The sequence below is a fragment of the Lolium perenne genome, chromosome 6 (genome assembly GCF_019359855.2).
Source record: "Lolium perenne isolate Kyuss_39 chromosome 6, Kyuss_2.0, whole genome shotgun sequence".
NCBI classification, from domain to species: Eukaryota; Viridiplantae; Streptophyta; class Magnoliopsida; order Poales; family Poaceae; genus Lolium; species Lolium perenne.
This window is the reverse complement of record NC_067249.2, coordinates 236,476,490-236,548,578: the sequence shown is the minus strand read 5'-3', so window position 1 is coordinate 236,548,578 and position 72,089 is coordinate 236,476,490. Positions and strand designations below refer to the sequence as shown.

The 72,089-nt window shown below is 45.1% G+C and overlaps 1 protein-coding gene and 1 long non-coding RNA gene across 3 annotated transcripts; both read left to right on the top strand.

The window, feature by feature from the left end:
* Nucleotides 1-2,811: 2,811 nt before the first annotated feature.
* On the top strand, nucleotides 2,812-3,470 carry LOC139832164 (uncharacterized). Its single transcript, XR_011746840.1, has 3 exons — nucleotides 2,812-2,980; nucleotides 3,074-3,184; nucleotides 3,302-3,470. It is a non-coding gene; the product is annotated as an uncharacterized lncRNA (long non-coding RNA).
* Nucleotides 3,471-24,116: 20,646 nt separating this feature from the next.
* LOC127305769 (nuclear transcription factor Y subunit A-4) lies at nucleotides 24,117-26,840 on the top strand. Of its 2 annotated transcripts, none has more exons than XM_051336296.2 (5): nucleotides 24,117-24,427; nucleotides 25,041-25,147; nucleotides 25,265-25,333; nucleotides 25,806-25,979; nucleotides 26,136-26,840. In XM_051336296.2, exons 1-5 carry the CDS (start codon nucleotides 24,304-24,306, stop codon nucleotides 26,496-26,498), a joined length of 837 nt encoding a protein of 278 aa, XP_051192256.1. In that variant the 5' UTR covers nucleotides 24,117-24,303; the 3' UTR covers nucleotides 26,499-26,840. The 2 variants fall into 2 exon arrangements, with proteins under 2 accessions (XP_051192256.1, XP_051192257.1); XM_051336297.2 differs by having other exon boundaries at nucleotides 24,121-24,343.
* Nucleotides 26,841-72,089: the final 45,249 nt, after the last annotated feature.

Genomic DNA, 72,089 nt, shown 5'->3' with positions numbered 1-72,089 from the left:
CGATAAACGACGATCTTCAATTGGAAGTAGCAACCACCTCCGGCGCCGAGGTATATATATATACATATTGAGCGTCTGGTGATACAACTAACTGATTTGAATAAATGTGTGTGTACTAACGCGCGACTCTCTTTCTTATTTTAGCCCTCGGCCGGATCGTCGAAAAATCGAGTACGTCGTCAAAGCGTGGCGCAACCAAGACGATGAAAGCAGGAGAAACATGCACCATCGATGTTGTCGACGAAGCAACCGGCAGGCCGGAGCCCAGCAAGAACGCCACCAAGTTTGTCAGCCAATGCGGAGCCGTTGTTAGAGACAACGTCTCGATCACCCGCCAGGAGTGGAATGAGCCAAAGAAGGCACGTGTTGGTTTCACTTTTGTCGATAAGAGAGAAAAAAAAGATTGCTTCAACAAGCTTATGGAACATTTCGTTCTACCTCCGGAATACCGCAAATACGATGAGGAGGGTAACAAGATTGCGGAAAACAAGGAGAGGCGCAAGCTAGTCAAACAGTTCGCTCTTTCTAGGATGGCCAACGCATTCCGGAAATACAAGCAAAACTAGCCCATGACTTTGTCAACCAGGGCAAGACTCCGGATTTCAAAGGACAATATGAGAAACTGCAACATGATTGGCCAGAATTTGTGAAGCAAAAGAAATCGGAGCAGTTCCTTGAACTATCGAAAAAAAATAAGGAAAATGCGGCCAAGAAGGAGTACAATCATAAAATGGGGCCAGGAGGGTATCGCTTTTGGCAGCCTAAGTGGGAGAAGATGGAGAACGAGGCGAGGGCGCGAGGAATCCGTCCAGTACGGAGGGATGGGACCCAAGGGCCAAAAGCTGGTGGTACGGGCATGGGGGATCGGCGAACCCGGAGACAGGGGAGTGTGTTTATCGGGGCAAAATAATTACACCCACCCAAAAGCTTATTGAGGCAATGAGGGAGGCTCAAGAGGGGAGGATCAGGTTCAACAGAGAGAACGACGCCCGACAAAAGCCCTCGGGAATCCCGAACACGGAGGACGTATACGAGGCATGGGGCCCATTCCGTGGAAAATAGGGTTCCCAGTAACGATGACCCGTACGGTTACTGAAGCCGTAAGAGAAAGATGGATCGGGATGCGAGATGTTGTGGCGAAGTTGGTAACGGAAATGGATGTGATGAAGAAAACCGTGAGTGTACTAGTCGCCGAAAGAGATGCAGCTCGGGCGCGACATGCTGAAGATCATCCAATGGATCTCGGAAGCCAGGCGGAGAAGAAGCAGCGTGGCTTCCACGGAGGCCTCACCGGCTGGTGCACCGACGATAGAAATTACTGCACCGGAGCCTGCGGTGGTCGAAATTACTGCACCGGAGCCTCCTCGCTACCCCGTGGACGATATAAAGGAGATGAAAGCATGTCATCTGTATTATCCTATCGGGAACATGTCCATGAAGGTAGCCATCGGCAGTGCTTTACCACTGGAGCACTCCACCACAACAACCCCATTCAAGATGGCTATGCTCGTGTCACGGTGGAGGAGATAGTCCAAGGGTTTGAGGACCTGGACATTGACATTGCTACACACGAAGGGGTGAAAAGACTTGGAGATGTCAAGCGCCGAGTTCATTCTATGGCGAGAAGAAATTTATCAAGTTTCCAGGCGAGGCGCCAACAAGTCCATCCCCGTACGGTGGTGGTGGTGGCGGTGGCGGTGACGGTGGCGGTGGCGGTGGCGGTGTCGGTGGCGGTGGCGGTGACGGTGGCGGTGGTGCTTCACCTAATACACCTCATTCTCGTCAGCCCGACGCCGCCCCCGATCCTCGTCCGGCGGGTGATCGACACCGGTACCGCCCCCAATCCACCTCCGGCGAAGAAGCGAAGCGATCCTGGGTTATTAACCCGGACCCTTACGTACCTAAGAAAACAAAGGTACCGGAGGTATCACTGAAGCCTCTCCCCAGGAGGTCTTGGGAAAGTAGTGCCGAGGAAGTCGAGGCGGGCGCGGCTGCTGATTTAGAGAAATGGAAGGCGAGCGTCAAGAAGAAAATAGAGGGCGAGCCCAAGCCAGTATATTCTGACAAGGAAAAGCAGTGGGCTAAGTCATTTTTGAACACACCGTCCCAAGCCGCGAAGAATGCTCGACGACTATTTACGTGAACTTCGTAGGCAAGCACTCGCGTTCAAGAACAGGAAAGAGTTGGCGGAGAAGAAAGCCTTGAAGGACGAGGCCGAGTCAAAATTAGAAAGGGGGAAAGAAGTTGCCCAGCTCGGGGAACAAAGTAAACAATCGATCGCCCCGCTCATAGTGCAAGCCGCCGATCCGGATGCCCCTGATATCATAGCAGCTGCGGCAGACATGGATTGACTGTAACGAGTGCCGAGAGAACAAGCGGCCGAGTTAGGTATCACTCTTCGTGCCTTTGCTAGGCCTTGATGAGGCGCCAATGAAGGACGTAGTATTTACATATGTGAAGAATGGCCCTCTCGTCGAGCCTGCGCAGGAAGAGGATCTACCTCGACAAATGCTAGGTCTGCTAAATTGGTACAAGGGTTACATAAAACATAAAAACGCCAAAGAGTATATCTATGCGGAAGTTAGATATGAGCATCACTTCAAACATTACTGGGTACAAATTCCTCTGTGTGAATTGATCCACCTGTTCAATCTGCGCGACCTCGACAAATCTATCATCAGTTGCTACGTTCTGTAAGTGATTTATTAATTTCTACCCCATCTCGTTCATTGCCGGCCTGCACTATATATATATATATATATATATTGTCCTAACTATCTTGTTGTGTACGCTATATATTATGCAGAATGAAGAAGCGGGAAATGCGAATAAGGAACATCCATGATGTTGGGTTCATTGACCCACACATCGTTAATTCATATGTGTTAGAACACCACCCCGCCGACGTGGAGGATGACCTGTGGCGGTTTATTAGAAAACAGCAACAGAAAAGTGATATTCTATTTCCTTACCATTTTGGGTGAGTGTTTCTGTCTTGAGCACATTCTCTTTTGTTTATGGTATGTGGCTAATCGATGAGTTATGCATGACTGTGCATGTATCGTGTCCGCAGGTTCCACTGGATTCTTATGGTAATTAAAGTTCAGACCTCCTCAGTTCTCGTCCACGACTCTCTGAATATGGATCCGGCGATTTGGGGCGACATGAGAAAAATGATGCAAAAGTAATTATTTTCATTCATTTGTGCTCTATATCGATCGGCCTATTTCGTTCATCATTTCCTAATATCAAATAACTAATTAATAACTCTCTTGTTTATTTAATTTTCTTTGCCTCGTAGGGTTTGGAGACGGTTCGTAGATACCAAGGTCGGTGAATTCAAAAAGGAGCTACATTTTAAAATGGCAGTGCGGACGACTGGGGATATTCAGCCACCGGGGACCAATCTATGTGGATACTATGTTTGTGAGAGGATCCGGAGATACTGCAATGAGCGGGACCAGACGTGTGAGAACAACATCCCGAGGAATAACCTCCGGAAGACGCTTAGTCCAGAAGCTCGCTTCCGACCACTTCAAGAGGAACTAGCTGGATGGTTGGCGAGGGAAGTCATCGATCCTAGAGGAGAACACTATTACGATGACGTAGAACTTTATATGCACCAGAATTTGTAACTAACTTGTTCAAAATTGTATATGGTCATCCGATATTGAATATATATTGTATATGGTCATCCGATATTGAATATATATTGTATATTCCTCTTGAATTCTTTTTGGTTCTAATTTCAAATTTGTTTGAAATTGTACATTCATATGCATGTATGTATACAGTACCGTAGAATATGTGAAACTCCTTCAAAATTAAAACCCAAAAGAAATAAAACAATACAAATTAAAAAGAAACCAGATTTAGGGGGAGGGGGGCTAAAACCCTAAACCCTGCGGAGGCCTTTAGTCGCGGTTGGCCAGAAGAACTGCGACTAAAGGTCCTCCGCCCTGGCGCTCGCCTGCGGCCCACGTGGACGGGCCTTTAGTCGCGGTTCGTAAGGAACCGCGACTAAAGGGGGGGGCCTTTAGTCGCGCTGCTTTGGTCGCGGTTGGGCCACCGCGACTAATGGCAGTTGCCAACCGCGACCAAAGCCCTTTTTTCCACCAGTGCTTATAAGGTGGGTTGTTCCACCACTAGTAAGTGAGTGAGAATAGGAGTGCTACATGCGCGCGCTCCTCCTCCTCCTCGCTCGTCTCGACTCGACACGCGCGCCGCGCTCGTGGTGAGTGGATTGAGCCTCGAGCCGAGACTTTCCTTACTTTTTGCAGCTCAGGAAAACGAACAGAGTCCTAGACGGACGCGTCGCAGTTAGTCGGTTCGGGTCGCTCCCGGATCGTGGGCTATCTGTAACCGACTCAAACGTTCGTGCGACGTGGGTGTGGCCCACGTTGCCTAGGGTTTCCCGAGCCTATATAATCTCTTGCCCGGCTACCGCAGAAACATACTGAATACACGAGTTAGGGTTTTCGCCTCTCTCTGCTTGCGCCGCCATCGTAGCCTACTCCATCCCGCGCGCCGACGTGCATCGGCGAACGGGGGAGCAGGTCTCCGGAACCGCTCGTCCTTGCGATCCTGTACGGGAGAGGGCGAATTAGGTTTTTGGGAAGCGCTCTACGCGACTGCTCAAGTTCTTCATCACGGGTCGCCTTCCGTCCAAGTCGGGCGGTGCTGCCTACCGTCGTCTTCAACGCCGTCTACTTCGACCCGTCGTCCCCGTCATCAACAACGTTGTCATCAACAACGTTACTGCTGCGATATCGTCTGCTACACCTTAACCGCCACCTCCACCAGATCGGTACGTGCGACATATCTCGATCTGTTTAGCGATGGATGTTGTACTGTTTGCTCTGCTACTGTTCATGTTGATAACTGCATCTAGTATGTTCGAGTTTCACATGTTAGTAGTTACTGTCGTCATGCTTAATATTCTGGAATTAATCATGGAAATTGTGCCTAATTCTCCAACAATCCAAAAACCTAATTGTAGGCAATTTCCTGAGTTAACAATGGCTGGTTTTTCCGATGCACGGAGGCCGGATAAGTTTACCGGTGTGCACTTTAAGAGGTGGCAGTATAAGGCCATGCTCTGGCTTACTCATCTGAAAGTGTTCGATGTTACTGATGGTTTACCTGAAGGAACTATATCTGACCAAGATCAGAACAAGTTCAAGGAAAACAATACTCTCTTCGTCGGATGCGTTCTGAGTATTCTTGCTGATCGTCTGTGTGATGTGTACATGCACATAACAGATGGTAAAGAGCTCTGGGAGGCACTGAATGCTAAGTTCGGTGCAACCGATGCGAGCGATGAACTGTACATCATGGAGAACTTCCATGACATCAGGATGGTTAACAACCGTTCTGTAGTCGAACAAGCTCATGAGATACAGTGCATTGCGAAAGAGCTTGAACTCCTTAAGTGTGCCTTACCTGACAAGTTTGTGGCTGGATGCATCATCGCTAAGTTGCCCCCTTCATGGAGGAACTTTGCCACAACTCTCAAACACAAGAGACAGGAGATATCAGTTGAAAATCTGATAGCATCTCTTGATGTTGAGGAGAAAGCTCGGGCTAAGGATAATACTGAGAAAGGAGAGGGTCAGTCTAGCGCCAACATGGTGCAGAAGAAACCCTACAGCAAGAACAAAGGGAATAACAAGCCCTCCTTCAATAAGCCTATGAAGACTACAACCTTCAAGAAGAAGAAGATGATAAACAAAGCAGATCTGAGCTGCTTTACATGTGGAGAGACTGGCCACTTTTCTAAGGACTGTCCAGAGAGGGCAGACCGCAAGAAAAAGGCGAGGCAAGTCAACACGGTGACCGCTAGCAATGCTGATGGGTACGGTAATCTCTTTACTGTTCTTTCGGTATTTCAATCTCCATGTTGGTGGATTGATACAGGTGCTAATGTTCATGTGTGTGCTGACATATCCATGTTCACTTCTTACCAGGTCGCCCGGGATTCTTGTCTTGATGGGGAATGGGTCACATGCTTCGTTCGTGGTGTTGGCACGGTAGATCTGAAGTTCACTTCGGGAAGATCGTGCGGTGAGGAACGTGCAGCATGTCCCTACTATGAACAAGAATCTCGTTAGCGGCTCCCTTCTATGCAGAGATGGGTTTAAGGTTGTTTTAGAGTCGAATAAAGTAGTTGTTTCCAAGTTTGGACAATTTATTGGTAAAGGCTATGAGTGCGGAGGCTTGTTCCGCTTTTCGCTTTCTGATTTCAGTAATAAGTCTGTGAACCATATATGTGGCAATGTTAGTGATGATACCAGTGTTTGGCATTCTCGTTTATGTCACATTAATTTTGGTTTAATGTCTCGGCTATCCAGTTTAAGTTTAATTCCGAATTTCACCATTGCCAAAGGTTCTAAGTGCCATAGTTGTGTGCAATCAAAGCAACCTCGAAAGCCTCACAAGGCGGCCGAGGAGAGAAACTTGGCACCTCTAGAACTCATACATTCTGATCTATGCGAGATGAATGGTGTGTTGACAAAAGGTGGAAAGAGATATTTCATAACATTGATTGATGATGCGACTAGATTTTGCTATGTTTATTTGTTGCGAACTAAAGATGAAGCTTTAGACTACTTTAAAATTTATAAGGCTGAAGTTGAAAATCAACTAGAGAGAAAGATCAAGCGTCTTAGGTCGGATCGTGGTGGCGAATATTTTCCTAAAATCTTTGATGAATTCTGTGAGGAACATGGCATTATTCATGAGAGGACGCCTCCCTATTCACCCCAATCAAACGGGGTTGCCGAGAGGAAAAACCGCACACTGACTGACTTGGTGAATTCCATGTTAGCCACTGCTGGTTTATGAAAGGCATGGTGGGGGAGGCTTTGTTGACTTCATGTCATGTCCTGAATAGAGTTCCTAACAAGAATAAAGATAAAACCCCTTACGAGGAGTGGGCTGGGAGAAAACCATCACTTTCGTATTTGCGCACATGGGGATGTTTGGCGAAAGTCAATATTCCAATTACTAAGAAGCGCAAACTTGGACCAAAGACAGTGGATTGTATCTTTCTAGGTTATGCTCCTCGGAGTGTAGGATATAGATTTTTAGTAGTTCAATCCGAGGTACCTGATATGCATGTTGATACTATTATGGAATCTCGTGATGCAACATTATTTGAGACTCGGTTTCCTCTGAAAGATATGCATAGCATTGCTAGAATTTCTACTGAGATAATTCCTGAGTCCAGTACATCTAATGAGTATTTTGAACAATCACATGAGAATGTTACTGAGAAGGATGACAATGAAGCTCCTAAACGGAGCAAGAGACTAAGGATTGAAAAATCCTTTGGTGATGATTTCATTGTGTACCTTGTGGATGATACTCCCACGTCCATTGCAGAGGCATATGCATCTCCAGATGCAGATGACTGGAAAGAAGCTGTCCATAACGAGATGGACTCGATCCTTTCTAATGGAACTTGGGAGCTATCAGAACGACCCCATGGATGCAAGCCTGTGGGCTGCAAATGGGTGTTCAAGAAGAAGCTAAGACCTGATGGTACTATTGAAAAGTACAAGGCGTGGCTTGTAGCGAAAGGCTACACACAGAGAGAAGGCGAAGATTACTTCGACACCTATTCACCTGTCGCTAAACTTACCACCATTCGAGTACTACTATCCATGGCTGCCTCCTATGGTCTTATCGTTCATCAAATGGACGTAAAGACAGCTTTCCTTAATGGAGAGTTGGAAGAGGAAATCTATATGGATCAGCCTGATGGGTTTGTAGTAAAAGGTGAAGAAAGAAAGGTGTGCAAGTTGCTGAAATTCTTATATGGCCTGAAACAAGCACCTAAGCAATGGCATGAGAAGTTTGACAGAACTTTAACTTCTGTAGGCTTTGTTGTCAATGAGGCTGACAAGTGTGTTTACTATCGCTATGGTGGGGGCGAAGGTGTTATACTATGTTTGTATGTGGATGATATTCTGATCTTTGGTACAAACATGAGAGTAATACACGAGGTCAAGTCTTTCTTGTCAAAGAGTTTTGATATGAAAGATCTGGGAGAAGCTGATGTGATTCTGAACATCAAGCTGATTAAGAACGAGAGTGGGATTACTCTAACGCAATCCCATTATGTTGAGAATATTTTGAGCCGGTTCGGCTATATTGATAGCAAGTCTTCTCCAACACCTTATGATCCCAGTGTGACACTACGCAAGAACCGGAGGATTGCCATAGATCAATTGAGATATTCTCAGATCGTTGGCTCACTCATGTACTTAGCGAGCGCGACTAGACCCGACATCTCTTTTGCTGTTAGCAAGTTGAGTAGGTTCATGTCAAACCCGGGTACTGATCATTGGCATGCACTTGATAGGGTCATGCGCTACCTATGTTGTACAATGAGTTATGGGATTCACTATTCAGGGCACCCAGCTGTACTTGAAGGATATAGTGATTCGAATTGGATCTCAGATGTAGCTGATCTGTATGCCACAAGTGGGTATGTATTTACCTTTGGAGGTGGCGCAGTATCATGGAGATCTTGCAAGCAAACCATATTGACGAGGTCAACTATGGAAGCAGAACTTACTGCTTTAGACACAACCACTGTTGAATCAGAATGGTTGCGTAAGCTCTTGATGGACTTGCCTGTGGTTGAAAAACCTGTTCCGGCAATCCTTTTGAATTGTGACAATCAAACTGTAATTGTCAAAGTGAACAATTCTAAGGATAACGCGAAGTCATCAAGACACGTAAAGAGACGTTTGAAGTCTGTCAGGAAATTGCGAAACTCCGGAGTAATCACTGTTACATATATTCAAACAGACAAATGTTGAAATATTGGGCCCATTTTTTAGTGGCCCAAATTAGATTTCAGTTTTCCCTATAAATCTCAAAGCCCACATAGTGGTAGCCTTGTGAGTTTGAGCCCAAGTTGGTGGCAGCTCACTAGGGAGTGGCAAGAGATGGGAAGTTTAGTCCCACATGGAAAGTTGGGAGGAAGTTAGACCACCTTATAAGGTGGGTTGTTCCACACTAGTAAGTGAGTGAGAATAGGAGTGCTACACGCGCGCGCTCCTCCTCCTCGCTCGCTCGTCTCGACTCGACACGTCACGACGCGCGCGCCGCGCTCGTGGTGAGTGGATTGAGCCTCGAGCCGAGACTTTCCTTACTTTTTGCAGCTCGGGAAAACGAACAGAGTCCTAGACGGACGCGTCGCAGTTAGTCGGTTCGGGTCGCTCCCGGATCGTGGGCTATCTGTAACCGACTCGAAACGTTCGTGCGACGTGGGCGTGGCCCACGTTGCCTAGGGTTCCCGAGCCTATATAATCTCTTGCCCGGCTACCGCAGAAACACATCTAACATACGAGTTAGGGTTTCCACCTCTCTCTGCTTGCGCCGCCATCGTAGCCTACTCCATCCCGCGCGCCGACGTGCATCGGCGAACGGGAGAGCAGGTCTCCGGAACCGCTCGTCCTTGCGATCCTATACGGGAGAGGGCGAATTAGGTTTTTGGGAAGCGCTCTGCGCGACTGCTCAAGCTCTTCATCACGGGTCGCCTTCCGTCCAAGTCGGGCGGTGCTGCCTACCGTCGTCTTCAACGCCATCTACTTCGACCCGTCGTCCCTGTCGTCAACAACGTTGTCATCAACAACGTTACTGCTGCGACATCATCTGCTACACCTCCACCGCCACCTCCACCAGATCGGTACGTGCGACATATCTCGATCTGTTCAGCGATGGATGTTGTACTGTTTGCTCTGCTACTGTTCATGTTGATCACTACATCTAGTATGTTTGAGTTTCACATGTTAGTAGTCACTGTCGTCATGCTTAATATTCTGGAATTAATCATGAAAATTGTGCCTAATTATCCAACAATCCAAAAACCTAATTGTAGGCAATTTCCTGAGTTAACAATGGCTGGTTTTTCCGATGCACTGAGGCCGGATAAGTTTACCGGTGTGCACTTTAAGAGGTGGCAGTATAAGGCCATGCTCTGGCTTACTCACCTGAAAGTGTTCGAAGTTACTGATGGTTTACCTGAAGGAACTATATCGACCAAGATCGAACAAGTTCAAGGAAAACAATACTCTCTTCGTCGGATGCGTTACGAGTATTCTTGCTGATCGTCCGTGTGATGTGTACATGCACATAACGAGATGGTAAAGAGCTCACGGGAGGCAGAATGCTAAGTTCGGTGCAACCGATGCGACGATGAACTGTACATCATGGAGAACTTCCATGACATCAGGATGGTTAACAACCGTTCTGTAGTCGAACAAGCTCATGAGATACAGTGCATTGCGAAAGAGCTTGAACTCCTTAAGTGTGCCTTACCTGACAAGTTTGTGGCTGGATGCATCATCGCTAAGTTGCCCCCTTCATGGAAGAACTTTGCCACAACTCTCAAACACAAGAGACAGGAGATATCAGTTGAAAATCTGATAGCATCTCTTGATGTTGAGGAGAAAGCTCGGGCTAAGGATAATACTGAGAAAGGAGAGGGTCAGTCTAGCGCCAACATGGTGCAGAAGAAACCCTACAGCAAGAACAAAGGGAATAACAAGCCCTCCTTCAATAAGCCTACGAAGACTACAACCTTCAAGAAGAAGAAGATGATAAACAAAGCAGATCTGAGCTGCTTTACATGTGGAGAGACTGGCCACTTTTCTAAGGACTGTCCAGAGAGGGCAGACCGCAAGAAAAAGGCGAGGCAAGTCAACACGGTGACCGCTAGCAATGCTGATGGGTACGGTAATCTCTTTACTGTTCTTTCGGTATTTCAATCTCCATGTTGGTGGATTGATACAGGTGCTAATGTTCATGTGTGTGCTGACATATCCATGTTCACTTCTTACCAGGTCGCCCGGGATTCTTCCGTCTTGATGGGGAATGGGTCACATGCTTCTGTTCATGGTGTTGGCACGGTAGATCTGAAGTTCACTTCGGGGAAGATCGTGCAGCTGAGGAACGTGCAGCATGTCCCTACTATGAACAAGAATCTCGTTAGCGGCTCCCTTCTATGCAGAGATGGGTTTAAGGTTGTTTTAGAGTCGAATAAAGTAGTTGTTTCCAAGTTTGGACAATTTATTGGTAAAGGCTATGAGTGCGGAGGCTTGTTCCGCTTTTCGCTTTCTGATTTCAGTAATAAGTCTGTGAACCATATATGTGGCAATGTTAGTGATGATACCAGTGTTTGGCATTCTCGTTTATGTCACATTAATTTTGGTTTAATGTCTCGGCTATCCAGTTTAAGTTTAATTCCGTATTTCACCATTGCCAAAGGTTCTAAGTGCCATAGTTGTGTGCAATCAAAGCAACCTCGGAAGCCTCACAAGGCGGCCGAGGAGAGAAACTTGGCACCTCTAGAACTCATACATTCTGATCTATGCGAGATGAATGGTGTGTTGACAAAAGGTGGAAAGAGATATTTCATGACATTGATTGATGATGCGACTAGATTTTGCTATGTTTATTTGTTGCGAACTAAAGATGAAGCTTTAGACTACTTTAAAATTTATAAGGCTGAAGTTGAAAATCAACTAGAGAGAAAGATCAAGCGTCTTAGGTCGGATCATGGTGGCGAATATTTTCCTAAAATCTTTGATGAATTCTGTGAGGAACATGGCATTATTCATGAGAGGACGCCTCCCTATTCACCCCAATCAAACGGGGTTGCCGAGAGGAAAAACCGCACGCTGACTGACTTGGTGAATTCCATGTTAGCCACTGCTGGTTTATCAAATGCATGGTGGGGGGAGGCTTTGTTGACTTCATGTCATGTCATAAATAGAGTTCCTAACAAGAATAAAGATAAAACCCCTTACGAGGAGTGGGCTGGGAGAAAACCATCACTTTCGTATTTGCGCACATGGGGATGTTTGGCGAAAGTCAATATTCCAATTACTAAGAAGCGCAAACTTGGACCAAAGACAGTGGATTGTATCTTTCTAGGTTATGCTCCTCGGAGTGTAGGATATAGATTTTTAGTAGTTCAATCCGAGGTACCTGATATGCATGTTGATACTATTATGGAATCTCGTGATGCAACATTTTTTGAGAATATGTTTCCTATGAAAGATATGCATAGCATTGCTAGAATTTCTACCGAGATAATTCTGAGTCCAAGTACATCTAATGAGTATTTTGAACAATCACATGAGAATGTTACTGAGAAGGATGACAATGAAGCTCCTAAACGGAGCAAGAGACGAAGGATTGAAAAATCCTTTGGTGATGATTTCATTGTGTACCTTGTGGATGATACTCCCACGTCCATTGCAGAGGCATATGCATCTCCAGATGCAGATGACTGGAAAGAAGCTGTCCATAACGAGATGGACTCGATCCTTTCTAATGGAACTTGGGAGCTATCAGAACGACCCCATGGATGCAAGCCTGTGGGTTGCAAATGGGTGTTCAAGAAGAAGCTAAGACCTGATGGTACTATTGAAAAGTACAAGGCGCGGCTTGTAGCGAAAGGCTACACACAGAGAGAAGGCGAAGATTACTTCGACACCTATTCACCTGTCGCTAGACTTACCACCATTCGAGTACTACTATCCATGGCTGCCTCCTATGGTCTTATCGTTCATCAAATGAACGTAAAGACAGCTTTCCTTAATGGAGAGTTGGAAGAGGAAATCTATATGGATCAGCCTGATGGGTTTGTAGTAAAAGGTGAAGAAAGAAAGGTGTGCAAGTTGCTGAAATCTTTATATGGCCTGAAACAAGCACCTAAGCAATGGCATGAGAAGTTTGACAGAACTTTAACTTCTGTAGGCTTTGTTGTCAATGAGGCTGACAAGTGTGTTTACTATCGCCATGGTGGGGGCGAAGGTGTTATACTATGTTTGTATGTGGATGATATTCTGATCTTTGGTACAAACATGAGAGTAATACACGAGGTCAAGTCTTTCTTGTCAAAGAGCTTTGATATGAAAGATCTAGGAGAAGCTGATGTGATTCTGAACATCAAGCTGATTAAGAACGAGAGTGGGATTACTCTAACGCAATCCCATTATGTTGAGAAGATTTTGAGCCGGTTCGGCTATATTGATAGCAAGTCTTCTCCAACACCTTATGATCCCAGTGTGACACTACGCAAGAACCGGACGATTGCCATAGATCAATTGAGATATTCTCAGATCGTTGGTTCACTCATGTACTTAGCGAGCGCGACTAGACCCGACATCTCTTTTGCTGTTAGCAAGTTGAGTAGGTTCATGTCAAACCCGGGTACTGATCATTGGCATGCACTTGATAGGGTCATGCGCTACCTATGTGGTACAATGAGTTATGGGATTCATTATTCAGGGCACCCAGCTGTGCTTGAAGGATATAGTGATTCAAATTGGATCTCTGATGTAACTGATCTCTACGCCACTAGCGGGTATGTATTTACCTTTGGAGGTGGCGCAATGTCATGGAGATCTTGTAAGCAAACCATATTGACGAGGTCAACTATGGAAGCAGAACTTACTGCTTTGGACACAACCACTGTTGAATCAGAATGGTTGCGTGAGCTCTTGATGGACTTGCCTGTGGTTGAAAAAACCTGTACCGGCAATTCTTTTGAATTGTGACAATCAAACTGTAATTGTCAAAGTGAACAATTCTAAGGATAACGCGAAGTCATCAAGACACGTCAAGAGACGTTTGAAGTCTGTCAGGAAATTGCGAAACTCCGGAGTAATAACTGTTACATATATTCAAACAGACAAAAACCTGGCAGATCCCTTTACAAAGGGACTATCACGTAATGTGATAGGAAGTGCATCGAGGGAGATGGGTTTGAGACCCGTTGATGTTACACCATAGTGGTAACCCAACCTTTGTGATCGGAGATCCCGTGAATTAGGACCTGGGAAGAACAAACTAGTGGTTTAATTGAGGAGAGTATTATGTAACCCTCTCTATGTGAAGATGCACAACTCTCAATTGCTGTAAGGCAGGTTGGCAACAAGCCTTAATGTGTTTATGTTGGCTATATTAGCAAAGATGCTGTCCTACAGAGCATTCTTGAAATAACACACCTATATGAGTCTGATTGTTAAACGTCGCAATCTATGAGATTTGGGTGATCTCTAGTAAACTCATGAAGAGACCACGAAGTATGACGCATATGCTTCACCCGCGGGGTAGGCTACTGGCAGCCATGTACTGGTCATGACTTTGAGTGAAACCCTGTTCACGCAAAACTTGCAATTCAAGGCTTAGTCCATTGTTCAAGTGTGAATGGATGTAGCTTAAGGTTCTAGGCGGAAGTTCAACTTAACAGTCTCCGCTGAAACACTGGTATATAAACAAGCAGTGAGTATTGGTAAATCTCTAAATGGGGATTTGAGATCTGGTGGGGGATTGTTGAAATATTGGGCCCATTTTTTAGTGGCCTAAATTAGATTTCAGTTTTCCCTATAAATCTCAAAGCCCACATAGTGGTAGCCTTGTGAGTTTGAGCCCAAGTTGGTGGCAGCTCACTAGGGAGTGGCAAGAGATGGGAAGTTTAGTCCCACATGGAAAGTTGGGAGGAAGTTAGACCACCTTATAAGGTGGGTTGTTCCACCACTAGTAAGTGAGTGAGAATAGGAGTGCTACACGCGCGCGCTCCTCCTCCTCGCTCGCTCGTCTCGACTCGACACGTCACGACGCGCGCGCTGCGCTCGTGGTGAGTGGATTGAGCCTCGAGCCGAGACTTTCCTTACTTTTTGCAGCTCGGGAAAACGAACAGAGTCCTAGACGGACGCATCGCAGTTAGTCGGTTCGGGTCGCTCCCGGATCGTGGGCTATCTGTAACCGACTCGAAACGTTCGTGCGACGTGGGCGTGGCCCACGTTGCCTAGGGTTTCCCGAGCCTATATAATCTCTTGCCCGGCTACCGTAGAAACACATCTAACATACGAGTTAGGGTTTCCACCTCTCTCTGCTTGCGCCGCCATCGTAGCCTACTCCATCCCGCGCGCCGACGTGCATCGGCGAACGGGAGAGCAGGTCTCCGGAACCGCTCGTCCTTGCGATCCTGTACGGGAGAGGGCGAATTAGGTTTTTGGGAAGCGCTCTGCGCGACTGCTCAAGCTCTTCATCACGGGTCGCCTTCCGTCCAAGTCGGGCGGTGCTGCCTACCGTTGTCTTCAACGCCATCTACTTCGACCCGTTGTCCCTGTCGTCAACAACGTTGTCATCAACAACGTTACTGCTGCGACATCATCTGCTACACCTCCACCGCCACCTCCACCAGATCGGTACGTGCGACATATCTCGATCTGTTCAGCGATGGATGTTGTACTGTTTGCTCTGCTACTGTTAATGTTGATCACTACATCTAGTATGTTTGAGTTTCACATGTTAGTAGTCACTGTCGTCATGCTTAATATTCTGGAATTAATCATGAAAATTGTGCCTAATTATCCAACAACAAAAACCTGGCAGATCCCTTTACAAAGGGACTATCACGTAATGTGATAGAAAGTGCATCGAGGGAGATGGGTTTGAGACCCGTTGATGTTACACCATAGTGGTAATCCAACCTTTGTGATCGGAGATCCCGTGAATTAGGACCTGGGAAAAACAAACTAGTGGTTTAATTGAGGAGAGTATTATGTAACCCTCTCTAAGTGAAGATGCACAACTCTCAATTGCTGTAAGGCAGGTTGGCAACAAGCCTTAATGTGTTTATGTTGGCTATATTAGCAAAGATGCTGTCCTACAGAGCATTCTTGAAATAACACACCTATATGAGTCCGATTGTTAAACGTCGCAATCTATGAGATTTGGGTGATCTCTAGTAAACTCATGAAGAGACCACGAAGTATGACGCATATGCTTCACCCGCGGGGTAGGCTACTGGCAGCCATGTACTGGTCATGACTTTGAGTGAAACCCTGTTCACGCAAAACTTGCAATTCAAGGCTTAGTCCATTGTTCAAGTGTGAATGGATGTAGCTTAAGGTTCTAGGCGGAAGTTCAACTTAACAGTCTCCGCTGAAACACTGGTATATAAACAAGCAGGGAGTATTGGTAAATCTCTAAATGGGGATTTGAGATCTGGTGGGGGATTGTTGAAATATTGGGCCTACACTTAGTGGCCCAAATTAGATTTCAGTTTTTCCTATAAATCTCAAAGCCCACATAGTGGAAGCCTTGTGAGTTTGAGCTCAAGTTGGTGGCAGCTCACTAGGGAGTGGCAAGAGGTGGGAAGTTTAGTCCCACATGGAAAGTTGGGAGGAAGTTAGACCACCTTATAAGGTGGGTTGTTCCACCACTAGTAAGTGAGTGAGAATAGGAGTGCTACACGCGTGCGCTCCTCCTCCTCCTCGCTCGCTCGTCTTGACTCGACACGACACATCACGACGCGCGCGCCGCGCTCGTGGTGAGTGGATTGAGCCTCGAGCCGAGACTTTCCTTACTTTTTGCAGCTCAGGAAAACGAACAGAGTCCTAGACGGACGCGTCGCAGTTAGTCGGTTCGGGTCGCTCCCGGATCGTGGGGTATCTGTAACCGACTCAAACGTTCGTGCGACGTGGGTGTGGCCCACGTTACCTAGGGTTTCCCGAGCCTATATAATCTCTTGCCCGGCTACCGCAGAAACATACTGAATACACGAGTTAGGGTTTCCGCCTCTCTCTGCTTGCGCCGCCATCGTAGCCTACTCCATCCCGCGCGCCGACGTGCATCGGCGAACGGGAGAGCAGGTCTCCGGAACCGCTCGTCCTTGCGATCCTGTACGGGAGAGGGCGAATTAGGTTTTTGGGAAGCGCTCTGCGCGACTGCTCAAGTTCTTCATCACGGGTCGCCTTCCGTCCAAGTCGGGCGGTGCTGCCTACCGTCGTCTTCAACGCCGTCTACTTCGACCCGTCGTCCCCGTCATCAACAACGTTGTCATCAACAACGTTACTGCTGCGACATCGTCTGCTACACCTTCACCGCTACCTCCACCAGATCGGTACGTGCGACATATCTCGATCTGTTTAGCGATGGATGTTGTACTGTTTGCTCTGCTACTGTTCATGTTGATAACTGCATCTAGTATGTTCGAGTTTCACATGTTAGTAGTTACTGTCATCATGCTTAATATTCTGGAATTAATCATGGAAATTGTGCCTAATTCTCCAACAGCGTGCACACGGGCCTTCTCCAATAGAGATGGGAACAAGTTGGGCACTTGCGGATAGACAAGCTTTTTGGGTGAACCGCAGAAACACCTTGGTCCATGGCATCTCGTGTCGTAAATTATTCACGTACGTACGTAGCATGCAGGAGGCGAACCAACCATAGGGATAGCGAGGAACTATTATAGTGCAGCCTGCTTTATTTTCCACGAAATACGACTTGTCAAACGTCGATCTTTTCATAGCTAGAGAGATGTAGTGCATGAAGTGGGAACACCCCTAATTCAGCATCATTTTGTCATTCTGCTCTTCATTAGACATGGCCCAAATTCATCATATGGTCCAGCCATGTCCGATTTCAAAAAATAAAATTCTGGAAATTCTTGAAGTCCAGGTATTTTTTTTTTCTTTCTGTTGAGCAAAAATAAAATTTCACATAATTTCCTAAGGGTTAGGTGAATATGACGCCATCTTCCTCTATCAGTCGCCGGTGGGTTGCCTTGAGCTTTGTAGATGAGGCCTTTGGACCTCCAAACTACACCGATTGGAAGAAAAAGTTTGTTGATGCGACATCGGGAAATCACCAATCAAAGCCAAAAGATGCTACATAAAATAATATAATTATCACTGTCATAGAAATGAAAACCAGTCGAAATGATATCACTAACGTAGATATCCAAATCAGCAGACAATCCCAGAAATGAACACCCACGTAAATATTGAGATGAAATTACCTAGCAATTTTCTCATTGTCAAAAACTATGACCCTTTTTCATAATTTTTTAAATGTTTCAAATATTGTTTTTGTTTTATTCTTCTGAAAACCGAGCTACATGTATCTCAAGCTACATTTGGAATTTTCACATTTTCACTCGGCTAGAGTTAACCACTTAATTCATGATGGATCGGCATGGTTCCTCTGCATCTAGGACATCAGAAATCTAGAATGACATACCGTGAACAACGAGAGTCACGAGGTAGAAGCGGGCTTTTGGTTGAGTTGTATGACGCGGTTTTAGACCTTTGAACTTGTACATAAACTCTTTTTCTATCAATGAACTAAAACGCAGTACTTTTTTACGTTTTCGCCACGAGATAGAAGACACAACGATTAGTTTCCCAACAACATTGACCCAGATGTCCTCAACCGCATCCTCCTTTGGTAGCCAATTGACCTTTCCATACAAACCTGGAGCCTACCTGTACCTAACTGTACTATACCAACAAAAAAATGTAGGCTGTACTATCATGAAAGCTAGAAAGGGCATATGTCACCTTTGATAAAAACAGCAAGTGCCGGGAAGAATAATGCCACTTTGGGAATCGTAGCACGCCTGGCCGTGGCTCTCAACTCCCAAGGTGGATAGCATGATCTGATCTCCAGCATGTGCGTGCACGCTCTCAGGTGGTCCTGGAACAGAAAGAACGCCCATTGCCCAAATCGGTGCCAAATAACGCACATAGACGGGTTCCCCGACCTTCTCCATCGGAGAAGAAGCAAGTACGTTTGACCGAGTGAGCGTGCAGCTGCAGCAGATCGATGCACACGCTTTTCGGGTGTTCCGGTAGGGGCACCATGCATGCATGGGGACATCTGCTATCGTAAAGCATGCATGTACGTACGCATCAAGGAGGGGCGTCATTGGTTGCTTGGGAAACCGTTTCTCACATCTCGGGAAAAGAAAATCATCTCTTTGGTTGCACACGGGAAAAAAAATCTGCATCGCATGCTCCTTAAAACAGCTCAGAGGCGGTAGGAGAAGGCACGCTCGATTGGTCATTTCTAGCGAGTCAGCCTATTTTAATTTCGTGCTTGCTGGGGCAATTTTGCGTCCACCTCCCGCTGATCCGCGCCGCCTATTTACACTGTTTCGACTTACCGTCAAATCATGCGCCCACCATTTTTCCTCATTCGAGCTCTCCGTTCAGGGAAACTTCTTCATGGACTAGCAGGTAAGCGACATCATCTTCTCTTGCTGGTGGAGCTCCATTGCGGCAAGTCATCTTTCTCCTCCTCGCTGACATTTCGTCTTCCTCCTACAACTATGAGATCGTTGAGTAACATTGAACCATAGTGTTAGCTTTGGTAGCTTATATATGTTATTTTAGACTTGTTAGCTTATATCTCATGGCGGTATAGTTGATTTAGCAACTCTAGTTTCATGATCTAGCTTAGGGAGGAGTTAGATCGATATTTTGTGCTTGTGTTCGTTCCGTTGGTTGATCTTCATTGTTGTGTGATCCATGCATATAAGCGCAATCATTGGTGTATGTGGAATGGTTCAACAATTGGTAGTTCTTCTCCTTGTACCAGCTCTGCGCATATACGTGGCAGGATGCAACAACGGGAAGCTAGCAAGCTTCACAAGTATATGTCGGTGCCTGGTAGGTACTGCCCAATTCGGAAGAAGAACATGATGATATGGCCAGCTGATCTATCCACCTTCACCCCGAATAGGGTGTGTGAGTTCATCAAGAATAGGGTCCCAATGGATAAGGGATTCAAGACAAAGATCCTTAAAGCTATTCCAGAGGTTGTGCTCAAGTTATGTGGGCGTGAAGTTCACGTGGAACTGATCTACAACCATCTGAGGCATTGAAGATCAAGGTGGGGTTCATGTCCTCAAGGTCAAAAGGCTTGAGGATGTGTCCTAGGATGAGGAGACCTCATCTATCATGATAGATGACGGTGTCTAGTTTTCCCACAACAGGATTGGATCAATGTAGCACTTCTTTCGCTTCAGGTCATACGCTAGCATATGATGAAGAACTAACTAAAAATTCCTACATGATAACCCGAAGGATGCTAATTTCATCAACAAGCCCATAGAGAAATATTGCCAGATGAATCATCTTCGTTGGTTGCGATCCATCACGCTCTCAGTCACCTAATGGAGAACAAGACACATGACACTATGTATCTTGGGATTAGCCCTCAGAGCAGGATGAGCTAGAGCTGGTTCACTACCTTCTGAGGAAGTATTAGCTTTGAGTAGCCGCAAATGTGGTGCTTGTTCTAGTGATGATGATCAACACCATGATGATGATATATATGTTGGGAATAACTAGGTTAGATGAAAATTGATGCCATGTCCATATATTTTGTGAGGTGGTATGTACTAACCCCTTGGTTGATGAACTTGTGTTACATCACGAGCAAATGTTCGTGAACTCGTGGTGCAACACTGTGATACCCACTGCTAGAACTATATTAGTCCTGCTATTATTTTGTTATACATTAGTTGTCACATGAATTGATATATATTGTGTCGAACAAGTTGTAGGCAGTATTTCTTTGCCAGGTAAGCTCAGCGCATATCTGATGAGGATACCCTATCAGGGAAATGGATTGTAACCAAACGACTACTGATTTAGACGAAACAAAAATTGTTGGCAACCAATCAAAAGGGCTTGGCTTTTTTAATACGGAAATATTCTGTCCGTCGTGGATTGCGGAGGACAAAACCGAGGCCCAACGTCCTACCTCAAACGGACACCGCCTTAGATTCTGCCCGGTTAGCCTGCATCTCTAGCCCAAAATTGGGCTGGGGTTGCAGTGTGGGGCAGGGCGCGCGTCCTTGGGTGTCCGCGCTTAGATTGTGTTGGCCCCGCTTATCATGGACCAAGAAGGCAAGGTGATGCGGGTCCACGCGGTCCACCCGCACGCACGTGGTCATGTTAAATGAAGACCCATTGTTGCCCTCGAAGGATCCCATTCCCGAGTCCCCAGTCCTAATTCCCCCACCGACCGAAACCCTAGAGGTAGCTCGAGGCCATGGCGAAGGGCGGCTGCTGGTTCCGTCCTGGTCGCAATGACCACAAGGCTAGCGTGGCTTTTTCCGGCGGTGGTGAGCATGGCGGCCGCCGCTTCTTCCGCGCAGATGTCGCCTCGTCTGCCTCCCGTGCCGCGCTCGGATAAGCGCGTCTACGTGGAGGTCGAGACCACCCACCAGTTCACGGAGGCATGCATGCCTTTTCCCTGGACGGGCGTCCACCTGTCACATGAGTGGCACCTCAACCAGGCGCGGACGCTGGTGCCCCGCCATACACGTGCGCGGCCTTGCTCACCGCTAGGAGATCATGCAGCTGCAGTCGTACTTGCCGTCTAATCTGAGGTAGGACCCAACATACTTCGTAGACTTGCCGATGTGGGTGCGGTGGTTCAAGGCCGAACACGAGGACTGGCGTGTGGGCATCGAGGCGCACCTCGAAGCCCTCGGATGTGGACTACAAGGCGCAGGAGGCGCACATGCAGCCACTCGCGCCCCCGGTCCCGCCGCTGGTGGCCCTGAAGGAGGCGGAGGAAGGGGTGCATCCAGAGGAGTGACATGCCAACGTCTTCCCCACGGCGCACCCTGGTTGTCCCAACTGGTCAAAGTACCTTGGGGCAGACACGAACTAAATCGAGCCGCTCACGTGGGTGCTTCCGTTGGCGCGAGAGGTCGACTACCAGGCCGGTCCTGCGGGAGGCCCCATCAAACGAACCGCTGAAGGACGAGGACAACTTCGACTAAGAGCCGATGGAGTCCGAGCTGACGGAGGAGGAGGTCATCCAACATGCAATGGTTGCATCCGAGGCGGAGGAGCGTGCCAAGTGGATTGGCCTCGAGGAGGTCATCCAGCGCTCGCAGCAGGAGGCCGCACCGGCACTGTCACCTCCACCTCCAACAGTTGAGCAGCTGCCGCCTCCTCCTCCCTTAGCCAACATGTAGCCACCGCTGCATGTATTCAACAACCTCAGCGAGGAGGACCGGAACCTCCCGGCGGATTTTCTCTATGTTTTTCTTTTTATTTTTTAGTTTTCAAACTCGCCCTCCGTGGGCCCCTATATATATGCAATCTATGTTTTTATTTTATTTTATTCTGTCCACTATTTTTTTGCAGTTTTAGCCGTTGGGGCAGTTGCCACCTAATGGAGCACGACCTTTTCCTTGACCGCAGACCGCCGCATCTGGATATAGACCGAAATGCGGTCCCTTTTACATGTGGCCGTGTTAAAGATGGCATAAGCAACCTCATGTATAAAAATGCTGCGAGCAACCAATCACATCTGAAGTAAACACTTTTTTTTTTTTTGGAAAATGATGGTCACTACTAGAACGGCGAGGAATAATCAAAGTGTAGCCTGCTTTGCTTCCACGAAATACGACTTGTCAAACATCGATCATTTCCTAGCTAGAGATCGAGATGCTGGTGCAAAGAGTGGGCACCCCTAATTCAACATCATTTCGTCCTGTTGCTATCCATTAGACGTGGTCCACACCTTCTCTAATTAGGTGTTTTAATTAAGAAAACATGGGCAAATTTATCCCAATCTATTAATTTAGAAGGAGAGAATTATACATAGTTAGTTTACAAAAAATCGAACGAAAATCGATACGAACAGACCAAAGCGAACTACTCGCATAGTAAATCCCAAGCTCGCATTGGATGCGGGGCTTCAAAACATCACACTCGCCAAATTATTTTTACTCAACATTACATCTAGCACAGCTGACAACATAAGAAATATGAATATTTTCCGGAAGAAGAGTCGCCAAATCAGTGGAGCCACAGGCTCGTTACCTTATTCGTTGAGGTTACTATAGATAGCAACCCTTTGGCATAAATCATGGGACCTACCGTACGGCTTACATTCATAGCTGCATTGGATACTCACCACAGGCCCCTAGCAAACCAAAGTATGACCATGTCTGATGTTTTGACGTTATTAACTGAATATTTGGCAAACTGTGGCATTAAGTGCATATTTTCTCCTTTTGAATTACAATGATTGGCAACAACAGCCACAATGCCTTTTGCTAAGGGTACAAGGGTTTAGGCCACTCTCTTGGTTTTGATATATATAAATATGGTTTTAGAGTGGTTTGTTTTCCTTGGTACAGCCGAAGTATGATTATGTCAAGTAGTATGACATGATTCAAAAAGGGGAGCAAATAAAATTACATCTTTGACTTTTAATTTGTTGTCGGCGAAATATATATATATATATATATATATATATATATATATATATATATATATATATATGAATTCTTACGATGGGTTAATCGTTTTCTACATAGCGTAAGAGAAGGTATCCATATCACTATTATAGGCGCTAAACTCGTGAAAAAGTAGGCTAGACTTCTCAAACACCTTCACCTACTAGGATGTCACTCCCATCAATTTGCACGTTACGAGTTCCTTTCTCCCGAATAAAAAACAATTAATCATTATTGTAATGAAACTGAGCGGATAAACCATGCACGCGGTCATGATAATGCGATGCCTTGTCACCATTTCACCGATCCTCGCGAATAATAATACCTAAGTTCAACAAAACCAATGGTATAAAATTACAATACAATACCATTGGCTGAGGGTGGCTAAGTGGTTTCTTTGGTATAGCAAGCATGATTATGTCGAGTAGTACTGCATGATTCGAACAGACGTGCAAGTAAAGGTAGGTAACATTGATTTTCAATATACGCTACACAAAATACGAAAAATCACAAGGGGTTAATTTTTTTAGACGGTGCAAGAGAAGGTCTCTCATGGTATGGCTCTGCACTCATGGGGAATAAGCAGGCTAAACCGCGCAAAGCTTTCACCCACTAGGGTGTCACTTGTATCAAGTTGCACGATTAGCAATTTACCTGTTGCTGTCACTCGGACAAAATAATCATTCATCGTAACGATGGACCGAATAAACCACGCACTGTAGTCATGATAATGTCAGCTTTTTGTCGCCATTCAACATGTCCTCGCAAATAACAATACCTAAATTTAACAAAACGTATGATCTAGAACTACGATACACTGTCATTGGTCCCCTTCTCCCTGGAATGAACTATAAAACCGTCGCCCTCTCGTCCAAATATTGAGAAAAAAAACCCATAGACAAGTGCAAATTGCAGAGTTTGGAATTTCACCCCGGGGGAGCCAAGCCATTTGCACATTTTCTATGCCAATGTTCTCTTCTCCGTGTCCCCCCCACTTGGGAAATTTGCCATGGCGCACCAGATGCAGACACACGGAGACGCCCTTAAAAAATTGGAGCTGCGGGTGTTCTTTGGAGCAAGTGGATAAAAGGAGGGAGGCCAAGTTGGCGAGGGAATGACGCAGTCGAGGAGGGGCCAAAGGAGAGGAGGAAGGGACGGTGGAGGCGAGCTTTCCGGGGCGGACGCGCCGAGGACGAGGGAGGTGGCGCGTGGGAGCCATGCTTCTCCCCACTTCGTCTTCCTCCTACACGCCCAAAGGTTTCCCCACCCCCCCCTCTCTAGTATATTGTGGTCTTCTTGTTTCAGCCGCCTCCGCTATGCCTGGGTCGTTGAGCTGCGCTGGTAATCAATCTTCGCATCGTCTCTAGATCTTTTTCTTATGTAGGATTGTAGTATTTTTTTCTCGGAGAATTCATCTTGCATGATGTGCTGGATTTGGGTTTTCATCTCCAACTCTCACGTGTATTGTTCTTTTAGCGTAACGGCATGGCTTACGGAAGGGTGCTTCTTCAAAGGAGCTCGGAGCTGTTCTTGACTTTTGGCCTTTAGCAGTTCTCGTTGTCTATATTCGTTTTTTGAGAATTGGGATGCCACCATCAGTTCATCGCCACTAAACATCGTTTGGACAGCAAATATTTGATGCCCCTCCTTTGTTTACAAGAGTCTACAGATAGCAGAAACTGTTAACAAGCTCACCGTTTGTCACTTGATCTGTTTCTTTAATTTGTGTTGGTATTTCACTAACCAGAGCGCACCAGTATGCTCTCATCAAGCAATTGCATGCTAGTTGTGATGTCACTAGGTGAAAACTAAAAATGATATGAAGGCAACACAGCATTTTGAGGTCATTTGAGGATTTCAGTTGGTTTGGTTTGCATTCATACCGTGTAATTAAGTAATGACCCAATTGGTTTGGTAGCACTCTACAATCATGCATCCTTCCTTGTTTCAACAGGTGACTCCTACGGGAAGACGGTTGACGATCATATGAGTTCAACTTTCACTTTTGGTAATAAGCACTCTGCATTTTCAAGTCAAAACAGTGACTATGGCCAGCCAATGGTAAACTCTCCCTCAGGGCAAACTGAAACTTCATGTCAGAAACACCAAAGGATACTCAGTCCTATTCTTTGATTCTGGGGTGTGCCGACTGATATTATATTTCCTCATATTATTCAGGCTTGTATTTCATACCCATTCAGTGATTCTGGTTCAGGAGCTTGGGCGGCCTATGGGTCACGCGCTCTGGTATACGATTCTAACTAACTGTTGCACTCTCCTGTTTTGTTAACTGCCAACATATCTGAATTTCCATGCCGAGAGAGCTTATAAATCTAGAACACTTTAATCAGCTTCTGTAACAACTTGTGAGTGAATTACATTATCAAACTGAATAATTGTCTTGTCCTGTAGAGTGATCTGCCAGATCAACACTGTATTTTGCATTGTAGTACGATCTCAGTACTCAATTCCAGCTTTAAGGCTCACACCAATAGTACTTCTGCAGTCTTACCTTTTGATATGATACGTAAGATACTTTTAACCACTTTGCTAGGTTGGTATATCACCAATGAGACAAGCAAAGATGATTATTGTGGTCACTTGTAATTTATAATTCTTGGCACAACTTGAATCTTGAGGCACACATGCATGATGCATCAAGCTTCTTATTTCCCCTGCACTTTCATGGAACTTGACTAACCATTTGTACATAAAACAGTTCCAACCCCAAACTACTGGAGGAGGGTCCGCAACAGCAAGAGTTCCCTTGCCTCTCGAAATAGCGGCAGATGAGCTCGTATTTGTCAATCCCAAACAATATCATGGAATTCTCCGCAGAAGACAGCTGCGTGCTAAGTTAGAGGCCCAGAATAAGCTCAGCAAAAACAGAAAGGTTCTAGTCGGTGGTCCTTTGGTTTACTTTGCCATTGTTAATTAATTATTCTTCCCTCTTGCAAGTTGAAACTCAAGCCGCTCATTCATTGTCCATGTTATCTGCAATGAACTTTTGTACTACCCGTAACAGTCGAATGCAACCTCCATTTTGCAGCCCTATCTTCACGAGTCTCGTCATCTTCATGCAATGAAAAGGGCAAGAGGTTCTGGCGGGCGTTTCCTCACTGCTAAACAACTCCAGGAGCAGTCTCGCGCTGCCTCCATGAAGGCCACCGCCGATGGCGTGAATTCAGCAGGCTCAACCCACCTACGGCTAGGTAACGGGGCAGATGGAGATGGAACTGTGTCGGCGTCCAAAACAATAGCCTCGCATGATAACAGCAAGAGAGTCGCCGCCCCTGCTCCTGCCTTCACCATGACTAACGCGGCGCACAAAGACGACGATTTCTTCCAGCACCATGGTTACCACCTCAGCTTCTCCAGCCGTTTCGGTCAGGCAAGCGGGCGGTACTCATAATAACCACCCGGTGTGGTCGGCAAATCATCCTTGGCTTTATTTCTGGCGTGTTAGGACTTCAGAGGTAGTATCTCATATTGTTGTGCTTTCAGCGCACAAGTCGGGTCTTCATGGTTATGTGATCAATATGCGACTGCAAGAGTTAATTAGTGTAACTGTGTGTGTTCGAACAAACAATTCAGTGTTCACTTGACAATGTCTCGTGGAACTCGTCTTATGTTCACTCCAACTCCAACGTGGCTAGACAACTTGTCCTCCACTCTCATTGGTGTTGAGACTCGCTTGCAACTCTTCATATATTTTTTCGAAAAGGGGAAGCCCTGCCCTCTGCATTGATCGACACATACAGCCTTAAGTGTCATCCACCTGAATTACTAGTCAAAGAGTTGCCCCAATTCCATTTTTACTCCTAGTTTATTTTTTGTGACAATAATCATCTCAATTAATTGAAATTGAACACTCAAAAAAAATTAATTGAAATTCTCCCAACTTGCCCCATTTAGCGAAACTTGCGTCAGTTCTTGCTCAATATGGGATCCGACGGGCCGCGGTTCACACATTGCTGCATCTTCTCTACTCAAATGTCAGTACTTGGTGGTGCTCCTGCCTCCTGGGCTTCACTTACAGCTTGAGGAAGTCAGGGGCTCATGCCCTTGCATGGCGCTGGTGGCTTACTCCTCCTCCGGAGGGGGTCAGCTGGTTGGTCACATAGGCGAGTTGGGGAGGCACGTCTTCCGGTGAAAACGTAGGCCCGACTCTAGTCATGGAGGGTGATGGCGGCGTCTACGCTCCGTTACCTTGTTGAAGACATTGCCGTTTCAGCCCGCATGTACTCACTCGTGCGGCTCTAGGGAAAACCATAGATCTGGGTATCCCGGATTGAACCATGGAGGTTCTTTTACCATCATTCTATCTCTCGAGGACATCATTTTTGGAGCAGGTGTTGGATGCTGGTAGTGAGTGGTGGAGTGGTGTGCATATACCATGTCAAAAATGAAGAGTGTCAGCAGCATGGCGCAACGGGGTGTGATGGACTCACGCTAGGTGGGGGCGTTGTTTGGCGCCATAGCAGCGTCGACGACAACCTGGTATGGGCTATGGAGATCTCTGGCCTAAAGATGGAACAAAGGTTTGATGACACTAACCACACTTCTGAAGTGAGTGCATGAGGTGTGCACTGTCCGTATGCTAGACCGGATGTGTGCTCTTTTTTCCGCCATCGGGATGACTCAGTGATGCCCCTGGTAATTAGATGGTCGGCATTGTTTGTGTTTTTAGGCATAAGGCCTTGGTGGCATCTTTTTCACCCATTGTCAGGTTTGTAGGCCTTTAATGATGGTTTCGGGTTTTGTGATGTATGCTCTTGGTAGATCTTTGTTGAATCAAATCTAAATACAAATTGTATGCATCTCTTCAATGCACATGCCGGGGTCTAATCCTCCATTTCCGAAAGAATAAGATGTTGAATGCCTAAGAATGTTTTCTTACATGTGCATGCAGAGATGTGGTACACATAAGAGTCCTATGCTATCATTTTACATGCCCCTTGTATAATTTGTACCATATAAATTCATTCTATTAGATACAGACATACATTACATGGACAATATAAGAAAGAGAAAGAGAAGCTGCTTTTTCTAATAGATGAGTTGGACTTAAAATCTGAGTCAATTCCTCTAAATAATGATGAGAGAGAAAAATTAAGAAAGGCAAATGACGATTTAACAAAACTTAGAGAGGAGGAATCTAAATGGGCACAAAGAGCCAAGGTTAAGCATATTCAAGAAGGGGGAAACAATACTAAATGTTTTCACATAATTGCAAATGGAAAGCATCGAAGAAAGAAAATCTTTTAACTAGAACAAGAGGAATGAACCATAGTGGGTGATGAAAATTTACAAGTCTATATCTCTGAATACTATAAGAATGTGTTTCGAGAGCCAGCTACTTATACCCTCACACTAAGTGAGGAGTATACACAGGATATACCGCAATTAACCCAAGAGGAGAATAATATCCTCGTTGTTGAATTCACAGAGAAGAAAGTCAAGGATGCTATTTTTCAGATGGAGTTAAATAAATCTCCTGAGTTTTACCAAACCTTCTGGAAATTTATCAAGAGTGATTTAATGCCAATGTTCTATCAACTGCATTCAGGGGAACTACAGTTATTCAAATTGAATTTTGGTGTTATTACCCTGTTGCCTAAAAAGGAGAATGCGGTTCAAATCCAGCAATATAGACCAATTTGTCTTCTTAATGTTAATTTTAAAATATTCATGAAAGTCGCTACTATTAGAGCTAATACAGTTGCCGAAACAGTTATTAGTTCTACACAGTCGGCTTTCATGCCAGGACGACATATTCTTGAAGGAGTATGTTGGGGGGATGACCCCCGGTATGCCAAACGCATGCCAAACCGGATGGTTTGAGCCATCAAGATACCGGTTTAATGTTTATACCGGAGCACAAAGTTAAGTGTTTGGCTAAGTAAAGCTAAGCCGGTATCCCCAAGAGGGGTATACCGGAACCAGGTAAAGAAGACACCGGGCTACCGGTAAGGAATGCCCTGTAGAACGTCGGCAAGATTGGTCAAAGATTCTCTTCAGAGCTAGAGGACAAAGATGAGCTAAGCAAAGTACCTTTAAACGAAGCCCTGGCGCCAAAGAGGAAGATAACGTTGAAAGAAGCCGGAGGACGTCAGCCTCCCTGATTAAAGAAGACCCCGGCGTCACTTATGATTAAAGTAACTTTGTAAAGTAGTTTATCTAGTCAAAGATACCATTAGGGTTTCTTCCTCTGTAAGCCACCCTCTCCCCTATATAAGGAGAGGGGGCACACCCATATACGGGACGATCGATCTAGAGAGAAACCTTGTATGCACAAACTTGTATCCTGTTGAGATCAATGAAGAGAAAGATCTAGAGCAGAGTTCTTCCTTGTGTGTTTCTTCTTCTACATTTGCCTTTGGCTGAGTTCTTGAGGAAAGCATCCGGAAGTTCATCCTATCTAATCAAAAACCCTCCCCCGAATCCTCTAGCGCCCATTCGGCCCCAACTTAAGCCATCCTATGGCATCTGTCTATTCACCACGACGACAGTTGGCGCCCACCGTGGGGCAAGAAGTGGCGCTTGATGGAGTTCATATTCGGGCGGGCATCCTCGACGTCACTGGCCAGCGTACGGTGTCCGCGCTGGTGCAGCGCATCTACTCCATGGACTTCATCAACGACAACGCGGGCTGCTTTGCCAACGGCGGCATCTTCCCCAAGAACGGCCACATCATCGAGTTCGGCAGCCACCGCATCTACTTCGGCCCCATCCCTGTGCGCCAGCGCCTTTCGCCGGTGCTGGTGCGCCGGATCCGCCATGGTGGCTGATACGTCTCCAACGTAGCGATAATTTCTTATGTTCCATGCTACTTTTATGATGATACACACATGTTTTATACATACTTTATGTCATATTTATGCATTTATTGGACTAACCTATTAACAAGATGCCACAGTGCCAGTTTCTATTTAATATGTCTATTTATTGCAGAAAAGGCCCAAAAATCAAAGTGCTCCGAAAAATCCAGAAAAATCACAGAAATTCTATTTCGCCGGAAGACTCACGGAGCCAGAAGGGCAAGCCAGGGGGAGGCCCAGGGCCTCCTCACAATAGATCGGCACGGCCAGAGGGGTGGTCACCCCACCCTATGGGGTGGGCCCCTCGGGACTCTTCCGACTCCGCCTCTTTGCCTATAAGATGCCTCGTGACCTAAATCTTCGAGACCGATTGACGAAACTCCAGAAAGACTCCAGGGACACCGCCGCCATCGCGAGACTCCAATTCGGGGGACAGAAGTCTCTGTTCCGGCACCCTGCCAGGACGGGGAATTGCCCCCGGAGCCATCTCCATCGACTCCACCGCCATCTCCATCGCCATCGCTGTATCCCATGATGAGGAGGGAGTAATTCACCCCCGAGGCTGAGGGCTCTACTGTAGCTATGTGGTTCATCTCTCTCTCTTTGTGATCTACTTGAATATCATCTATGTGCTACTCTAGTGATGTTATTAAAGTAGTCTATTCCTCCTCCATGATGTATTGTTGACAGTGTGTGCATCATGTAGTACTTGGTATATGCTATGATTGTGATCTCTTGTAGATTATGAAGTTAACTATTACTATGATGGTATTGATGTGATCTATTCCCCCTTTCATAGCTTGTCGGTGACAGTGTGCATGCTACGTTAGTACTCAGTATAATTGCGTTGGTCTATCATGAACTCTAAGGTTATTTAAATATGAATATCGAATGTTGTGGAGCTTGTTAACTCCGGCATTGAGGTGCTCTTGTAGCCCTACACAATTAATGGTGTTCATCATCCAACAAGAGAGTGTAGAGTGGTTCTATTATGTGATCAATGTTGAGAGTGTCCACTAGTGAAAGTATGATCCCTAAGCCTTGTTCCCAAATACTGCAATCATCGCTTGTTTACTGTTCTACTGCATCTGTACTGCCTGCAATATTACCACCATCAATCACACGCCAGTTGTAGCAGCAAGCTATTTTCTGGTGCCGTTACTACTGCTCATATTCATTCATACCACCTGTATTTCACTATCTCTTCGCTGAACTAGTGCACCTATACATCTGACAAGTGTATTGGGTGTGTTGGGGACACAAGAGACTTCTTGCATTGTGATCGCAGGGTTGCTTGAGAGGGATATCTTTGACCTCTTCCTCCCTGAGTTCGATAAACCTTGGGTGATCCACTTAAGGGAAAACTTGCTGCTGTTCTACAAACCTCTGCTCTTGGAGGCCCAACACTGTCTACAGGAATAGAAGCGCGCGCAGACATCAAGCTATTTTCTGGCGCCGTTGCCGGGGACCGAAAAGCTTCACCACGGATATTTCCTCCCCCGTCAACCACACGCCAGTTGTAGGCAGTCAAGCTATTTTCTGGCGCCGTTGCCGGGGAGGAAAGGTAAAAGGCACTCACACGCTGGTCCCAGGTAACTAAGTTATTTTCTGGCGCCGTTGTAAGTGCTCGAAGCTATTTCCTTTAGATCCTGCAATTGCATCTTTTTGTTTCTTGTTTTTCACTAGCTAGGCATAATGGAAAGTAACAGTGAGCTTTTTAAGCTATTTCCTGAGTTAAGACATGGATTGTTTGATGCGAAAATTAAAAAACCTATGGAACCTTATTTGCATGCTAGTAGCAATGATATTAGTATGAACGCTTTGAACACCATTGTTGCTAATGATATGGAAAATTCTAAGCTTGGGGAAGCTGGTTTTGATGAGCATGATATTTTTAGTCCCCCAAGCATTGAGGAGAAAATTTTCTTTGATGATACTTTGCCTCCCATTTATGATGATTATAATGATAGTGGTCTTTTGGTGCCACCTACTATGGAGGATAAATTTTATTATGATTATACTATGCCTCCTACACTTGATGAGAATAATAATGATAGCTACATTGTTGAATTTGCTCCCACTGCAATTAATAAGAATGACTATGCTTATGTTGGGAGTAATAATAATTTTATGCATGAGACTCATGATAGTTATATTTTTGAGTTTGTTCATGATGCTACTGAAAATCTTTATGAGAGAAGAAAATATGGTTGTAGAAATTTTCATGTTACTAAAACACCTCTCTTTTTGCTGAAAATCTTGAAGCTGCACTTGTTTTATCTTTCTATGCTTGTTGCATTATGCTTCATGAATTTGTTTATTTACAAGATTCCTTTTCATAGGAAGTGGGTTAGACTTAAAAGTGTTTCATATTTGCTTCTTGATGCTCTCTTTTGCTTCAACTATTATTTCTTGGGAGTGCATCATTAAAATTACTGAGCCCATCTTAATGGCTACAAAGAAAGCACTTCTTGGGAGATAACCCATGTGTTTATTTTGCTACAGTACTTTTGTTTTATATTTGTGTCTTGGAAGTTGTTACTACTGTAGAAACCTCTCCTTATCTTTTTTTATTGCATTGTTGTGCCAAGTAAAGTCTTTGATAGTAAGGTTGATACTAGATTTGGATTACTCCGCAGAAACAGATTTCTGTCTGTCACGAATTTGGGCAGTGTTCTCTGTAGGTAACTCATAAAAATCTGCCAATTTACGTGAGTAATCCTCAGATATGTACGCAACTTTCATTCAATTTGAGCATTTTCATCTGAGCAAGTCTGGTGTCTCTAAAAAATTCGTCTTTACGGACTGTTCTGTTTTGACAGATTCTGCCTTTTATTTCGCATTGCCTCTTTTGCTGTGTTGGATGGATTTCTTTGTTCCATTAACTTTCAGAAGTTTTGGATAATGTCCAAAAGTGTTAAGAATGATTGTGTCACCTCTGAACATGTGAATTTTTGATTATGCACTAACCCTCTAATGAGTTTGTTTCGAGTTTGGTGTGGAGGAAGTTTTCAAGGGTCAAGAGAGGAGGATGATATATGATCAAGAAGAGTGAAAAGTCTAAGCTTGGGGATGCCCCCGTGGTTCATCCCTGCATATTTGAAGAAGACTCAAGCGTCTAAGCTTGGGGATGCCCAAGGCATCCCCTTCTTCATCAACAATTTATCAGGTTTCTTCTATTGAAACTATATTTTTATTCCGTCACATCTTATGTACTTTATGGAGCGTCTGTTTGTTTTTATTTTTGTTTTGTTTGAATAAGTTCATCCTTGTGTGGGAGAGAGACACGCTCCGCTGGTTCATATGAATACATGTGTTCTTAGCTTTTAATGTTCATGGCGAAGGTTGAAACTGCTTCGTTAATTGTTATATGGTTGGAAACAGAAAATGCTGCATGTGGTAATTGGTATAATGTCTTGAATAATTTGATACTTGGCAATTGTTGTGCTCATATGGATCATGTTTAAGCTCTTGCATCATATACTTTGCACCTATTAGTGAAGAAATACATAGAGCTTGCTAAAATTTGGTTTGCATGATTGGTCTCTCTAAGGTCTAGATATTTTCTAGTAAGGGTTTGAGCAACAAGGAAGACGGTGTAGAGTCTTATAATGCTTGCAATATGTTTTTATGTGAGTTTTGCTGTACCGGTTCATACTTGTGTTTGCTTCAAATAACCTTGCTAGCCTAAGCCTTGTATTGAGAGGGAATACTTCTCATACATCCAAATCCTTGAGCCAAAAACTATGCCGCTTGTGTCCACCATACCTACCTACTACATGGTATTTTCTCTGCCATTCCAAAGTAAATTGCTTGAGTGCTACCTTTAAACAATTCAAAATTTATCACCTATGATTTGTGTCAGTGTTTTATAGCTCATGACGAAGTATGTGGTGTTTATCTTTCAATCTTGTTGGGCAACTTTCACCAATGGACTAGTGGCTTCATCCGCTTATCCAATAATTTTGCAAAAAGAGCTGGCAATGGGATTCCCAGTCCCAAATTAATTAACCTTCATAATTTTACAAAAAATAGACACTCATCCATGCTATGTGATTGTTGGATGGCACCCGAGGATTCGGTTAGACATGGCTTGAGAAAGCAAAGGTGGGGGGGGGGGGAGTGTCATCTAAATAAAACTAAAATAAAAAAGGCACTCCTTCATGGTATGAGATTGTTGGCAGGCACCCGAGGTTTCGGTTAGCCATGGTTTGTGAAAGCAAGGTTGGAAGGAGTGCCACCCAAAAATAAAAATGTTTCATGGAAGCCGCTCTTCGAAGGTTTGTCTGGCAAGGGGGTTAGAGTGCCCACTACCATTCGTTGACAACAACAAACACCTCTCAAAATTTACTTTTATGCTCTCTTTATGTTTTCAAAATAAAAGCTCTAGCACAAATATAGCAATCCATGCTTCCCTCTTCGAAGGGCCTTTCTTCTACTTTTATGTTGAGTCAGTTTACCCATATCCTTCCACCTTAGAAGCAAACACTTGTGTTAACTGTGCATTGATTCCTACATACTTGCATATTTGCATTCATCATATTACTTTATGTTGACAATTATCCATGAGATATGCATGTTGAAAGTTGAAAGCAACCGCTGAAACTTAATCTTCCTTTGTGTTGCTTCAATGCCTTTAATATGAATTTATTGCTTTATGAGTTAACTCTTATGCAAGACTTATTGATGCTTGTCTTGAAAGTACTATTCATGAAAAGTCTTTGTTATATGATTCAATTGTTTAACCATTATCTTTCCATTGCTTTGGATCGCTGCATTCATTACATGTGCTTTACAATAGTATTGATCAAGATTATGATGGCATGTCACTTCAGAAATTATCTTTGTTATCATTTACCTACTCGGGACGAGTAGGAACTAAGCTTGGGGATGCTGATACGTCTCCAACGTATCGATAATTTCTTATGTTCCATGCTACTTTTATGATGATACACACATGTTTTATACATACTTTATGTCATATCTATGCATTTATTGGACTAACCTATTAACAAGATGCCACAGTGCCAGTTTCTGTTTATTATGTCTGTTTATTGCAGAAAAGGCCCAAAAATCAAAGTGCTCGGAAAAATCCAGAAAAATCATAGAAATTCTATTTCGCCGGAAGACTCACGGAGCCAGAAGGGCAAGCCAGGGGGAGGCCCAGGGCCTCCTCACAATAGGTCGGCGCGGCCAGAGGGGTGGTCACCCCACCCTATGGGGTGGGCCCCTCGGGACTCTTCCGACTCCGCCTCTTCGCCTATAAGATGCCTCGTGACCTAAATCTTCGAGACCGATTGACGAAACTCCAGAAAGACTCCAGGGACGCCGCCGCCATCGCGAAACTCCAATTTGGGGGACAGAAGTCTCTGTTCCGGCACCCTGCCGGGATGGGGAATTGCCCCCGGAGCCATCTCCATCGACTCCACTGCCATCTCCATCGCCATCGCTATCTCCCATGATGAGGAGGGAGTAATTCACCCCCGAGGCTGAGGGCTCTACTGTAGCTATGTGGTTCATCTCTCTCTCTTTGTGATCTAGTTGAATATCATCTATGTGCTACTCTAGTGATGTTATTAAAGTAGTCTATTCCTCCTCCATGATGTATTCTTGACAGTGTGTGCATCATGTAGTACTTGGTATATGCTATGATTGTGATCTCTTGTAGATTATGAAGTTAACTATTACTATGATGGTATTGATGTGATCTATTCCCCCTTTCATAGCTTGTCGGTGACAGTGTGCATGCTATGTTAGTACTCGGTATAATTGCGTTGGTCTATCATGCACTCTAAGGTTATTTAAATATGAATATCGAATGTTGTGGAGCTTGTTAACTCCGGCATTGAGGTGCTCTTGTAGCCCTACACACTTAATGGTGTTCATCATCCAACAAGAGAGTGTAGAGTGGTTCTATTATGTGATCAATGTTGAGAGTGTCCACTAGTGAAAGTATGATCCCTAGGCCTTGTTCCCAAATACTGCAATCATCGCTTGTTTACTGTTCTACTGCATCTGTACTGCCTGCAATATTACCACCATCAACCACACGCCAGTTGTAGCAGCAAGCTATTTTCTGGTGCCGTTACTACTGCTCATATTCATTCATACCACCTGTATTTCACTATCTCTTCGCCGAACTAGTGCACCTATACATCTGACAAGTGTATTGAGTGTGTTGGGGACACAAGAGACTTCTTGCATTGTGATCGCAGGGTTGCTTGAGAGGAATATCTTTGACCTCTTCCTCCCTAAGTTCGATAAACCTTGGGTGATCCACTTAAGGGAAAACTTGCTGCTGTTCTACAAACCTCTGCTCTTGGAGGCCCAACACTGTCTACAGGAATAGAAGCACGCGTAGACATCAAGCTATTTTCTGGTGCCGTTGCCGGGGACCGAAAAGCTTCACCACGGATATTTCCTCCCTCGTCAACCACGCGCCAGTTGTAGGCAGTCAGTGGCTATGTGCTGGCCGCTTCGCCGGCAGCGTGGAGGTGATGATGGCTGGCGTGGTCGGTGCTGGCAAGGAAGCTGTGGAAGAAGGAGCTGGGCGCATGACGTCGACTCGTGCGGCCAAGCCGCCGCTGGAGCGCGAGGTAGGAGCTGCGGGAACATGTTCCGAGCTGCCGGAGACACCACTTCAAGCGGCGATGAGCGTCCTCGCCACGCCCATCGCGCAGAACATCGACCCAGCAGCGGCTCAGGCAGAGCTGGAGGCACAGCGCCAGAAGCTGCTCGAGAATGGCAAGGACATCGTCAGGGCGTAGCGCGAGCTGAACCTAACCCTACGTGAGTATAACGCTACCCATCGCTTTGCTTCAGTTAGCGCTCATGCTGCTAGGATACCGGAAAACCGGCCTAAGTCTCGCAATCTAGATCAGGATTTGCGTAAGGAGATTCTTACCGGAAAGAGTATGTCTGCATCTGTGAGCATCGTAGAGAAACCTAAGTACAGTAGCCCGGATAAAACCATAAAAGCTGCTAAGGCTGCGGTAGAGCTGTGTGAATCGCTTTCCGGGGACGCTCTGGCAAAACAACAAGAGCACGTCCGGGAGCTGCTTGATACCATCGAGCAGCAAAATGCTGAGCAGCTTGCTAAGCTGAACAAGGCTGCGGCTTCAAAATCCGCGCGTTCAACAAAGAATGCCGGTAGCAAGTCCCATGGGCAGGCATCGTCCCCCCATCCGGACAGAAGAAGAGAAAAAGAGATGAATGCGCAGCAGATGACTGTGTATGATCCGGTCCTTGCCGGAAAACAACAAGCCGGGCAACACGATGCCGGTAGAAAAAGCCAAGGGGCAGACCGAGGCTACGCCAAAGGAGGCTATGCCGGAAACAATCATGCCGGTAAACATGATACCGGGCAAAATTATCGAGCTGCAAGGGCGGCGTATGAGGAGGAGGAAATGCTTCCCCCGAGGTACCGGCAGGCAAGGGCCGCGGTACCGGAACATTACGATGAGGCTGATTCAACAAGACTCACAGCACACCGGAACCCGTTGGGAGAACGCCTGGGAGAAAGATACCTGCCAGAACGGGATGCGAGGCACCGTCTGGATAGAGTATATTTGTCAGAAATGATCGAGGCAGAAGGTCCTCCGGCCCAAAATGTTTTGGTCCAAGGATCATGAAAGAGGAACCACCGGTTCGCAACTTCCAGTTGCCCCGTGACACGAAAACATATGATGGCACCACTAAGCCGGAAGATTGGCTCGCGGATTACGTTACCGCGGTATACGTCGCTGGTGGCGGAGGAACCGTAGCTGGAGGAGGAAACCGGCGTTGGGCCGTGAGAATTGTACCATCATTCCTGGTGGGACCGGCACGACTCTGGCTGAACAACTTGCCGGCGGGAAGCATAAAGGGTTGGTTGGACTTTGAGGAAGCTTTTGTGAGTAATTTCAGCAGCACATACTGTTGGAGATATGCCCAAGAGGCAATAATAAATGGTTTTTATATATCTTTGTGTTTATGATAATGTTTACATACCATGCTATAATTATATTAACCGAAACATTGATACATGTGTGTTATGTGAACAAACAAGGAGTCCCTAGTAAGCCTCTTGTATAACTAGCTTGTTGATTAATAGATGATCATAGTTTCATGATCATGAACATTGGATGTTATTAATAACAAGGTTATGTCATTATATGAATGATGTAATGGACACACCCAATTAAGCGTAGCATAAGATCACGTCATTAAGTTATTTGCTATAAGCTTTCGATACATAGTTACCTAGTCCTTTCGACCATGAGATCATGTAAATCACTTATATCGGAAAGGTACTTTGATTACATCAAACGCCACTGCGTAAATGGGTGGTTATAAAGGTGGGATTAAGTATCCGGAAAGTATGAGTTGAGGCATATGGATCAACAGTGGGATTTGTCCATCCAGATGACGGATAGATATACTCTGGGCCCTCTCGGTGGAATGTCGTCTAATAGCTTGCAAGCATATGAATGGTTCATAAGAGACCACATACCACGGTACGAGTAAAGAGTACTTGTCAGGAGACGAGGTTGAACAAGGTATAGAGTGATACCGATGATCAAACCTCGGACAAGTAAAATATCGCGTGACAAAGGGAATCGGTATCGTATGTGAATGGTTCATTCGATCACTAAGTCATCGTTGAATATGTGGGAGCCATTATGGATCTCCAGATCCCGCTATTGGTTATTGGTCGGAGAGAAGTCTCAACCATGTCTACATAGTTCGCGAACCGTAGGGTGACACACTTAAGGTTTGATGTCGTTTAAGTAGATATGGAATATGGAATGGAGTTCGAAGTTTTGTTCGGAGTCTCGGATGGGATCCAGGACATCACGAGGAGTTCCGGAATGGTCCGGAGAATAAGATTCATATATACGAAGTCATTTTCTAGGTTTGAAAATGATCCGGTATTTTTCCAGGAAGGTTCTAGAAGGTTCTAGAAGAGTCCGGAAGAAATCGGCATGGAAGGTGGGGACTCCACCCACCTTGGCCTGCCAGCCTAAGGGAGGAGGAGTCCCAAGTGGACTCCCCACCATAGTGGCCGGCCACCCCACCAAGGAAAGGGGGGAGTCCCACTCCCCCTAGGTTTGGTCATATTCGGAGACTTTGACCTAATCCTTGGGGCTTCCACCTATATAAAGAGGGGAGGGGAGGGGCTGGCCGGCTACACCAAGCCATGAGTTGGCCGCACCCCTCAAGGCTGCCCTAGCCGGCGCCCCCTCTCCCAAACCCTAGCGCCCCTCCTCCACCACATCTCCCGCATACGCTTAGCGAAGCTCCGCCGGAGATCTCCATCGACACCGCCACCACGCCGTCGTGCTGCCGGGATTCCGAGGAGGATCTACTACTTTCGCTGCCCGCTGGAACGGGGAGAAGGACGTCGTCATCAACACTGAACGTGTGACCGAGTACGGAGGTGCTGCCCGATTGTGGCACCGTCAAGATCTTCTACGCGCTTTTGAAAGCGGCAAGTGATCGTCTACCGCAGCAACGAGAACCTCCTCTTGTAGGCTTTGGAAATCTTCAAGGGTTAGTCTCGTTCATCTCCTCGTTGCTCCCATCTTCTAGATTGCATCTTGGCTTGGATTGCGTTCTTGCGGTAGGAAATTTTTTGTTTTCTATGCTACGAATCCCAACAGTGGTATCAGAGCCGTGTCTATGCATAGATGGTTGCACGAGTAGAACACAATGGTTTGTGGGCGTTGATGCTTATGTTGTCTTTAGTTTGAGTACTTTGCATCTTTGTGGCATAGTGGGATGAAGCGGCTCGGGCTAACTTTACATGACCGCGTTCATGAGACTTGCTCCTCGTTCGACATGCAACTTGTATTGCATAAGAGGCTTTGCGGGTGTCTGTCTCTCCTACTATAGTGAAGATTCAATTTACTCTTCTATTGACAACACTAGTATCACTGTTGCGGTTCATGTTCGTAGGTAGATTAGATCTCACTCGAAAACCCTAAACCACGTAAAATATGCAAACAAAATTAGAGACGTCTAACTTGTTTTTGCAGGGTTTGGTGATGTGATATGGCCATGATATGATGATGAATATGTATGAGATGATCATTATTGTATTGTGGCAACCGGCAGGAGCCTTATGGTTGTCTTTAATTTTCATGTTGAGTAGTATTTCAAAGTAGTTGTAATAGTTGCTACATGAGGTGAACAATCATGAAGACGGCGCCATGGACCTTGACGCTACGCCGACGATGATGGAGATCATGCCCGTTGATGATGGAGATCATGTCCATGCTTTGGAGATGAAGATCGAAGGCGCAAAGACTAAAGGGCCATATCATATCACATATGAATTGCATGTGATGTTAATCCTTTATGCATCTTATTTTGCTTAGAACGCGACGATAGCATTATAAGATGATCCCTCACATTAATATCAAAATAATAAAGTGTTCTCCCCTCGTATGCACCGTTAATATAGTTCATCGTTTCGAAGCATCTCGTGATGATCGGATGTGATAGACTCAACGTTCACATACAACGGGTGTAAGCCATGTTGCACACGCGGAATACTTGGGTTTGCTTGACGAGCCTAGCATGTACAGACATGGCCTCGGGACAATGGAAACCGAAAGGTTGAACACGAGTCATATGGATGATATGATCAACATGTTGATGTTCACCATTGAAGCTACATCATCTCACGTGATGATCGGTTTTGGTGTAGTGGATTTGGATCGTGTACCACTTAAGAACTATGAGGGATGTTGTATTAAGTGGGAGTTCATTAGTAATTAGATTAAAACATGAACTAATTATCATAAACATAGTCTGAGTATTATTTTGAATTAATTTGTAGTTTTGGCATCCGTTTTTCTACCAAGCGCTAGTCTTGTTATTGAGATAGAAATACTGTTAAAATCTGACAATAAACTTTACGGACTGGTACCGTATTGTTAATGAATCAAGAAATGATTAAGTCCTATTGCAAACTTTTAGTAAACCTCACATTGTTGATTCAAAGAACTATGGTTTCAATTAGTACCTAAAGTTATCTTGTCTCCGTGAAACTTGAAGTTCAAATCTGTTTGAAAAGTAAGGAGCTGAAAATTTAGTTTTCAGAAATAATCAAGGTATGAGATATATTTGATATCTAAGACCTTATTGCAAGATGATAGAATATAATTTGGTGAGACTACATAAACTCATAAGTTTTATGGGAATGTACGAAGGTTGAAGACGCAAGGCGTCCCAATCCTCCAACTATTGGGGCACTAACGATATTCGCATATCCATGAAGTGATTGTCCTTAGTATGCACCGTTGCTAAGACTCGTTGTTTCGAAGCATCACGTGATGATCGGGTGTTATAGATTCTACGTGTGCTTACAACGGGTGCAAGCCAGATTTGCACATGCAAATACTAAGGTTAAACTTTACGAGCCTAACATGTACAGACATGGTCTCGAAAAGTCTTCATAATATGATGGATAAAATTATGAGTGAAATTGTTCATCATATTACAAAGTTACTAATAGTGAAATCTGAAACACTTATCATATGATGATCAACTTCAAAGTAAGAACCTCAAGGTTATTGGTATTTGACCAACAAACCTAGAATTTATTGAAGGAGAAATGTTTTCTGAATAATGAGGAAAGCTAAAAGAGAAATTACAAAAGATATTTTGGCAGAAAGAAAAGAAAAGACTAGAAAGTCTAGCTCAGGTGTATATAAATGATATACATGTTATGGATGTATTCCTCGTTTGGTCACACAATGAAATTCTTGGGTATTTGTACCATATTGGTTGGTATGAAGTGTCATACAAAACAACGCAATACAAGAATACAATCGCCTAAGTGACTGACAAGGAATATGATAGGAATGCACGTCTGGAACAAAAATAAAGTGTTATTATGTTCATCATTGGCATTCTATTTAGACCTTAGAATTTATAATAAAGAACTTAATAATTGTTATTTTGCTCTTGTCAAATAAAAACAATGGGTTGTTCAAATTATGACATTACTCCATGTACGATGGATAAGTTATTATAAATTTTAATGGTGAAACGAACATACATAACACTGACGCTAAAATGCCGTAAGGCAAATGATTTGAATTCCACTTATTTGTGGAACCGCCATTTAGGTCTTGTTGGAAAGGAACGCATGAAGAAACTCCATGCAAATGGATTATTGGAGTCATTTGATTTTTGAATCATTTGGCGCTTGCAAATCTTTTCTAAAAAGAGAATGACTAAAATACCATTCATAGGCCAAGAGTTGAACGGGCAACTAACTTAGTGAAAACATACATGATGATGTATGTGGTTCACTGGACATAGTTGTGTGTGGGGGATTCTCCTACTTCATGAAAACTTCAAACAATGAATTGAGTATATATATATGGATATATTCGATAAGGAAGAAGTTTGAAACATTTGAATAGATTCAAATAAATTTCAGCATGAAGTGGAAATCATCGTAATAGAAAAGTCAAATATCTATGATTGGATCATAGTGGAAATATTTGAATTACTAGTTTTAGCGAACATCTAAGAGAGTTATGAAATTATTCTACAACTCACGTTTCTTGAAGTATCATAGTGATGATGAAGTATCCGAGAGATGTATCCAAACCTTGTTGGATCAATGATGAAGATAAAATATTAATGCCATTATATTTTTTTTGTGGATTATGCTTTAGAGACTATCTCTTTTACACTAAATAGAGCATCATCATGATCCGTTGAAATGACACCATATAGGTTATGGCATGGGTATAAACCCTAATAGTCCTTTCTTTAAATTTTGGTCTAAACCAAAATCGGATGAATGTCTTTGTTGGTTATCCCAAAGAATTGATTGGGAATTCTTTCCACTATGAAGTAAACAACAAAAGTGTTTGTTAATGTTACTTGCTTATTTCCAAGAAATTGTTTTCTAGTGAAGTATTTGAGTGCGAGGACAATAGAACTTGATAAGGTTTATGAACCTGAGCATAATGATCAGAGTAGCGCAGCATCGGGAATTGATTCCGGAAGCGGCCACGACGATCATGGCTCCCATGACTACAAAGTATTATAGCCATGGAGATCGAAGTACATATTGAACCTTGCAGGTATGGTTTACTTTGTGATCAAATAAATGATTTGTGGACAAAGGATTGATTTTTGAACAATGATAAACCAACTACAAACAAAGAAGTTATGATGGGCCCTGACTCCATTAAAATGGCTATACGCCATGAAATCCAAGATAGATGAATACTTTTTGAAAGTAAGTGGATCTATAAAATTGATGGACTTGGATGAAATATCCTTGAAGAAGCTCGACTTGTCGAAAAGTTTTTTACGACAAAGTTCAAAGAGTTGACTACGATAAGATTAGATCTTCCGTAGCAATGCTTATAGTCTATGTGGATTATTCTAGTAATCACTACATATTTCTTTTATGAGATATGTTAGTAGGATGGCAAAATACATTACTTATCAGAAGTATGTATTAAAGGTGTATACAAGATACAACCAAGAGTTTTGCTGGTCCGTGGAATACTAGATAGGTATACAAACTTCAATTGGATGAAGTGAGTATCACGGAGTTGGAATCTTCACCAGATGAAATAGTCAAAGAGTTTTGATTTCATCAGAGATGATGAAGAGGCTTGCATTTGCAAGAAATTAAGTGGGAGCGCTGAGACATATTTATAATACTTTATGTATATGACATATAGTTGGTTATAAATAATGTAATTATATACTTGATTAAAAGGTTTCATTGAGAATTAACTTTAATGAAAGGGTATGGACTGAAACAAATTTTGTGTCAATATCTATAAAGATAGATTGAAACACATAATAAGTTAAAGTCAAAGTACATAGAATAGATATTGAAATACTTCAATATAGAAATATTAAGAAAATATTCTTGTCATGTGAAGGTTTAACAAGACTTGAGTGTATCTGACACTCAATGAGTAAGAACACATGAGTGATTATAGATCACGAATAGTATGTACACAATCAGATGTCCTGTGCTATAAAGTGTTATGAGCATATACCAGAATGATTCATATGATGATCATTGAACGACAGTAAGAATATCCTTGAGTACTTTAGAAGAACAAAGGATATATATATATAGTTTTGTATGGGGTAATGACAAACAAATCGCTGTAAAGTGTTGCACCGATATTAGTTTGATCACATATAAAAATAAAATTCAAATCTCAAATTAGGCTAAGTGTTGTTTAAAAGGTAGCAATGAGATAGACGTTGTCTATGCTAGATTTAGAAGAGTTCTAAATATTGTGACGGATTCTACAAAAGAAGGCAGAGTATGTCATTGTTTTGACAATGTCATAGGATGTTAAGTCAAGAGGTTCTTTGAGAACTTGGTGTAGTTCCGACAGAGTCAGAACTTTGAAGCTATATTGTGTGTGACAATATTAATGACATATTTCAGACCGTAGAATTAAGGTTCCACCAGAAGACCAAACATATTTAATGCCGACTCATTTGGAAATGAGTGATGCATTGAGACGCAAATGAATTACAAAATACATACGTTTCTGAGCATGTCAGATCCGTTGACTAAAACCTCTCCTGTGAGCAAAACATGATAAAGCACCGGAAGGCCAAGGTGTTATATCTTTACAAATGTAAACTAGATTATTGACTCTAGTGCAAGTGGGAGACTGTTGGAGATATGCCCAAGAGGCAATAATAAATGGTTATTATATATCTTTGTGTTTATGATAATGTTTACATACCATGCTATAATTATATTAACCGAAACATTGATACATGTGTGTTATGTGAACAAACAAGGAGTCCCTAGTAAGCCTCTTGTATAACTAGCTTGTTGATTAATAGATGATCATAGTTTCATGATCATGAACATTGGATGTTATTAATAACAAGGTTATGTCATTATATGAATGATGTAATGGACACACCCAATTAAGCGTAGCATAAGATCACGTCATTAAGTTATTTGATATAAGCTTTCGATACATAGTTAGCTAGTCCTTTCGACCATGAGATCATGTAAATCACTTATATCGGAAAGGTACTTTGATTACATCAAACGCCACTGCGTAAATGGGTGGTTATAAAGGTGGGATTAAGTATCTGGAAAGTATGAGTTGAGGCATATGGATCAACAGTGGGATTTGTCCATCCTGATGACGGATAGATATACTCTGGGCCCTCTCGGTGGAATGTCGTCTAATAGCTTGCAAGCATATGAATGGTTCATAAGAGACCACATACCACGGTACGAGTAAAGAGTACTTGTCAGGAGACGAGGTTGAACAAGGTATAGAGTGATGCCGATGATCAAACCTCGGACAAGTAAAATATCGCGTGACAAAGGGAATCGGTATCGTATGTGAATGGTTCATTCGATCACTAAGTCATCGTTGAATATGTGGGAGCCATTATGGATCTCCAGATCCCGCTATTGGTTATTGGTCGGAGAGAAGTCTCAACCATGTCTACATAGTTCGCGAACCGTAGGGTGACACACTTAAGGTTTGATGTCGTTTAAGTAGATATGGAATATGGAATGGAGTTCGAAGTTTTGTTCGGGGTCTCGGATGGGATCCAGGACATCACGAGGAGTTCCGGAATGGTCCGGAGAATAAGATTCATATATAGGAAGTCATTTTTCTAGGTTTGAAAATGATCCGGTATTTTTCTAGGAAGGTTCTAGAAGGTTCTAGAAGAGTCCGGAAGAAATCGGCATGGAAGGTGGAGTCCCAGAGGGACTCCACCCACCTTGGCCGGCCAGCCTAAGGGAGGAGGAGTCCCAAGTGGACTCCCCACCATGGTGGCCGGCCACCCCACCAAGGAAAGGGGGGAGTCCCACTCCCCCTAGGTTTGGTCATATGGAAGGTTTATGTTGGGGTCTTATTCGGAGACTTTGACCTAATCCTTGGGGCTTCCACCTATATAAAGAGGGGAGGGGAGGGGCTGGCCGGCTACACCAATCCATGAGTTGGCCGCACCCCTCAAGGCTGCCCTAGCCGGCGCCCCCTCTCCCAAACCCTAGCGCCCCTCATCCACCACATCTCCCGCATACGCTTAGCGGAGCTCCGCCGGAGATCTCCATCGACACCGCCACCACGCTGTCGTGCTGCCGGGATTCCGAGGAGGATCTACTACTTCCGCTGCCTGCTGGAACGGGGAGAAGGACGTCGTCATCAACACCGAACGTGTGACCGAGTACGGAGGTGCTACCCGATTGTGGCACCGTCAAGATCTTCTACGCGCTTTTGAAAGCGGCAAGTGATCGTCTACCGCAGCAACGAGAGCCTCCTCTTGTAGGCTTTGGAAATCTTCAAGGGTTAGTCTCGTTCATCTCCTCGTTGCTCCCATCTTCTAGATTGCATCTTGGCTTGGATTGCGTTCTTGCGGTAGGAAATTTTTTGTTTTCTATGCTACGAATCCCAACACATACCGGAGGCCCAACAGGCCTCAGCAGCTCGCTTTGTGCGTGCAGCGCCCGCTGGAAATAGACCGGGACTACCTGGCCCGGTGGAACACCACGAGAAACTCCTGTGAAGGGGTGATAGAGGCACAAGCCATTACTTGGTTTTGCAATGGATGCCGCAGAGGTTCGCTGTTGTGGCAAAAGCTGCAGCGGAACATGCCGGTAACTCTGGCGGAAATGATACGTGTGGCAGATAACTACGCATTGGGAGACCCATTGCAACCGGCAGTACAAGCTGAGCCGGAACAATCAAACCCGCCTCAGCAGCGCCAATTGCAACACTGGGATAACCGGAACAATAAAAGAAGGGAAGATTTCCCGGATCGAAGATACGGTCCGCAGCAAGTTGCTGCTGTACAAGAGAACTCTGAGGCCAGCGGCAGTCAGAGGCAAAGAACCGGATCGCAGCCATGGGCGGGTCCTAAGAAACAGTGGGTCGAAAAGAAACCCTGGGGCCAGAAAAAGAATTGGCAGGAACCTGTGAAATATACCATGGAAGCCGCGATGGATCAACCTTGCCGGTGGCACACTCCGAATCCGGCTCACCCGTCAAATCATCTGACGAAGGATTGTTCTTGGACCAAGTACTTGATGCTCAAGGGAGCAGTAAAAGATGCGCAAGCACAAGGGTGCTCTACAATGCTACCACCACCACCACCGCCGCTTACCGGAGCAAATGCTTTACCGGTACAGCCTCAGCCAAACAGGCAACAACACCAGCAAGTTAACCAGGTGGGAGAAGGCAATGGCCAACCACCTCCACCGGCATCTTTGGGCTGGAATGTTTACCATGATCCAGATATGTGCTGCATTGTGTTCGTCACTGAGCCAACCGAGAGACAAAGCCTGCATCGCCGTTCCATGGAAGTGAACGCTGTGATGCCGGCAGTGCCAAAATACATGCTGTGGTCAGATCAAGAGATCTCCTGGTCGTTCAAGGATCACCCCAAGGTAATGCCTAATCCGGGCGGTTATGCTCTTGTCCTGGACCCAATCATGCAAGGGCCAAACGCTCGAGTCAAGTTCAGCAAAGTGCTGATAGACAATGGAAGCAGCATAAACATCATGTACCGGAACACCATGCACATGCTGGGCATAACAGAAAACATGCTACATCCAACCCGCACAACATTCCACAGAATCGTTTCGGGCTTGTCCTGCGCACCAGTTGGAAAAGTTCGGGTGGATGTGTCGTTTGGAGGACGTGACAATTGCCGGGTTGAAAACATTGAGTTCGAGGTGGTGGACTTAGATAGTCCTTACCACGCGTTGCTGGGGAGACCGGCATTGGCAGCTTTCATGGCCTCAACTCACACGGCCTATCTCAAGATGAAGATGTCGGCACCTCGTGGACCCTTAACTGTGGTGGGAAACTACAAGATTTCACTGGAAACTGCTTCCGCCGGATCAAACCTGGCAGAATCGCTGGTGATTGCCGAGGAAAAGAGGAGGATGCAAACTGTGGTTGCGCTGGCTCAGTCTTCACAGCTGAGCTTAGCGGCAATGAGTGCAAACTTGGGCACACTGACGTTCAAGCCGACAAAAGAAACAATGGACATCATGCTGGATCCGGCTTACCCTGAGCGTACCGTTCGTATTGGTGCCGGCCTCAGTGAGGCATAGGAAAGCGCGCTCGTTGGCTTCCTCCGTGAGAATCGGAATATCTTTGCCTGGTCTACTGATGACTTGGTAGGTGTTCCGAGGGAGCTGGCTGAGCACTCTTTGAATGTCCGGAAGGATGCGAAGCCGGTGCGACAACCTTTACACCGATTTGCTGAGGATAGGAGGAAAATCATTGGAGAAGAAGTGACAAAGTTGTTGGTTGCCGGTTTCATCGTGGAAGTGCTGCATACTGAGTGGCTGGCCAATCCGGTGCTAGTCGAAAAGAAGAAAGATGAGAACCTCGAAGCAAAAGCTCCAAAGGTGTGGCGCATGTGCATCGACTACACCAACCTGAACAAAGCTTGCCCGAAAGACCCTTTCCCTTTACCCCGGATCGATCAGGTGATTTATTCCACTGCAGGCTGTGAACTGTTGTCTTTCCTGGATGCCTATTCCGGTTTCCACCAAATCCCCCTGAAAAAGGAAGATCAAATAAAAACTGCGTTCATTACCCCGCACGGGGCTTATTGCTATGTCACTATGCCTTTTGGTTTGCGCAACGCTGGTGCAACGTACCAGCGCTGTATGCAAAAATGCTTGTTCAATCAAATTGGAAAAAATGTGCAAGTTTATGTGGACGATGTCGTAGTAAAAACTAAGGTAAAAGAAACCTTAATCGATGACCTCCGGCAAACATTTGATAACTTAAGAAGATTCCGGATGAAACTCAATCCGACAAAATGCACCTTCGGTGTTCCTGCCGGCAAGCTGCTTGGCTTTCTCGTATCAGGCCGGGGCATTGAGGTCAATCGGGTAAAAATCCGGGCAATCGAAAGAATGACTATACCGCGTGATCTCAAGGACGTGCAAAAGTTCACCGGAAGCTTGGCATCGCTAAGCCGGTTCATAAGCAGGTTAGGAGAAAAGGCACTGCCGCTCTATGCTTTGATGAAAAAGTCCTATACGTTCGTCTGGACCCCTCAGGCAAATGCAGCGTTCAAAGAGCTAAAAACAATGCTGGCCACAGGGCCTATACTGGCTTCACCTCTAGAAAGAGAGCCTATGCTATTATACATAGCAGCAACAAACCGGGTTGTGAGTGTAGTGGTTGTAGTTGAAAGAGAAGAGGAAGGAAAAAGCGTGCAGAGGCCGGTATACTACCTGAGCGAGGTGCTCTCCCTCTCAAAACAAAATTACCCGCACTTCCAGAAAATGACTTATGGCGTGTTCATGGCTGCCACAAAGCATAAGCATTACTTTGAAGAGCACCCCATGAAAGTGGTGAGTGAGGCACCCATTTCCGATATCATGTGCAACAAACATTCTAGCGGTAGGATTGCAAAGTGGGCAATTCAGATATCACCGTACGTACCGGTATACGAAAGAAGGGATGCCATAAAATCGCAAGCTTTGGCTGATTTCCTTGTTGATTGGGCGGAAATGCAATACAAGCCACCAGACCAAAAAATAGAATACTGGAAGATGCACTTTGACGGATCCAAACTCAAAGAAGGTCTAGGTGCCGGTGTGGTACTTCACCAAAGGGAGACCATCTCCGGTATGTTTTGCAGGTGCATTTCAGGGCATCCAACAATGTCGCTGAATACGAGGCTTTGATTCATGGCCTCAAGGTCGCAAAAGAAATCGGTGCGCACCGGATCATTTGCTACGGAGATTCAGATCTTGTGGTGCAACAATGTTCCGGAGATTGGGACGCAAAAGATGCCAACATGGCTTCAAACCGGTTTCACGTGCAAAAGATTGCCGGCTTCTTTGAAGGCTGTGAGTTTCATCATGTGCCACAAGCGTAAAATGAGGCCGCGGATGCTTTGTCCAAGCTGGGCTCATCTAGGCAAGAAATTCCTCCCAGAATAGCCTTGGCACACTTAAGAGTACCATCGATCAAACCAAGCCCGGAATCGGAATCAATTTTTGTACCGGAATCACATATGGTACCCATGGATATCGATGAAGGGAACCCGGGGACTGATCCGGCAAACTCGGGGACTGTTCCGGTAAGCTCGGGGACTGCTGCGTCCATACCGGAAAAGACAATGCTGGTGGATAACATGGAGATAGACGTACCGGTGTTTCTGGTTCGAGAGGCACCATCTTGGGTTAAACCTATTAAGGAATTCCTGATCAACGGCATCTTGCCGGTTGACGAAAATGAGTCCAGAAGAATACAGAGAAGGTCCAAAGCATACACCATCATCAATGGTGAGGTGTATAAGAGAAGTGTCACCGGTGTCCTTCAAAGATGTGTGGAACCGGAAGAGGGAAAGGAAATGCTTGAGGAGATTCACCAAGGAGAATGTGGGCATCATGCTTCGTCAAGGGCACTAGTGGTAAAAGTTTTTCGGCATGGGTTCTATTGGCCCACTTCTTTGGAAAATGCTGAGGATTTGGTAAGAAAGTGCAACGGGTGCCAGAGGTACGCCAAGCAAAATCATACCCCAGCATCCGGTTTAAAAACCATACCGCTAACTTGGCCGTTTGCTGTTTGGTGCCTTCACATGGTTGGCCCATTCAAAACTGCAAGGGGAAATATGACCCACATCTTGGTTATGGTGGACAAATTCACCAAGTGGCTAGAAGTGAAACCTATTGCAAAATGGGATGGGTGCACAGCGGTGAAGTTCTTAAAAGATGTTATCTTGCGGTATGGCTACCCGCATAGCATTATCACTGACAATGGAACCAACTTTGCTCAAGGTGAGTTGAAAAGATTTTGTGAGGATAATAATATCCGGTTGGATTTGTGCTCAGTGGCACACCCACAAGGCAATGGCCAGGTGGAAAGAACAAATGCTTTGGTACTTTCCGGTATCAAACCAAGACTCATCGAGGCGGTGGAAAAGTCACCGGGGTGTTGGCTCGATGAGCTACCATCAGTGCTGTGGAGCATAAGAACGACTCCAAACCGGTCCACCGGATACACTCCATTCTTTATGGTTTACGGAGCAGAAGCGGTCATACCAACCGACATTCTCCATGACTCACCAAGAGTGCAGCTCTATACCGAGCAAGAGGTAAAAGAGGCCAGAGAAAACGATGTGGACTTGCTAGAAGAAGCAAGAGAGTTGGCACTGGCAAGAACAGCCATTTACCAGCAAAACCTCAGACGCTATCATAGCCGGAAGGTTAACCCGAGAGTATTCCGGGAAGGAGATCTGGTGTTGCGCCTAGTGCAGCGCACTGAAGGCCGGCATAAACTTTCACCCCCATGGGAGGGACCCTTCATTGTGAGCAAAGCTCTCCACAATGATGCCTATTACCTGATCGATGCACAAGAATGGAAAAAAGGAAAGGCGGACAGGTCCGGAGAGGAGACCAAGCGTCCGTGGAACGTAGCTCTGTTGCGTCCTTTCTACTCTTGAAGTTGTGGAGTAAGAAGTTCCTTTTTGTACCTTATTTACTATGAATAAAAGATGTCGGGACCTTGAATGAATCTCGGGGACTACCCCTACTGAAATTGCATGCAATATGTTTATTTTTTCAGTTTACCGGTTGCTTGTTGAACATTTTTTCTTTCCGGTTTAGTAACGTGCTAAACCTACCGGAGTCTTCGACTCTGCTGCTGTCCGCAACCCGGCTTCATGGCAAGCAAGATAAACCGGTAGGAATTAAGCACGTAAACTGCGAAAAGAGAGAGTGGGAACGAATAATCCGAAGAAATTTAACTAACCCCGGTTGTACCGGTTTTTTGTGAAAATTTCGAGTTATTTCTAAGTTCAAAAAAGTGCTTGCTTGGTAAAAGAACTTTGTGCTCATACGCCAAAACGCCCAGAGAAGGTAGGCAGAGCCAACGCAAAAGAGCCAAGTGTGTATTGGATTGGATGCGGAAACAATTCCGGAATCTTTGCAGTGCAAGATAAAAGCAACACAACGAGCAAAATGCTAAGAAAATAGACAAACATAAGTTAATAGGCTACCGGTATAACATACCGGCATAGATTGTTGTAGCACAACCAAAAGAACGGCTAAGTTTTATATTACATCATAAACCCCGGTATACCGGGGTAGAATTTGATGAGCATTGTTTTGAAGTAAGCAGGACGGGCAAACATATTACAGGAGATACTTAAGCAGAAGGAGCTTCGGGAGGAACGGCACCGACCGCTGGAGCTTCCGGAGGCGCATCACCAGCTCCAGCATCTTCATCTTCCTCATCCTCTCCTTCTTCTTCGTCGCTGAGGTAGTCTTTGACGTCGGGAGGAGGGGGATGAAGGTGCGGACCGGGGCGTACTCTGCGTTCCGGTAGGCTCGATCCTGCCGCTTTGCGGTGAGGACCGGATACATATCGGTTGGAGCATTTTCGCGCACGCCAAGGAGGGCGTCTAGGTCCAAGTCCTCGTACCAGGAGCAGGCGATGCATAGCGCCGCATCCGCTCCTCAGGCCAGAGCACCTTGAAGAGCTGGATCGCCACCTCGGGGATGTCGGCAAGGTTCCGATCCACCGCGCGCATGTGGGAGACCCGGGCAGACAGCGCGACCAGGTGGTCATAAGGATCCCAGGCCGCGTCCAGATTCTTGTATGCTTGCGCAATCCGGCGCTCTACTACCTTCTTCTGCGCGAACGCCTGCGAATACGGAAAGAGCCCTGCAAAACAAAGGAAAAAAGATAAGGACATGCTACCGGAAGATGTAAGCTTATAAGCAGAAGCCGAAAAAGAAAAAAGAAAAACTTACGGAAGGCAAGCCCGTCGGTTTGCATGACCAAAAGGTCATACTCCTTCTGCTCTGCCTCCAAGCGCGCGGCCCGATCCTCGGCTGCTTTCTGCGCCTTGGCTCCCTCCTCTAGCTCCGCTCGCAGCACCACAGTGGAGTTGTTGGCATCCTCCAGAGCTTCGTTCAGCTTAGCCTCAGCGGCGGCTTGGGCGGCCTTCATCGCCTCATTGTGCTTGAGCCCGAGCTGGATCAGCTGGTCCTTTAGCCCCTTGGAGTAAGTCTCCTGGGCGTCCAGAGCCTCGCGGTGCTCCCGGATGAGCTGCTCTTTTTCACCTAGAGCCCGGAAAGAAAGCGTTAACAAAATTGCAGCTGGTAAAATGAAGAAGAAACAAGTTAACCGGAAAAGAAGGAGCGGTAACTTGAAGTACGGCAAGCTGAGTCTTGAGGGCTTCGATGGAACCTTCCGGGATAGCTGTTAAGCAGAAACTTATAAGTACTAAGAAAGAAAACCTTCCGGTAAGAAGATGCCGGAGGCACAGAAGCTCACCTTGGCACTTGCTGTGCGCTTCAGCAAGGTCCCGGTGCTCCCACAGAAGCTCCTCAAAGAGGTGCTTCCGGGAGTCGGCCGTGCTCTGTTCAAGAAAGAGTGTTAACTAAGCTTCGCGCTAAGACCTGCGCTCTTAACCCGAAACTCGGGGACTGGCTATGCCGGTTTTTTTGAGTTTCTACCTAAGTTTCGCGCTAAGAACTGCGCTCTTAACCCGAAACTCGGGGACTGGCTATGCCGGTTTTTTGAGTTTCTACCTAAGTTTCGCGCTAAGACCTGCGCTCTTAACCCGAAACTCGGGGACTGGCTATGCCGGTTTTTTGAGTTTTTACCTAAGTTTCGCGCTAAGAGCTATGCTCTCAACACGAAACTTGGGGACTGGGAAGATAGACAGGGTTCGGAAAGAACGAGACCGACATGAATTGAAAAGTTGAAAAGAGTTTGGTGAAACTTACCACCATGTTGTTGGTGGCATCATACCACGCGCTGTCCAGCTCCTTCACTGCGCGGCGCAGCCGGATGAAGTGCTCCTCCGTGCACCGAGGCCCAGAGGGGTCTAGCGCCGGAAGCCGGTCCTTCCCCAGGCCGCGTGTAGCTGCAGACACATCCGCAGCATTCCACTTCTCAGCGTATGGTAGCAAGTGCCCCAGATCGCGGCCTTCGCGCTTCAGCTCGGTGATCCGCCCCAGGATGCCGGAAGGCTTTTCTCCAGCCGCGGCGGCGGCGGGGCCTACGTGCAGCACCAAGGACTGCGGGCCGGCGGGTGAAGTGCCGGAAGTCGTGGCCTTTCCCTTGAAAGCCTCCGGCTTGAGGAACTTGGTGATCTTGAGGCTTTCTGGCGGCGGCGTTGGAGTGGCCCCGCTTAGCTCGACGTTCGGGGCTTCTGGCGGAGGCACAGGCGAGGTCTTGGGAGGCGATGGTACGCCCTGCCCCAAGGTAGAGCTTGCCGGCGTGGAGGAGTCCGGCGCGGCCTTGGAGGGGGAAGAGTGCGAGCTCTTCTTCTTCTTTCTTTTCGGGACGGGAGGAACCAGAGGTTCCGCCCGCCCGGCAGCTTCTGCATTGGCATGGCACCGATGTTGCTGGCGCCAATATCTTGTTTTTCTGGAGGGGAGACGAGGTCCTCCTCCGCGCGGTATTCAGGAGGTGTAGGGGCCGCGCGCCCCGCACTTGAGGTGCCTCCCAGAGGGGAGGCAGAAGGGTTGCCGGTACCAGATGGTACCGGGCTAGACTGAGGAGGAGGAGTTGAGGCCCTTGCGGGTCCTTCAGAGCTCTCCGGCTTCGTGCCACTCCCGCTCTTGGAGAGCTTGAGCGCAGGGCTGAACAAGAGAAAAAGAAAGGGTTAGAAAAAGCAACCGGAAGAAAAAGTTTGTAAAACAAAAGCACAAAGAGAAACGAAGACTTACCCGGAAGCGACCGGCATCTGTTTGCCTTGGTAGTGTTTCTTGCCTACCGCTTTCCCTCCAATAACTTCGGTCAGGGAGTGTTTGGCGGGAGGGCCTTGGCTTGGACCGGCATCAGTTGCCGGGGCCTTGTGCTTTTTGCCCTGGGAGGTGAGCTTCTCCATGTACTCGTGGCCAACTTCGGCCTGCAGAGGAGCAATGTGCTCATGAACCTGCGGTTGGGTGCTAGCTGAGGGAGCATCTACAGAGGAGGAATAACAGTAAAGCATGAGAGACCAGAAAAGAAAGCTACCTCAAGCACAGTGATGCTAGCACGCAGTCGACGTGCCCGTTGGGAACCCCAAGAGGAAGGTGTGATGCGTACAGCGGCAAGTTTTCCCTCAGTAAGAAACCAAGGTTTATCGAACAAGTAGGAGCCAAGAAGCACGTTGAAGGTTGATGGCGGTGGAGTGTAGTGCGGCGCAACACCGGGGATTCCGGCGCCAGCGTGGAACCTGCACAACACAACCAAAGTACTTTGTCCCAATGTAACAGTGAGGTTGTCAATCTCACCGGCTTGCTGTAACAAAGGATTAGATGTATAGTGTGGATGATGATGTTTGTAGAGAACAGTAGAACGAGTATTGCAGTAGATTGTATTCGATGTAAAAGAATGGACCGGGGTCCACAGTTCACTAGAGGTGTCTCTCCCATAGGAATAAGCATGTTGGGTGAACAAATTACAGTTGGGCAATTGAAAAATAGAGAGGGCATGACCATGCACATACATGTTATGATGAGTAGTGTGAGATTTAATTGGGCATTACGACAAAGTACATAGACCGCTATCCAGCATGCATCTATGCCTAAAAAGTCCACCTTCAGGTTATGATCCGAACCCCCTCCAGTATTAAGTTGCAAACAACAGACAATTGCATTAAGTATGGTGCGTAATGTAATCAACGAATATATCCTTAGACATAGCATTGATGTTTTATCCCTAGTGGCAACAGCACATCCACAACCTTAGAACTTTCTGTCACTGTCCTAGATTTAATGGAGGCATGAACCCACTATCGAGCATAAATACTCCCTCTTGGAGTTACAAGCAAAAACTTGGCCAGAGCCTCTACTAGCAATGGAGGGCATGCAAGATCATAAACAACACATAGATGATAGATTGATAATCAACATAACATAGCATTCACTATTCATCGGATCCCAACAAACACAACATATAGTATTACAGATAGATGATCTTGATCATGTTAGGCAGCTCACAAGATCCAACAATGATAGCACAATTAGGAGAAGACAACCATCTAGCTACTGCTATGGACCCATAGTCCAGGGGTGAACTACTCACACATCACTCCGGAGGTGACCATGGCGGTGTAGAGTCCTCCGGGAGATGATTTCCCTCTCCGGCAGGGTGCCGGAGGCGACCTCCTGAATCCCCCGAGATGGGATTAGCGGCGGCGGCGTCTCTGGAAGTTTTTCCGTATCGTGGCTCTCGGTACTGGGGGTTTCGTGATGAAGGCTTTAAGTAGGCGGAAGGGCAGGTCAAGGGGCGTCACGGGGGCCCCACACAACAGGCCGGCGCGGGCCCCCTGTAGGCCGCGCCGCCTTACTGTGGCGGCGCCCCGTGGCCCCACTTCTTTTCCTCTTCGGACTTCTGGAAGCTTCGTGGAAAAATAGGCCCCTGGGCGTTGATTTCGTCCAATTCCGAGAATATTTCCTTACTAGGATTTCTGAAACCAAAAACAGCAGAAACAAAGAATCGGCTCTTCGGCATCTTGTTAATAGGTTAGTGCTGGAAAATGCATAAATATGACATAAAGTATGTATAAAACATGTAGGTATCATCAATAAAGTAGCATGGAACATAAGAAATTATCGATACGTTGGAGACGTATCAGCATCCCCAAGCTTAGTTCCTACTCGTCCCGAGTAGGTAAACGATAACAAAGATAATTTCTGAAGTGACATGCCATCATGATCTTGATCAATACTATTGTAAGCATATGTAATGAATGCAGCGATCCAAAGCAATGGTAAAGACAATGAGTAAACAACTGAATCATATAGCAAAGACTTTTCATGAATAGTACTTTCAAGACAAGCATCAATAAGTCTTGCATAAGAGTTAACTCATAAAGCAATAAATTCATAGTAAAGGTATTGAAGCAACACAAAGGAAGATTAAGTTTCAGCGGTTGCTTTCAACTTGTAACATGTATATCTCATGGATAGTTGTCAACATAAAGCAATATAACAAATGCAAATGTGCAAGTATGTAAGAATCAATGCACAGTTAACACAAGTGTTTGCTTCTTGAGGTGGGAGGAAATAGGTAAACTGACTCAACATAAAAGTAGAAGAAAGGCTCTTCGAAGAGGGAAGCATTGATTGCTATATTTGTGCTAGAGCTTTTGTTTTGAAAACAAGAAACAATTTTGTCAACGGTAGTAATAAAGCATATGTGTTATGTAAATTATATCCTACAAGTTGCAAGCCTCATGCATAGTATACCAATAGTGCCCGCACCTTGTCCTAATTAGCTCGGATTACCTGGATTATCACCGCAATACATATGTTTTAACCAAGTATCACAAAGGGGTACCTCTATGCCGCCTGTACAAAGGTCTAAGGAGAAAGCTCGCATTGGATTTCTCGCTTTTGATTATTCTCAACTTAGACATCCATACCGGGACAACATAGACAACAGATAATGGACTCCTCTTTAATGCTTAAGCATTCAACAAAAAATAATATTCTCATAAGAGATTGAGGATTGTTGTCCAAAACTGAAACTTCCACCATGGATCATGGCTTTAGTTAGCGGCCCAATGTTCTTCTCTAACAATATGCATGCTCAAACCATTCAACTCATGGTAAATCACCCTTACTTCAGACAAGACGAACATGCATAGAAACTCACATGATATTCAACAAAGAGTAGTTGATGGCGTCCCCAGGAACATGGTTATCGCACAGCAAGCAACTTAATAAGAAATAAAATGCATAAGTACATATTCAATACCACAATAGTTTTTAGGCTATTTGTCCCATGAGCTATATATTGCAAAGATAAAGGATAGAAATTTAAAGGTAGCACTCAAGCAATTTACTTTGGAATGGCGGAGAAATACCATGTAGTAGGTAGGTATGGTGGACACAAGTGGCATAGTTATTGGCTCAAGGATTTGGATGCACGAGAAGTAATCCCTCTCAATACAAGGCTTAGGCTAGCAAGGTTATTTGAAGCAAACACAAGTATGAACCGGTACAGCAAAACTCACATAAAAACATATTGCAAGCATTATAAGACTCTACACTGTCATACTTGTTACTCAAACCCTTACTAGAAAATATCTAGACTTTAGAGAGACCAATCATGCAAACCAAATTTCAACAAGCTCTATGTAGTTCTTCACTAATAGGTGCAAAGTATATGATGTAAGAGCTTAAACATGAGCTATAATAATTGCCAAGTATCAAATTATTCAAGACATTTTACCAATTACCACATGTAGCATTTTCCGTTTCCAACCATATAACAATTAACGAAGCAGTTCAACCTTCGCCATGAACATTATGAGTAAAGCCAAGGACATATTTGTCCGTATGCAACAGCGGAGCGTGTCTCTCTCCCACACAATGAATGCTAGGATCCATTTTATTCAAACAAAACAAAAAGAAACAGACGCTCCAAGCAAAGTACATAAGATGTGATGGAATAAAAATATAGTTTCACTAGAGGAACCTGATAATGTTGTCGATGAAGAAGGGGATGCCTTGGGCATCCCCAAGCTTAGATGCTTGAGTCTTCTTGAAATATGCAGGGATGAACCACCGGGGCATCCCCAAGCTTAGAGCTTTCACTCTCCTTGATCATATTGTATCATCCTCCTCTCTTGATCCTTGAAAACTTCCTCCACACCAAACTCAAAACAACTCATTAGAGGGTTAGTGCACAATCAAAATTCACATGTTCAGAGGTGACATAATCATTCTTAACACTTCTGGAAATTGCACAAAGCTACTGAAAGTTAATGGAATAGAGAAATCCATCAAGCATAGCAAAACAAGCAATGCGAAATAAAAGGCAGAATCTGTCAAAACAGAACAGTCCGTAAAGACGAATTTGTACGAGGCACTAGAATTGCTCAAATGAAAATGCTCAAATTGAATGAAAGTTGCGTACATATCTGAGGATCACTCACGTAAATTGGCAGAATTTTCTGAGTTGCCTACAGAGAATTCAACCCAGATTCGTGACAGCAAGAAATCTGTTTCTGCGCAGTAATCCAAATCTAGTATGAACCTTACTATCAAAGACTTTACTTGGCACAAAAATGCAACAAAACTAAGATAAGGAGAGGTTGCTACAGTAGTAACAACTTCCAAGACTCAAATATAAAACAAAAGTACTATAGTAAAATCATGGGTTGTCTCCCATAAGCGCTTTTCTTTAACGCTTTTCAGCTAGGCGCAGAAAGTGTGTATCAAGTATTATCAAGAGATGAAGCATCAACAATGGGGTTTGGAGCTTTCTCAACCATGCATTGTATTTTGTATATGTAAGTTTCAGAGGCTCCCTTTTCATTAGTCTTAGGCTTGCTATTCTCATCAAACAAATTTTCAGGGACAAGCCAAGCATAATTATTTTCTAGAGCTTCATATATTCCTAGGAGCTTACTAGGTATCGGTACTTTAATCTCCCCACCATTATTAACATTATTAGTGTACCTTATTCTATCCATGTCCATCTTTTCAAGTGTTTTCTTAAAATCAGTGAACAAACCATGCCTTTTATGCTTAATGAAAACTTTTCTAGCTTCTCTAGCTACCTCTTTAAATTCTCTAACAAGGACTTTTAAAACAAAATCTCTCTTTTCTCCCATCTCCATATCAGAAAGTGTAAGAAACATGTGTTGTATCATGGGGTTGAGACTAATAAATCTAGTTTCCAACATGTGTACCAAACATGCAGAAGCACTTTCATAAGTAGGAGCAGCTTTTAATAATGGTACATCTTCAAAATCTTCATCCATGCTAATATGGGTGAAAAATGCTTCTATATTATCTATTCTAATTATAGACCCTTCTCCTACATATATATCTTTTAGAGTGAAGTTAGGAGGAAACATGATGAAACAAACAAAAAAGCAAATAAAGTAAATGCAAGTAGCTAATTTTTTTGTGTTTTTAATATGGAGAATGCAAACAAGACAGTAAATAAAGTAAAGCTAGCAACTAATTTTTTTTGTGTTTTGATATAATGCAGCAAACAAAATAGTAAATAAAATAAAGCAAGACAAAAACAAAGTAAAGAGATTGGAAGTGGAGACTCCACTTGCAGCGTGTCTTGATCTTCCCGGCAACGGCGCCAGAAAAAGTCTTGATGCTAGCACGCAGTCGACGTGCCCGTTGGGAACCCCAAGAGGAAGATGTGATGCGTACAACGGCAAGTTTTCCCTCAGTAAGAAACCAAGGTTTATCGAACCAGTAGGAGCCAAGAAGCACGTTGAAGGTTGATGGCGGCGGAGTGTAGTGCGGCGCAACACCAGGGATTCCGGCGCCAACGTGGAACCTGCACAACACAACCAAAGTACTTTGTCCCAACGTAACAGTGAGGTTGTCAATCTCACCGGCTTGCTGTAACAAAGGATTAGATGTATAGTGTGGATGATGATGTTTGCAGAGAACAGTAGAACGAGTATTGCAGTAGATTGTATTCGATGTAAAAGAATGGACCGGGGTCCACAGTTCACTAGAGGTGTCTCTCCTATAAGAATAAGCATGTTGGGTGAACAAATTACAGTTGGACAATTGACAAATAGAGAGGGCATGACCATGCACATACATGTTATGATGAGTAGTGTGAGATTTAATTGGGCATTACGACAAAGTACATAGACCGCTATCCAGCATGCATCTATGCCTAAAAAGTCCACCTTCAGGTTATCATCCGAACCCCCTCCAGTATTAAGTTGCAAACAACAGACAATTGCATTAACTATGGTGCGTAATGTAATCAACGAATATATCCTTAGACATAGCATTGATGTTTTATCCCTAGTGGAAACAGCACATCCATAACCTTAGAACTTTCTGTCACTGTCCCAGATTTAATGGAGGCATGAACCCACTATCGAGCATAAATACTCCCTCTTGGAGTTACAAGTATCAACTTGGCCAGAGCCTCTACTAGCAACGGATAGCATGCAAGATCATAAACAACACATAGATGATAGATTGATAATCAACATAACATAGCATTCACTATTCATCGGATCCCAACAAACACAACATATAATATTACAGATAGATGATCTTGATCATGTTAGGCAGCTCACAAGATCCAACAATGATAGCACAATTAGGAGAAGACAACCATCTAGCTACTGCTATGGACCCACAGTCCAGGGGTGAACTACTCACACATCACTCTGGAGGCGACCATGGCGGTTTAGAGTCCTCCGGGAGATGATTCCCCTCTCCGGCAGGGTGCCGGAGGCGATCTCCTGAATCCCCCGAGATGGGATTGGCGGCGGCGGCGTCTCTAGAAGGTTTTCCGTATCGTGGCTCTCGGTACTGGGGGTTTCGCGACGAAGGCTTTAAGTAGGCGGAAGGGCAGGTCAAGGGGCGTCACGGGGGCCCCACACAACAGGCCGGCGCGGGCCCCCTGTAGGTCGCACCGCCTTACTTTGGCGGCGCCCCGTGGCCCCACTTCGTTTCCTCTTCGGACTTCTGGAAGCTTCGTGGAAAAATAGGCCCCTGGGCGTTGATTTCGTCCAATTCCGAGAATATTTCCTTACTAGGATTTCTGAAACCAAAAACAGCAGAAAACAACAACTGGCTCTTCGGCATCTTGTTAATAGGTTAGTGCCGGAAAATGCATAAATATGACATAAAGTATGTATAAAACATGTAGGTATCATCAATAAAGTAGCATGGAACATAAGAAATTATCGATACGTTGGAGACGTATCACACAGTGAGATCGTCGCTGGAACCGGGAGCTTCAGACGAGAAGTTACCGGGGCGCGAGGTGTGGATCCGGCCCATCTTGAGGTCAGTCCAGTGGATGTAAGGATCTGGGTCCACCGTGTCCAGAGGGCGCTTCCGGCAAGGGCCTCGCCGCCCCGCTTCGATGCGAGGGAAGCGGTCTTTGGCCTGAAAACAAATGAAAAGTCAGTTAGCCACAACGTAAAAGTTATCGGTACAACAACCCGGGTTGCACAATGTCTTACTTCCTTGGTTGGAGGGTTGGTGGAGCTAAGAGGCAGGAAGCCCCACTCCCAGTCATCCGGCATGGCAGTATGGCAGATCTGCTTAGCCTTGAGGACTATGTCCTCCTTGCTTAGAGGGAGGCCGGTGATCTTGGTAGGATTGCCAGGACCGTACATCTCGCTCATCTTATGAGCCCGACGCTTAAGAGGAAGCACCCGGTGTGAAATGAATGTGCGGATGATGTCGTCAGAGCAGATGTTTGTCTCTTTTCTTAGCTTCTCCATGAAGCGTACTACCCGGTTCGTTTCAATGTGATTCGTCCCAGGAAAGTAGCCCAGTTGACCTTTGTGGGCGGCGCCGGATTAAAGGCCGGTAGATTGATGAGATCTGGGGCGCCGTTGTTCTTCACGTAGAAGAAGGTCCATTGCCATAACCGGCATGACTCGAGACCAGAGAATTTAAAGAAGGGGCTCCCTTGGCGGGAGCCGATGATACAAGACCCGCATTGTACGGGGGGTTTGGGCTTAGGAATGTCCTTGCCCTGAACGGAGTTAATCCGAGGAGAGAAGAAGCGAGCAAAAGTCTCGCGAGTGGGACGGATGCCGATGTAGCCCTCCATGAAGGTGGCATAACAAGAAAGGTAAAAAAACGGCATTGCCGGGAAGGTGGTGAGGCTGGAGTTGGTAATAATCCAGAATTTGGCGGAAGAAATCAGAGGCAGGAAGGCCGAAGCCGCGCTCGAAGTGAGCAAGAAACACAACGAACTCACCGGGTTCGAGTACCGGTTCAATCTCGTCGCCGGGAAGCCGGCAGGATACTCCTTCCGGTATCCTTCTAGGCCGGTAGAGCCAGTCGATCTCGTGCTGCGTGACGTCGGAGCCTTTCCAGGCTCCGCGTGTGATACCGGATAGATCTACTCCGGGGGCTTGGCTAGAGCTGCCGGCCTCTTGGTCTTTGCCGGTGTCGGTTTCCATCCGGGCAAGATCAGCGGATAGCCCGTCGGAAGCTTCGCTCTGTTGGCTACTGGAGGAGGACACGGAAAGAGACTCTTCACTAGACATACGAATCTACCCGGAAAAACAGATTTCCCAAGATCTACCCTTGCGCGAAGATCTACAAGTAAGAGAAAAAGCAAAAGAAAATAGGAAGTAAATATCCTACCGGCCCAAGATCTGAAAAGCAAAGAAGAGAGAGGTAAGCGCGAATCGAGCCTAACCTGAGGCGGCGGAGATGCTGAGGGAAAAGGTCACCGGTGGGGTGGCGAGCTCGTAGTTGCTGAGGAAGGCCGGCGACGAGAAAGCGGAGAAGAGGTCGTCGGAGCACGAACGGTGCAGCCGCAACAGGTGCACTGCAATGAATCTCCGTGCAACGAAGCTTGGCGAGGCACGGCGGAGCAGCGGCGGAAGTTCGCCGGGCGGCGGAGCTCTGGCAACGAACGGAAGCGGCGAGCGCGCAGGAGGGCTAGGAGCTCTGTGCGCGAGAGAGTTGAGAATGCGAAGAAAGGAGGAAGAAGGAGCAGTTTCCCCTTATATAGGAAGAAGAGATAGTGGGCTGGAAACCGCTGGGCTGCGGCGGTTCGCTTCATGGGCCGCCACGTGGCGCGAGGATACACACGCGGAAAATAGAATGCCACGGGGAAGCCGCACGGATCCGGAACGGTAGCAGGGATCCAGTGTGGCGCCATAAGTGCTGGCGCAGAAGCCGAAGTGAAGTGACCCCTAACACTGGCGCGTCAGGTACAGTGCGCATGTCACTGACAGGCACTGTACCCGAGAAATTCTCGACTTCGCCGAGGAGAGATTTAATGTCTAAGATACCGGAAAATACCTTACAAAGAGAGAAAAGACGTAAGTCCGGCAAAGATGCCGGGATCTAAACTGACCACCGGAAAGATTAAACCGGTACCTTAAGATATGGGAACCTGGCATGGTCTGTTGGATAAAATCCACCGGACTATACCAGCTTCGGGGACTAATGTTGGGGGGGTGACCCCCGGTATGCCAAAGGCATGCCAAACCGGATGGTTTGAGCCATCAAGATACCGGTTTAATGTTTATACCGAAGCACAAAGTTAAGTGTTTGGCTAAGTAAAGCTAAGCCGGTATCCCCAAGAGGGGTATACCGAAACCAGGTAAAGAAGACACCGGGCTACCGGTAAGGAATACCCTGTAGCACGTCGGCAAGATTGGTCAAAGATTCTCTTCAGAGCTAGAGGACAAAGATGAGCTAAGCAAAGTAGCTTTAAACGAAGCCCTGGCGCCAAAGAGGAAGATAACGCTGAAAGAAGCCGGAGTACGTCAGCCTCCCTGATTAAAGAAGACCCCGGCGTCACTTATGATTGAAGTAACTTTGTAAAGTAGTTTGTCTAGTCAAAGATGTCATTAGGGTTTCTTCCTCTGTAAGCCACCCTCTCCCCTATATAAGGAGAGGGGGCACACCCATATACGGGACGATCGATCTAGAGAGAAACCTTGTATGCACAAACCTATATCCTGTTGAGATCAATGAAGAGAAAGATCTAGAGCAGAGTTCTTCCTTGTGTGTTTCTTCTTCTACCTTTGCCTTTGGCTGAGTTCTTGAGGAAAGCATCCGGAAGTTCATCCTATCTAATCAAAAACCCTCCCCCAAATCCTCTAGCGCCCATTCGGCCCCAACTTAAGCCATCCTATGGCATCTGTCTGTTCACCACGACGACAGAGTAGTTGTCTTACATGAAACCATTCATGAACTTCATCAGAAGAAACTGGATGGGGTGATATTTAAAATTGACTTTGAGAAGGCTTATGATAAGGTAAAATGGCCTTTTCTTCAACAAGTTATGTGCATGAAAGGTTTCCATCCTAAATGGTTTCAACTCATCGAACAATTTATTAGGGGAGGAAGTGTAGGGATCAAGGTCAATGATGATATTGGTCACTATTTCCAAACTAGAAAGGGTCTTCGACAGGGTGACCCGTTGTCACCTATGTTATTTAATATTATTGCAGATATGCCATCCTAATAGCAAGAGCAAAAGAGGATGGACAGATAGGAAGTCTTATCCCTCATTTAGTTGATGGAGGAATTTCTATTCTGCAATATGCGGATGACACGATACTTTTCATGGAACATGACTTTGAAAAGGCCGTGAATATGAAACTAATATTGCATTTCTTTGAACATTTATCAGGGCTAAAAATTAATTTTCATAAGAGTGAAATTTTCTGTTTTGGTAAGGCCAAAGAGGAAGAGGAGCCGTACAAACAACTATTTGGTTGTGAATCTGGTTCTTTGTCCTTCAGATATTTGGGTATCCCAATCCATTATAGAAAGCAAAAAAAAACTCTGAATGGAATCGAGTGGAAAGTAGGTTTGAGAGAAAACTAGGATGTTGGGCTGGAAAATTGTTATCATACGGGGACCGCCTTGTATTGATTAACTTGGTTCTTACTAGTTTACCGATGTTTATGCTATCTTTCTTTGATTTACCTAAAGGGGTGAGGAAGAGATTAGATTTTTTCCGATCACGCTTCTTTTGGCAGTGTGAGGAAAATAAAAATAAATATAGGTTAACTAAGTGGAACCTGATTTGTAGACCTAAGGACCAATGTGGTCTTGGGATTGAAGTTCTGGAGATTAAAAATTCTTGCCTACTTAGCAAATGGTTATTTAAGCTTCTTTCTGAAGAAGGGTTATGGAAACAATTATTAAAAAACAAGTACCTTTCGCAGAAAACCTTGGCGGAAGTTGAAAGTAAACCTACTGATTCATTCTTCTGGAAAGGACTAATGAAAGTTAAAGGGGGTTTTTTCAGTAGAGGGAAATTCGAGGTAGGCTCCGGAGAAGGAGTACGTTTTTAGGAAGATAGATGGTTAGATGATCACACTCTTGCATCTCAGTATCCTCAACTACATAACATAGTTAATCATAAGCATGTTCTTTCTGTGACGCTGAGGAATCAGTGGAACATTTGCTTATTTCCTGTCCTTTTGCCAGGCTTATTTGGCGGGTGGTTTTTGATGCATATAATACTAGATGATACCCCGCGCGTTGCTGCGGAAATTAGGAAAAATTATATGTATGACATATATTAAAATTTGAAATGAATAAGAATATTGAAATAATAGAGTAATATCGAGTGCGAGGGCAATGAGCAGAGAACCATGTGTGAAAATATCCAAGAGAAATTCCAAAATGGGCCATAAACCCTCTTCTGTACAATTCCCAAATATCCAAGAGAACAAAAGATGTGAGTACAATAACTCGATAAAGTATTCTTCCATACATAATAGTGTGAGCATAAACCATATCGTCTCTTGAGTCAAATAAACAAAATGCTGTATATTCCGCCTTTCCTACATAATAATAAAATGAATTTCGTGTTACCTCTATAAAATTGTTAATCAAAGCGGTAATGTACTGACATGAACATTAAGATTTCATAGCTGAACCATCAATAAGTAAATTATGAAATTACTTATTGGACACTGAAAAGATTACATATTTCAGAATTCCAAAAGTTTGCAAAAAAGAGGGCAAACAAATAATAGTATAATCACCAAGAAAATATAGTTCCTTGGTCTGATTTGTTTGTTTAAACATTAGTAGTCATATGTTCCCAATTTAGTTTTTGCACCCTCATTCGTTGTATATGAGTAAGAAGTTGCAATGTGAATAAACGGTGTGTTGATCTGAAGTAACTAAGACTCATAAAGAAAATGTTAAGCTTGATCCTGGCTCAAATCTTGCAACACATTAGTTCTATGAAAGAAGATAATTCAAGCGAATTTATGTGTATCATCATCCAAAATCTTTTGTTGATTGCATTTTGTTGTTGAACTAACCATAAGAAGCTTCTTTTCCAAGTTATAATAATTACATAAAGAAAAAAGAAAGCTCACATAAATGAGCGCCTTTCCACCTCCTCATGTTAGTCTTATTAGGCTGTAGTATGTGTCCTGAAACACAATCAAGAAAATAAATCTATCGATTTGCAGATATATAATTTCCTGGGTTACAAAGTCTGGAGAAAACCTTACATTGTGCAAACTGTAAACACGAATCTGCTTGCATCTAATCCATTATGGGCAAAGAAGAAGAGATCGATTTTTTAAAGCAGGCGCACGGGTATCTGAACCGTCCAACCATCATGTGGGTTTCTAGGGATATGCGTTGTCCTTCACAAGTCTCAGCTGGATTGCAGCTTAATAAGCACATCGGCAGAGACCAGCGTTTGGACTGCATGCAAAGTACTTTAATTTACAATGGCAGCATGCAACCTCTTGGAACTCTCAAATTTGGATGACATGTGCGGGCCTGACCACACATTCCTATCCGACAAAACAAAAAAGAAGACACGGAGTCCCTATGCAGAAGTTTCACACCATCGCCCGCTACTATTGTTACGTTTTTTCTTTTTTCAAACTGGGCAAAAAACATCGTGAATTACCACTAGAAATTCAACCATTGATTTTTTATAGTTCGCCACTCTGACAGACGTGTGTCAGGCGGTCAGCACTGGGCGCACCTGTGCCCGGCAAGAGACAAATAAAGAGAGAAGTCAACCCTACGCACTGCTAAATGTCTACTCACGCTCACGCTGCTAATTATCTGCGCACACCGGGCCAAAATCTCGAATCTCTAGAGAAAACAAACGGCAAGGATACGAGTGCGTTCTACGCAGGTGCTTCACAGCACTTTTTCCCAAAGAAGAATCAACCAGACTAAAACGGCTTTATGTGAAGGGGGAGAAAATCGACCGGCCTGTCTGCAAAACTGAGTCAGGAGTAGGACGTTGGTGCACCATGGATACATCTGTTATGAAAATTTAGAGAAAAAACAATTCACAATTGCAGGTAGGGTCATGGGGGGTGACTAACATATCAACCCACAATTCGTGAACAGACCGAGACAGGGAGGGTGCAAACCTCGCAGGCCCCATAGACACTGCCGATTTCTATCGCTCGCCATGGACATCGGCTACTGGTGGTAGGAGTTCATGTAGGCTGTTGTAGGATCGATACGTGCAGCACGCCAACATTGTGTTCCGGTCACACCGGCGGTGACCGACGGCTCGGCCAAGACGGCCGTCGTCCGCGCACGATGCAGCCTAGAAGATGCCCATATACGTGTGTTTTCTTCTCAATCCTCATATCGATGAAGCAATGGAGCACAACTTCATAGAAACGAAGTAGTAACGGCCCTTGCTTGTAAAACGCCCAGTGTTTGGAGACGGCGCGCAATCTGAAAAACTCAAAAACATAAGCCCACGTCTGTGATTCAATTGCTCCAATCTGGAGACGGCTAGCTTGCTTATTCATGGGCTATATATGCTGATGTGTAAAGACGAGACAGCCCACGTTGAAAAACAGGAACTTCCCTGAACTGCCCATGTAAACAGCCCACGTGCGAAGAGGATGTCTGTAGGCTCTAGCGAGTGAAACGCGAACACGGCTTGTGAATAAAGGGTGACGTGGCTGCACAAGGAGCTAGCAAAATGAGGTAGTGGGGGTTGCTATTTAGAGATATAAGATTCCACCTCTATCCAATATCACAAATTTGTTTGGGAAGGGTTAATGGAATTGGCAAAACTAATAAAGCTATGATTCACATTGGTGTTTCGGCTTTATGTTGATCAATTTGAAATTGCAGAAATGCTATTGTTTTTAACAGAAATGATTCTACTAATTTCTTGGAGGTTATTCACACTATGGTGCGATCCAGCTATGTCGCTTCTTGCTCCCGGAGGACCAGCGAGAGTGCATGGTTTCTGGATGCAACCGCCTTCGAATGGTTGTCCAGGATATTTTCTACCAGGCTACTTGGCGGCCTATTAAAAGATTACAAGATGCCTAGATTGCTTAGCAGTTTGCTTTTGTTTCGATGGTTGATTTTTGTATCGACCCTCGGTGATCGTTGAATTGTAAACTTTGAATTCTCGTTTGATTAATGAAAGGTTGTGTGCATCAACCGATGCAGAGGCCGGGGCTCACTCCATTTCGATTTTTTTTTACATGGTATACATAATCATTTTGTAAAAGAATATTCCTATGGTTATCCTAGTCATGAATTAGGAGCGAATTAATATTCACGAAAAACTTCTAGCTGTCCCATGTTAATGGAGCTGTAAAGCCTTGGATGTTTCTTGCCGTAACGATGCGTAAAAATGGTAACTACTCAATGTCCTGCTTCGAAAACTCGCGTAAACCCATTCCATTATTACTGCATTTCCCTGAATTATTAGACAAGGACCTCAGTATCCTAAGAATCCTCTGTTATATATACATCGTCCAATTAAACCCCCAACCCACGCATCCTCTCTCGTTTGGACCATATAAACAATTCAAACTCCATCTTGTACTACATAGTCTAGATTTTGTACTTCACCACTTCCACCGGCGCGGCCATGAGGACCATCCACGGTGCACTCCTCCTCGCCATCGTCCTCCTCTCGCTATCTTCAGGTAAAGCCCGATCTGCCAAGGCTGTTCCATTCTTTCCCGATCTTCTTTAACAAGAGATCAAGACCCTACGCCCATTCTCTTTTGCATCCATGCAGAGATCATGTCCGCGAGGGAGGTACCTGCGGACGGGGACCCGTTCCCGCCGGAGAAGACGTGCACCAAGCTGATCGACGTCGGCAGGACCTGCAACGCCGACAGGTGCAGTGATCACTGCGACAAAGCTGTCCAGGCCGTCAACAGCCAGTGCGGCGCCGCCGGGTGCACCTGCCTGTACTACTGCTAGTGCTGCGGCCAAGTGATGATCAGTGCCTCATCGGGTGGTGAATTTGTCGGGCGACAGGCCAGCCTGATGTCGAGATTCGTGTTACGCTTTCCTGGACTGTAATAATAAGTTTCAGATTTAGTTCATTTCCCCTGCTGTTTCTGAGTTTGTAAATTCAGTCGGCCTCTTCTTCTATATGATTGATACGTCTTCTAGGACGTATTCTCGAAGAAAAAAAATTCAGCCGTGGTTTGTATAATAATGGAAATGTCCGAGGAGAGGCTGGATGTTTCAGATAAGTTGATCACTTCCGTGGAGCATACCATCCGCACTGCCCGTTGTTCTGCAAAAGGAGAAATAACACCGCGGCGATAACTGTAGATCGTCGACGCAAAATATCGGTCATCCGTGAGTCTTCCCAGCCTGATTGGACTAGAACTATTTCGTGGTGAACTGTAGAATATTGAATAAAGCCACGGCATGAGAAATGTTCATGAAGATTCGAGATTCGTGGCAGAGGGCCCTATATATATATCTTCGCACTTTTCTATTGGCCGAGGACACGATCATTTTCATGGCGCCAATCAAGCATGAAATTCAATGGTTCTCAACCATCAAAAATTCCTTCAGCAATGGATCTGACGAGCTCCTTCTCTTTGCCACGATCACGGATCCATGAGCACTGATCTAGAACGAGGAAAGATTACGTGCGAGGCGACATCCGTCAGCACCGATATTGAGGCCGCGAGCTCTGTTGGTGGAGCATGGCGAGGGGGAAAATGACAACTAGAAAATGGGGAAACATAGGAGAGTGGCAATTTTGGATCGAGCTGTTATTGTACTTTCATTTTGTGTGCGAAACTGGAAATATGTATGTTTCTGGCGGGTAACTTAAGAACATCGGCGATGGATAAGCTTGGAAAGTACTTGGAGTCCCCGGGTCTCTTCATGGACGATCACCAAGATGGGTTCATTTTAGAATCCTATTAATAACCAAGTTAAAACTTCATAATAGCTTAAACTTGTTGTTTTTCAAAGAAGTTGCTTTTTCATTATTTGAATTTTTTAAAGGAATACCACATTTGTGAAGAAATTAGAAAAATAAGATGCAAAATATATAGCGCCAAAACACTTCTCACATATAATATAACATGTTGGAGTAGTTGTGTAAAGATAATGAGATTTTTCTCACCTCTAAAGTGGGCAAACTTTGAACTAGGGTTATGTGATAGGTTGCACGAAAATATGACCAGAAAATCATATAAACGTGCTAGCGGGAGTGTGCACATGGGGAGGTGAAAAAATACCTTTCATCATGGAAGTGTCGCACTGCCAAACAAAACCCTCGTTGTCCACAAAGAATATGAATTTTACTGTGTAAAAATGTCAGAGAACTTATCTACCTGGCAGGGAATCTTTTTTATGTGTATAATGTGATACGAAAAATATCTCATATTAATTAACTGGGTGAGCGAAACACCTCATGGTTCATACATACTTTGTAGGTATGGCTAGTAAACTACATACATTTTCACATGAACTACCAAAGAAAACCTCTAAACACCATATAAGTCATTATCAAAACATTAGAATAAATGAATAAACAACAAATATTCAAACACCCAAGTCTAAGACAAAAAGGAAAAAAGAATATAGAACAAGAGATTTTCGGTAGATTTCATCACCGATGGGCGTTGTCGATATCCGTCGGAGCGCCCGTCAATATTTTCTTCCGTTTTCGTATAAATAGTTTTCACCCAAAACTTGGGATTCTCTATGGCCAAACCCCAAGCTTTCATTTTGCCATGCACTTCCCCGCAGGTTGGCCCCGCATACTAGCCTAGTCAAACGATCCAGATCGACGCCGCTTCGAGCCTCTGAGGTGCCACCCCATAGTTGTAGCTTCGTCGTCAGCCTCCTATCCTCTATGGCTAGATCTGGTAGCCCTAAGGAGGATGTGACCGGGGAGGCCAAGAGGAGATAGGCGGGACAAGACACGTGCCAGAGGAGATCATCATCCTTGGTGGAGCGGTGAAGAAAATAGACAAAGAGGTGCCCCTTCGATCCATGAGAGCTGTTGTAGACTTTGAACCGGCCGAACCGGAGGATGATAACGCTTACCTCCCCCCACTGAAATGTATAAACCATTTTGTAAACATCATGCCGATGAGAATCTATATAGAGGTTCCATTGTTCTTGGTATGATTGTTTTTGTTGTTATTCATTGCTAGTAGGCGGGCACACATGTATATATTCAGAGGTATTTAGAAAAAATACCAATATTTTTTCCAAACCTTCAAACCCTATGGTAGAGCCATCATTACTTGACCAAGTTGAACACAGTCACAAGGACACGGTGGTGTAGGTGTCGTTAGAACGCATGGAATTTGCCCATCATGGTATCAAATTATGCTACCTTTAGTTATTTATATTGATTTTTTTTGGTAGCATGCTAACTTTGAATGCCCTCGGATCTTTAGTTGTACTCAGTTTTTCCCAGCTCCTTAGTTTTTTCTCAGTTTTTCCCAAGCTCTTGTCTGAAACCCTCACAAGGAGCTCGAACGGGAGGAATCCCGTT

What these genes read in the sequence shown, in the direction of transcription:
- LOC127305769 (XM_051336296.2), top strand. Translation starts at nt 24,304, where the DNA reads ATGCTTCTCCCCACTTCGTCTTCCTCCTACACGCCCAAAGGTTTCCCC. An exon ending in TGGGTCGTTGAGCTGCGCTG is followed by an intron (nt 24,428 to 25,040) that starts GTAATCAATCTT and finishes TTGTTTCAACAG; the next exon opens with GTGACTCCTACGGGAAGACG. An exon ending in AGCTCAGCAAAAACAGAAAG is followed by an intron (nt 25,980 to 26,135) that starts GTTCTAGTCGGT and finishes TCCATTTTGCAG; the next exon opens with CCCTATCTTCACGAGTCTCG.